Source organism: Heloderma suspectum, chromosome 4 (assembly GCF_057233095.1).
Source record: "Heloderma suspectum isolate Gila_16-S chromosome 4, 16-S_ref, whole genome shotgun sequence".
Classification (NCBI taxonomy): Eukaryota; Metazoa; Chordata; class Lepidosauria; order Squamata; family Helodermatidae; genus Heloderma; species Heloderma suspectum.
Genome location: NC_139461.1, coordinates 210,104,128 through 210,171,431, shown reverse-complemented (window position 1 = coordinate 210,171,431; position 67,304 = coordinate 210,104,128). Strand labels below are relative to the sequence as shown.

Sequence of the window (67,304 nt, the reverse complement as noted above, 5' to 3'; positions counted from 1 at the left end):
TTACATACTGAAGGTGCTTCCACATAAGGAAGGATTTATTGTGGAATCACCATGACTTATTCGCTCATATTTAATAAATATTTTATGGGTGCCTACCTAACGGCGGCCTTTACATTAAAGAAAAAATCCGCAGTCCTACTGTTGGGGAGCCTTTCTTGATTTTTGATTTTCAAGGTTCTATATACTCAATGAAACAGCACCATCTAGTGGCTATTTTAATAGCGCAACAATCCAGCATATTTTAATACTTCATTATTTTATATGAATATATATTTTAGAAATAACTCCATTATTTCTGGATCCATTTGACGTGGAATAACCAGGGAATACCTCTGGATGTGCCCTGGAAGTTGACGACATCATGAAAAGGACCTGCAAACTTCTGTGAGTGAGCAATCTCAATAGCAGGATAAAACCTCCGTGTGAGAATAAAACCTCAGCCCAATATCATACATTTGTAATTCTTCTGTATTTTCCCTGTGCTGCTTCCATCTTTTTTGAAGGATGGAAAAGTAATGCAATCTCTTCAGGGTTAGATGCCTTTAGCACAGGGGTAGGGAACATATTCCAGTCTGAGGGCTGAATTCAATTTTGGAGAAGCTCTTGGGGGCTGCATTCCATTGGTGGACGAGGCCAAAAATACAAAAGAATACCAGCATATTGTAGCTTAAAGATCTTACTGCCAGTAACTGAGCCTTCTAGTTAATATTTTAAAACAAATCAGGATCAGAAGTTTCTAATCTTGGCGAACACAGGAAGTATGGAGGGAAGAGAGGAGGGGTCACGTGAACTTCTATGTTCTCATTCTAGTAATACCACACAATGGTTTGGTATAATGTCTGAATGAGCTCTTAACAGTGCATGTCTACTTAGATGTAAGTCCTATTGGGTCCACTGGGACTTACTCCCAGGAAGTGTGTATAGGATTGCAGCCATAGTGTCTGATTACGGAAAAAGTGTCAAATGTATCTAAGACTAAGGAGCTATGTAGAACACTGAAATTATGATATAAAGTTGGAGTCTATGCTGTACATATGTTAGCAAAGCCATTTACAAATACTGAATATGCACCACAGCATGACAAAAGGGTGCAAGGAAGTACCTGAGTATGGAGCTATAATGGATATTTATCCCATGTTTGTATACATTGAGGCTGCATTGTATCAGGATGAATCCTATGAGAACATTCTATGAAGTTTGAACTTGTGAATCTGGAATACCAAAGTGAAGCTTTGAAGTAAGTATCTTATGAAAATCATTAGCTCAGGGTTTATTATCTGTAGGACATGTACCAGTGGCTTCCATGTCTTCTCTTGCCAGAACTCGGCTGACACTGTTCACTTTACTTGCTTTATTTCACATATTTATATGCAGTCTTTTCTTTCACAATAATGCTCAAAGTGTTGCACAATAAGACAGCACAAAACACAAAATGTGAAGATTCAAAAGGCCTATTAAATTCTTAAAACTTGACTAAATGCTTGACTAAAAAGCCAAGAAAACCCAAATCTCATGCTGCAACCATTAAAACAAATCATGTCTCAATGAGTTACCCAGGAGAGGACTTTCTCAAATATAATTCTGCCCAGAAGCCAAAAGGCAGCTGAGTCAGTATAGCAGCCTTCTCCCAGCTGGTGTCCTCTAGATGTTTTGGGCTACAACTCCCAGCATTCCTGACTATTGGCCATACTGGGTGGAGCTGATGGGAAATGAAATCTAAAACATATGGAAAGCACCAGGTTGGGGAAGGTTGCGGTAAAGTTAAGCTAATATCGGACTTATAAGCTCTGTGTGGCTGGCTCTTCTAAGAAGATAGGCTGCTGTGTTCTGCACTAGCATCAGTTTCTGGGCAGTCTTCAGAAGCAGACTTTCCAATAGTCTAAGGGAGTCTCTATATGAAGCTTTTATCCTGCAATCGAGATTGGTTACTCATGGATGTTTGTGGGTCCTTTACATGATGTCAACCACCAGATCTTCTCCTGTGCTTTCTTACCTTTATCCCAGTTTTTTTTAAAGATCAGGGATAATGAGCTATTTAAATTTCATGAGTTGAATTTCTTCGTATAAAGAGGAAATTGCAATATAACAGCAGCTATACCACAGCGCCATCTAGTGAGTGTATAATGAAACATACAGAATTTGCAGATAAAGGAAATCCCGGGTGGAAAAAAAAAAAGGGGGGAAGTACATGTAAAGGGCTGATCTTAATCCTGCAAAGAATCCAGAAGCAGAAACCCTGGTAAAGCTGTGAGATAAAAAGCCTCTGTGTAGAGAAGCCCAAAATGACTTCCTGGTTGGAAAGTTTCTCTATTACATGAAGAAAAAGCAATAACAAACTTTTCAGCCTACTAAGTGTTGGCAAAACTGGCTTCCTTACTTCAGACACTGATTAAGTGGTTGAGGGATAACTACTGGCTAAAGTAGCAACTTATCTATTTTATAACATGGAATCTGATTAATATATTATTCTGCTTTTATTCCTTTTCCATTTTATGTCATTTTTATTTTTATTTTTTAATCCTGCCCTTCCTGTACAGTAGGGCTGCACAACCCTTTTGGCCCCAAGGGCTGCATGTGATGCTGGTTCAGGGGCCATGCATATGCACGCGCGCACACACACGTGCATGTGCGCACACACACATCTTGGCAATCTAGCAGCAGCAGGGAAAGTGCAATTCTATGAGGAAATCTGTGGGGTGGTGGTGAGTAGGGGGCAGGGCCCCTGCAGTTAAGGTCTTGTAAGCACAGGTTATGCACCCCTGCTCTATGGGGCTCAGGGCAATGTACATAGTTTCCTCCCCCCCGCCCCTGCCCCATTTTATCTTCACAGCAAGCTAAATGTGAGGTAGGTTAGGCTGAGTAATGGTGACTAGCCCAAGGTCACCTACTGAGTTTCAAGGCTGAGTGGAGATTTTGAACCTGAGTTTCCCTAGTCCTAGTTTGACACTCTTTTGTAAATTAGCCTGTAACTAAGCCTAGCACTATCTACCTAAAAAAGACTGCATATTCTTTCCCTGTTTACTCCTGCCCCATTTCCCTCCCATTCCTCCTTTATTTCCCCAACATTGCAAGCAACAATGATTTTACAGTGTAAGCTACTTGGAGCACAGATGTCCTCTTGTACTCCGTAAAGTGCTATGAACACTGATGGCTCTATATGAATCAATGATCGTCATACGTATTCTCTTGCAGAGTGTAACTTTTCACAAATTATAAACTTGGCATGATAGATTGTCTAAAGTTAAGATAAAGTTGACATAATAGAAAAATGTTTTGGAGATTTGTAAAGTAGTCCTATTGACCTTTAATATAATTGATAGCAATGTCCTGAACAGCCAGTATAAATAATTTATATAAATGAAGATTGGCAAGATTCCTTGTCTCCATAATTTTATGCCATTTTCTACTGTGGTGGTGTTGATCAATATTTATTAGTCACAATGATGGTTTTTAAAAATATGTTTAGCCTTATTGCTGCAAAATGAAATCCTAGAACAGAATAGACTTCTAAAGTTCTTCCATTTCAAGATGTGGATGGAAGATTTCCCCCCAGTTGCTTACTTCTAAAATAAATGGTCTAATTTATTTCCTTTAAATTGTTTTCAATTATAAGTGATATCACTGTTTGTGATAAGAATAACCACTTCGTAAGAACTTATAGAGTGGCTATTACCTGAATCTGTTTGCCTGTTTCTCTGTGAACCTGTCCCTCAACCATTGAGTGAATTGCTGTGATGTTATGGGATGTTCATATACATTTCACTATTGTTTGTCAACGTTCTATTCCATTACATTGTTTTACAATTTAAATCCAGAGTCATACAATCCTCTGCATGCCACGATACAGTTTAATTCAGAGGATTTAGGATCTTGGTGAATGTTTAAAGGATGGATGCATGGTAGAGGTTGATATTTGAGAAAAGGATGGTTGAAGGGGAAGGACAGTTAACAAAAATCTAATAGAAGACTGAAAGACAGTAAGGGATCTGTGTGGTAAACATGAAGAAGGGGATGACAAAGGGAGAGTTTCTGGACGAAAGGGGGAAGCCATTTGCCATCTCTTCCTCGCAGTGTTTCTGTGCATATTATGCTGCGTCAGAAGTCTAAGAGGTGCTACTTTCTCATCCCTGCATTTCCATGCGGTAGAAGTCTCATATATTGAATGCCACTCCATCTCACAGCTGCAGGGATGGGCAACTTGTGGCTCTCCACATGTTTTGGCGTACAACTCCCATCAGACCTAGCCAGCATAGCCAGTGGTGAGGGATGATGGGAGTTGTAGGCCAAAACATCTGGAGGGCCACAAGTTGCCCACACCTGTGCTAAAGCTACAACAGCCTGCCAGAAAAAGGTGGCAACCTTAGATTACAAGTTGTTTGAGGTTTAATAACATGATGTAGCAAGTGAGGTCATTCACATCCTTCAAGAAACTGCAGCAAGAGAGGTCTGGCTGCAAGAAATCCTGTAATATTGAGGGTTAGAGTTGGTGAAAGAGATAGCAAGATTACTGATCAATTTGATAAAGTTTTGGAGTGCTGACGGGAATATATGGAGGCATGGGAGTAAAAGCATGTATTGAAGTTATTGGATTATGATGCGTTTACAACATGTTTAATTGCAAAAACAGTATGAAAATTGCTGCAGAGTACAGACTGAAAATGGACAAAATGAAGGACATAGAGGAAAAAGAGAAGGTACTGGGATCTTTGAATCAGTAGGGATCCTTGTATCAATTAACCTCATGGGGGAGGGGGAGCATCTATACACACTGGCTAACATATTGTTTGTAATGGAGTAGGATGGTAAAGAGGAAAGCAGGTCACAGCCTCCTATGGGGAAGTGGGAAACGTGGGATGAACAGACTAGTGGCTAGGGCAGAGTAATAAAATAACAGATCAGCAATGGGGGAGGGGACAGCAGAGCAAAGCAGTCATACACACCTCCGCATGCTGTCATGCAAGTGCAGATTAGCATTATACAGTCATGGGAGCAAATGGAACAATTAAGCTAACTGGCCTTTTCAACACTGTATCATAAAACATTACAACTGTATTCATAATAAAATCAAGATAATTTATCTTACCAGTATAGGGCAAATCGGGGAAGAAAATTGGGTTGAAAGACTAGAGGACAATGTGGGTGTGTAAAGCTATGCTGCAAGCCTTCCCATACCCTACTGTAACTAAGGATGCTTCTAGACTAGGCTTTTACAGTGCCATTGCCCTGCCTCATTCAGATAATTTTACAGGGAGTTGAAATAATGTCTTCCACTCATAACCCTCCCATATTTTCCCACTGCTTCATCTGGCCTCTTCCTTACCACAGTATATTTGTTAAAGAAAAAAAGAATTGTTGCACAATGCCTTCCAATTGGTAGTGCTAGAAGCCCTCCATCTGGAAGCACCCTAAGTCTACATATATGTAACTGAAATAACATACATTCTTTCTTTGTTTACCCCTGTGTCCGTTTTCCTCCTTTTCCTGCGTTCACGCCTTATGCTGAATTATTGGTTGCAAGCCCCCTGTCCGTTTCGACTCTTGTGAAGTGCCATGCCCATTGACAGTGCTATGTAAATGAAGAAGCAAGCATAATATGTGAGACTGTACAAACTCTTTAAGAACATTAAGGTGGGTGCCTCAAGTTTGTCACGTACATGTGTAAAGGCCTTAGCTCTTCTCTTAAATGGAAGGAATTTTGATCCTAAAATACCCTTCTGAGCTGAAATACTCACACACTTACATTAACATTGCAAATGTATTTGGATTGCAAGGGAAAGGGAAGAGAAAGTGAATTGGAGACAATGGTGCACAGTAAGTGTCATGCAACAGAGATCCAGGGTGTGAGAGGGAGACTGTTAATCAAGCATGTAAGGAATCCCTGGATTTCCACATATCTTCTTGTTTGAATATCTTTCACAGGTTGTTTCTCTTTTGAACTGTGAAGTCTGTTTACAGTGATTATAATTTTGCTACATCATTCACAGTAGTCAGTGGGTCACTTAACAGTAGTTGACTCACTGAAAAAGAGCAGAGACAAAGAGTTTCTGATCTTGCTAGAAGTCTCCCTTTATCCTCTGCTGTGCACTTCAGCCTGCAATCATCACACAAACAACTCCTGTTTTGAACAGAAAACAGAGAGAAGTTGTTATTCAAAGACAACAGATTTTGTAAACCTAGGCAATAACAATAAAATAGCTGGCACTGTGTTTGACATTTATTTTTGCAGGGATTCCATTCCCTATGCATGTTATCACAGAAGTCCCATTGAGAGAACCGTGTAGAAGACTGCAGCTTTATGCCTGTCCCCAGTCCACAAAAACGTGCTACAATACATCTGCTAGTTTTTGAAATACCACAAGACTCTTAGATTTCTCCCTCTGATTTCAACGGGGCTCCTTCTTCCCAAAAGGACCGAGGTGGCACACTGAAGCACACTTACTAGATCAGGGGTGAGGGACCTGTTGTTGGCCTCCAACTCCTATTGATCCCAGCCATCCGGTCAATGGTTAGGGATGACTGATCTTTCACTGTTATCTAATTGCTGTTTTATCTTTTGTGTTCACCGCTCAGAACTCTGTTCTAGATGTGGAACGGTATATAAATATTAAAAAAAAAAAAGTAACGGTGTCCCCAACCAGTCGTGTCCTACTCTAGGGTGTGGTGCTCATCTCCATTTCTAAGCCGAAGAGCCAGCGCTGTCCGAGGACGCTTCCGTGGTCATGTGGCCGGCATGACTGAACACCGAGGTGCACGGAGCGCTGTTACCTTTCCCGCCAAAGCGGTACCTATTTGTCTACTTGCAATTTCTTGCTTTGGAACTGCTAGGTTGGCAGGAGCTGGGACTGAAGACAGGAGCTCACTCCGTCAAGCGGCACTCGGGTCTCGAACAGCTGTCCTGCTGACCTTCCGGTCTGCAATTCAGCGCCTTAACCACTAAGCCACCGCAAATCAATAAATACATAACGATGGAAGTTGTGGCCCAGCAGCGCCTGGAAGGCCACCGGTTCCCTACCCAGTCCTAGACAGTAAACCCCACAGAGCAAACCAGGGAGTTGATGGGAGGGAGGGAGGGCCGTACTTGTGAGGAAATCAGGACTGCGCTTGAAGGAAAGGACCGCAGCAGGAAAGGGTGAAGGGCCCTGCGCGGGCCTGCCTATAGCTGGCACGCTGTATAGCAAGCCGGCGAGAGGAGAAGCGGAAGCCTGGTTCTGCCAAGTCTGGGCGCAAGGTTGTTCCCAGGCGCAAAGCGCCGCTGCCCATTGGCTGCCGGATGCCATCACCTGGCCGCCTGGTGGGCGCGCCCGGAGCGCGCCGCCTGAGGGGGCAGAGTCCAGGCGAGGCTGGGAAAGACCTGCGGCAGCAGCGGCAGCAGGTGGCGGCGGCAGCTCTGTGCCTCTCCTTGTCGCTGCGTTCGGGCGGGAAGATGCCGCTGGGGCTGAGGGGCAAGAAGAAGAACGGCAGGTCCAAGGAGACGTCCACGCTGGTGGAAGGCGAGGCGCCCCTGGCGCGAGGGCGAGGCGACGAGGGCGACGACGGCGTGGCGGGCGCTCGGGCCGGGGCAGCGGCCGCCCCGGCGCGCCAGGGCCCCATCCGGCTGGTCTTCCACACGCAGCTGGCGCACGGCAGCCCCACCGGGCGCGTGGAGGGCTTCGGCAGCGTGCGGGAGCTTTACGCCAAGATAGCCGGCGCGTTCCACATCGCCCCGGCGGAGGTACGTGACGCCCTGGCGCGGCGCCTGCGGGAGAAGCCCGCTCGCTGCTCCGGGGGCCCCCTCCAGCCGGGCGGCTCCCCTCACCCCGCCGAGCGGACCGCGCCGGCCCACCGGGGTGGGGGTGGGGTGGGGGTCGTCACGGCCCCGAACCTGCTGCCCCCTCCTCTCCTCCCCTCAGGACCTCCCGGGGCACTTTCATCCGCTTCCAGTGGGTGCTGGTGGCTCCGGTTTCGGTGGGGCTGAGAATCCATTCCGGCTTTCAGCCAGAACCAGCCAGAACTCTAAAGGAGGTGTCCAAGGTGCTGGACTTGTTTTGGGGGTTGGTCAGAGCCTTGGATAGCTCCTTTAGAGTTCTGGCTGGTTCTGACTGAAACCCAGAATGGTTGTGCAACCCCACCAAAATCGGAGCCACCAGCCTCCACTGTCCACTTTTTATGGCTTGGTTCCCCCCTCAGCAGCTCTTCTTAGCCGCCGTGTCGCCCATGCCCGAGTGGGTTCCGAATTGTTCTGTTTTACTTAAAATCTGCATTAGTGAATCAAGGGGATGGTGGGTTATTCCAGATGGTATTAATACAAAAGTACAAAGGCTTTTTTCATTTTCTTTTTTTGATGGGCACATGCACATCAGACAGAGGGAATGTGAGCAGGGGATACTTTCTGAAAAGCAGAGGGACCATGGGTTCAAGGGTGCCTGGAAGGCTTTGCTTCCATATACAGAGGCAGGCTGTAGTTATTGAGTTGGGAAAGAACTTTAATTAATTTATTACATTTCTACACCACCTATCAGCCGAAGTTCTTTGGGCAGTTCACAAAACAAAACTTAAATCATAAAAATACAATAACTTAGTAAAACAGAGTATGAAACATAGAAAGAAATGCACTCCCCACCTGTTCAGAAGCATAGTTTGTTTTCCCCAAAAGCCTTATTTCACACATTTTTCTGAACCTTGATTTTTGTTTTCCTGTTGACTGGGGGTGGGGGGAGTACCCTGGGTTTACTTATGGGCATTTAATCTGCTCTAAATTTATTTCAAAGTTCATTCTAAGAATCTGTTAAGGTGTTTTGGATAAGAGGAGTCCCCTAATTCAGAGCTCTTCAGAGGGTGATGTTGATCCTGGTAGTTAAAACACACAGAGAGAAGTACTACTAAAATAATAGTATTTTTGAGCAGATGGGGAGTGCGTTTCTTGGTTCACATCAGTGTTTGGCATTATATTGCTTAGCTGCCACCATGATGCACACCCATATAATTACTAAATAGCAGTTCAGGGCATTATTAGAGTCAGCATGGGAATTACAATCCCACGATTGTTGTACAAAGTCTACCACAACTCTTATCAGTGCAGTTCTAGGCGTATCTACTCAGAAATAGGTTCTGCTAAGTTCAATGAGACTGACACTCAGGTAAATGTGCTTCAGACTGCAGCCTGTGTGTCAAATGGGTGCTGTCAGATGGGTGGCTCTTAGAATTAACAATCAAAAGACATTGTGCGGCTATCTTGTCTATCCGTCCTTAACAGATTTTCTATGGTAAGAAAAAAGATGGAAGAAGCAGTGGGAAAACATGGGAGGGTTAAAAATGGAAGATGTCATCATTTGAACCCCCTTCAAAATTCCACGAATGAAGCAGGGCAATTCTGCAATAAAAGCTTCATCTAGAAGCACTCGTCTCTCTCTTTCTGATACTAATTCTCACACTTTTGTTTTAGCCTTAAGGTAATCAGTTATGTAGAAAAATGCCTTCTGGACTGGGGCTAAAGATGAGTTGGGTGTTGATTTCTTGCATTAATCACCCTTTTGTACTCCTAGTTTTTTGGGGGAAGGGGACTACATTAAAGTAGTAAAAGTGTCCCTTCATCCTTTTACTATATACACATGGATGATTTTATTTGGAACTGGAAGTCAGTTTGGAACTGTAGGTAGCAATTCTATGTGCATTAATTAATATTGTGTAATGTTGTTTATTGTAGCAGCAGACAAAGTAATTTTAGGGTAAAGTCTTGATTTACTGAACAGTACAGATGTTCCAAAACAGTTCATGTCATTGTGGTGCCTAAGCAGAAAACCCAAATAATGTTATCTCCCTCCAGTAGTAAAAATAAATGCTATCATTAATAATTTGTTGCCCTTTAAAGACACCTCAAAATCTGCCAGTTGAGATGAGTTACCTCACCCAGCGTAATGGTTGGAAAGGTCCTGCAGCTATTGTTTTGAAGGAAATATATGTATGCCCTTTAAGGGCATTTCTAATAACTGGACTAGGTGAATTCCATTACAGTCGACGCAGCTGCTTCATTCAAAGGTTGTAAACCTTAAACCAATAGCATTGTTTTATTCATTTATCTAAGTTGTTGGAACTGTCCTATTTGCATAGCTTTGAGCATTGAAAAAGAACCAAGTCTGAACACATGTAATTATACTCCTGGCTACATGGATCATTTTACCTTGGCATTGGAGCTTGTCACAATAGTATCTCTTCGAACAATAAGGCCTTTGAAAGACAGTGAAGTTTTCTCCGGTGACAAAGAATTGCAAAAGTTATTTCACACCAGACATGGTCCTGTGCTTTGCAAACTATCATACCAGCAGCTTCTCGCACACAGAATGGGGCAATAATTATAATGGCTTTTCTTACTTCATTAACTAGGCTTAAAGGGACCAGCTATCTGGTTAATTATGTTAACTAGTTAATCTAGTTAATTACAAGCTCAGAGCAGCCTTAGGTAGTAAAGCCTCCCATTCTCTGAACTTTATACAGTTGTTGTACACCAGTAATTCTGGTTGTATATAGTTCTAAGTGTTTGTTTAAAAGATCAAGAATAAACCTGGAGAACAAGGGAGTAAAACAAGGTTCAGTCTTCAAGCATTCCTGTGTTGGGGATGGGTGACTCCTTATCCAGTCAGTAATGAAATTAATACAAAGATTAATTTCTTGGAGTGAATATGCAAATATATTTGTCACCAGGAATTACACAAAGCTCTGTACCTGGTCATTCATTACTTGATTTGTCTTGAATTATAATTATATTAAACAATTTTGCCCTTGTTTAAAAGTGATACACTGTTTAACACACTATTTGTAAATGAGGGAAAGGGGCTAGAACCCGTGTAGTAAGGAACTTGCTGGGGTTATGTATTAATGCTTGGAGGAGTGTCATTTTATATATTGCCTATTGGAAGTGGTGCTGGCTCATTTGCTTCTTACATCAGTGTAGTAGTACCAATTTGTTCAGAGGACGATGAGAATTGGTATAGCATAATGGCTAAGAGTGTGGGATGGGAAATCAGGCTTGAATTAATTAGGGCTGAAATCCTATATACATTCACTTGGGAGTAAGCAAAGTGATAAGACTGGGTTGTATCCAGTGGTGTCTGTCTGCCAGTAGAATGGATTTCCCCCTCCCTCGTGCAGGTCTCATGTGCCCTCCCTGCTGCCAATGTGCTCCAGAGGGTTGGGGGACCCCTGAGCAGATGGGGGCGGGACAGGGAGTGCAGCAGGAAGGAGGAGAAGGGAAAATCCCACCGTATGAGTGGAAACCTGCTCGTGTTATGTTGGATGTAGCCCAGTAAAGGTAACTTGGGCATTACGCACTTGGGGAAAAGTTCAAGGTACACTTCCTATTGGCCCCTTTGTTAAAATCAGCAAAGTTACCTCTTGAACATGATTGGGACAATTCCATATTTAAATACACACACCTGCTGCCATCACATTTGGCCCTGAGAATGTATGTGAAGTGCCTGGAATTCTTGAAATGCACTATGCAGGTGCTAGGTACTATTATGTTAAAAGTGTGTTATGACAGTATTATTTATTTATTTATATTATTTATAATATATTTTAATAATATTTTTTGCATTTATTTTATTTGTATCTTCCCTTTCTATCAAAAATGGCACTCAAGGGGGCTTACAGAATCAATTCAAATTGATTAAAATAAAACAATACATTAAAATACAATAAAAACAACACCCAACCTGAAAGACCCACTTACAAGCTAAAGAAAGGGCTTCTTAAATAAAGTGGTCTTTGCCTGTTGGCAGAAGGACAGCAGAGAGGGAACAAACCTAGCCTCTCTTGGGAGGGAGTTCCACAGCCTGGGAACCTTCTCAAAAAGGCCTTCTCTCGGGTCACCACTGAACGTGCCTCTGATTATGATTAGCACCATGGCTTATTCCTGTGTTTTTATTCATACACACTGCAATGGAAAGCATATGGAAAGCAAGTATCCTATGGAAGCAAGTATCATTTCCTAGTGTCAAATGTACAAATCATTCCATCGAACCCCTTTGTTAACCTGTGAATGATAATTAAATAGAATTTGTAAGAAATGGCTTACAGATGAGATGCAAGCTTGTAACATCATGCATTAATGGTGTAATACTGACCTTTATATATGAGAAATAAAAATTAGTCAAAATGATGTGAATGTTTAATTGCAGTCTTTGCAGAGAATTTTGTTATTTTTCTGTACTCAGTTGATAATTACAGTATATCCACTTTTCAGAGTAATTGTCAATGATAATGGGCTCAAATATTAGATCCATACGTTAATCTACCAGAACTGTTGGATGGGGCTGACAGCTCGATTTCCAGAAAATAAGCAAGCACTCATTTAGGATTATAGCAAGCTACATTTTTTAATTAACAGGACTTCTATTTGGTAGCTTAGATTTCAAAATAATTTGTTTGGAGTATGCTTTGCATGTACTTGTAAATCCATTTACCTATTTCTTGAAGGACAGTGGCTACATGTAGCTTTGCTCCTCTGCATTATTTTTTATTACTAAGCCAAGTTCAATTTATTGTGGTTTGATTCCTCGTTGCTGAGCAGCAGAAGACCTTGAGGGGATTACTTCTTCTACTAACATGTCACTAACTCTTTATAAAGGTGAGAGTAGACATATTGTGGAAAACAAGCTACCTAGTTACTCAGTTCCATTAGATAATTAAGCAGTATTGTTTCCATTCCTCTGCACACCAGTCTTCACCTTCTCCATTTCTTGTTGAACTTGTGCCTGTCTCCCCCCAGTGATTATCTCTCCGTATTTCATAGGATTTATTCCTGAATTTACCACGAATAGCTTGTGCAATCTGCATCTCATCCTGTATCCTGTTTGATCAGTACTTCACTTCTGTTGGTTTTTTTTAAAGACTGAAAGTAAAGCCTCTGTTGTACTTTTTGTGTCATTGGTGAATGCTAAAATGGAATATATTTTGCAGCAATATATATATGGTTTGTAGATTTTGCAATGCTTTATTACATAATTTGAATGCATTAATAGCTAATTGAAAACAAAACTGGTTTAAGCCTCAGATGTGAAATACTCTGTTTGCTCTTCAAGTTAGATATGAGGAAGTTCTGTGATCTAGGAATAGCTCTTTCAATGCTGGTTAGTGTTGGCACAATGTAAATTATTGGACAATGAGTTAAACTTGTTAAGCAGTGGTGCAGTAAGGTAATTTTAGACTCTGGACTTAATGTTCTCGGAGGGAGCACTCTTTTGGGGCATCCTCCTGCTCATTCTTGCCCTGATGGTACCACTGTAGTGTTCTAAAGCTTAGCCACAGGCAGCTGCTAAATCCAAGCCTATTTTTCTTCCTTTTTAATGGGAAGGCTTGCTTTTAAAATTTTTTTTAAAGGTTGATGGGTTTATCATCAATCCCTGGCTAAGCCACACTTCTAAAGAATTATTCTACATTTTAGGCCTTCCCTTTTCACATTCACTGGACCTTCCTGAAGACTGGTATCATCCTTTTGGAGGCTGTACGGGCATGATAAAGGACAAAGAAGGCAGGGACCTAACAGAAGCAGATGAGATTAAGAAGAGGTGGAAAGAATACACAGAAGAAACATACAGGAAAGATCTTAAGTGTCCCTGATAGCCATGATAGTGCAGTCACGGAACTTGAGCAGGACATCCTAGAGAGTGAAGTCAAGTGGGCCTTAGGAAGCATTACTAACAACAAAGCTAGCGGAGATGACAGTATTCCAGCTGAGCTATTTAAAATCCTACAAGATGATGCTGTTAAAGTGCTGCACTCAATATGCCAACACATTGGGAACATTCAACAGTGGCCACAAGACTGGAAAAGGTCAGTTTACATTCCAATTCCAAAGAAGGGCAATGCCAAAGAGCATTCAAACTACCGTACAATTGCGCTCATTTCACATGCCAGCAAGGTGATGCTCAAAATCCTACAACCTAGGCTTCAGCAGTATGCGAACCGAGAACTACCGGAAGTACAAGCTGGGTTCCGAAGAGGCAGAGAAACTAGAGATCAAATCGCCAACATTCGCTGCATCATGGAGAAAGCAAGAGAATTCCAGAAAAACATCTATTTCTCCTTCATTGACTACGCTAAAGCCTTTGAATGTGTGGATCACAACAAACTGGCAAATTCTTAAAGAGATGGGAGTACCAGACCATCTTACCTGTCTCCTGAGAAACTTGTACGAGGGTCAAGAAGCAACAGTAAGAACCAGACATGGAACAACCGATTGGTTCAAAATTGGGAAAGGAGTACGACAAGGCTGCATATTGTCGCCCTGCTTATTTAACTTATATGCAGAGTACATTATGAGAAACGCCGGGTTGGATGAATCACAGGTTGGAATTAAGATTGCCGGGAGAATTATCAGCAACCTTAGATACGCAGACGATACCACCCTAATGGCAGAAAGCGAAGAGGATCTAAAGGGCCTCTTGTTGAGGGTGAAAGAGGAGAGTGCAAAAGCTGGTTTGAAACTCAACATTAAAAAAACGAAGATCATGGCATCTGGCCCTATCACGTCCTGGCATATAGAAGGGGAAGAAATGGAAGCAGTGACAGATTTTATTTTCATGGGCTCCAAGATCACCGCAGACAGTGACTGTAGCCATGAAATTAAAAGACACTTGCTCCTTGGGAGGAAAGCTATGGCAAATCTAGACAGCATAGTAAGAAGCAGAGACATCACCTTGCCGACAAAGTTCCGCATGATCAAAGCTATGGTTTTCCCAGTAGTAACGTATGGCTGTGAGAGCTGGACTATAAGGAAGGCTGAGCGCCGAAGAATTGATGCTTTTGAACTGTGGTGCTGGAGAAGACTCTTACGAGTCCCCTGGACTGCAAGGAGGTCAAATCAGTCCATCCTAAAGGAAATCAACCCTCACTGCTCATTGGAAGGACACATACTGAAGCTGAAGCTCCAATATTTTGGCCACCTAATGCGAAGAGAAAACTCCCTGGAAAAGACCCTGATGCTGGGAAAGATTGAAGGCAAAAGGAGAAGGGGACGGCAGAGGAAGAGATGGCTAGATAGCATCACCGATGCAATGAATATGAACTTGAGCACACTCCGAGAGAGAGCGGAGGACAGGAAGGCCTGGTGTGCTATGGTCCATGGGGTCACGGAGAGTCGGACACGACTTAACGACTGAACAACAACAATAGCTAGGGATAGCCGCAAAGGGAGGGAACAGTGTTGAGTCATCAGAAATTCCTTTTGAGGCATGTATGTGCCCCAGTTCCATGAGCCTTTTCTAATGCCTTTAAAGAGGACATGGATGAAACTAGAGGAAGTGAACTGAAGAGGGAGTTTGTTTCCTTTCTATTAAGAGAAGTATGAGTAGGGGTGCACGAAAGTCACTTACCTGGTCTCGCAGCTTTTCGCGGTGGGGGGGAGGTGCTTCGCTGCTCTCCCCCCGAAGTTCAGGCTGGGGCGGGGAGGCTTCCCGCCTCCCCCGGCCGAAATTCAGGCTGGGGGGGGGGGAGGCTTCCCACCTCCCCCGGCCGAAATTCAGGCTGGGGAGGAGGCGCCTCGCCTCGCCCGGCCGTGAAATTAAAAGTTAAAAAAAACAACAACGCCCCCGTGATAGGCTACGTGACGATTAACATAGCCTATCACGGCTAGATCTGCAAAGTCAGCCGTGATAGGCTACGTTAATCGTCACATAGCCTATCACGGGTGACTTTAAAAAAAAAAAGTGCGTACACAAATGGTGGCCCCCATAGGGAGCCGCCATTCGCGTTCCTTATTTGGTCGCTGTAGTCTACGTAAAGATTTACGTAGACTACGGTGAAAATAAGGGCAATGTAAATAGCGTTGCCCTTATTTTCGCCATAGTCTACGTAATCTTTACGTAGACTACAGCGACCAAATAAGGAACATGAATGGCGGCTCCCTATGGGGGCCGCCATTAGCCGTACGTGCTTTTTTTTTTTTTAAAGTCACCCGTGATAGGCTTTTACGTAGCCTATCACGGCTGACTTTGCAAATCTAGCCGTGATAGGCTACGTTAATCGTCACGTAGCCTATCACGGGGGCGTTTTTTTTTTTTTTTAGTGTTATTGGAATGGCGGCGGCGGCGGCTGGTCGAAAGATCAGCTGCCGCCCCCGCCCCTGACGAAGACCCGACGAACCGCCGCCGGGACCCGCCGCCGTGAGGGACATTCGGGAAAGGTAAGTCCCGTCCCGGGGGGGGGGGTGCGGGGTGCGGGGGGGTGCAGAGAATTTCTCCCCGAAACTTGTTTGGGGGGCCGAACACGTTGGCGCTCGGCCCCCCGAAGTTTCGGGGAGAAATTCTCCGCCAACCCTAAGTATGAGTAGAGTTCCCTAAAGCTATGCTGGTGTCAGCCTCTCAAATTCTGGCAAAAGGATTTTTAAATAAGAAAAGAAACTGAGGTTGATATGAAATGAAAAGGAACACTTGGTGGACTGGTCTTGATGATGATGGGGCTGGCAAACCTGTGGGAACAACTGCTCCCAGTCGTTTTCCCCTGTTCCTTGGGAGCTAGGAGAGAGGCTCTAGTACTCCATGTTTGTCCAAATAAAATCTGCAAGGGCAAATTGCTGGGCCTTTTGCATTACACTACCCCCACAGTTCAATCTTTACCAAAAGGGACTCACCTGGCATTCTGTTGGCAAGTGAAGATTATTTTAGTCCAACAGATTTTTGCCAGTTATTTGATACAGGAGATAATGTGGAGCCTTCCCCCCTGCTTTTATTGTTTATTACTGCTGCTTTTACTGTGTGTTTTATTTTTAGTGGAGCTGATTTCACCGTTCTATACTTCATTGCCTTCTATTGTTTGGAGTTTTACTTTCAAGAGAGTAAATTTTTTTTTTTTTAATGGGACAATTTTCTGAGTTTTAGTGAATTTTACTGTTGAATTACTTTTATTATTGGTTTTAATGTTGTACATAGCCAGAGGTGAACTATACACATAATCAGTTAATGAATAATAACCATGACTTCTTGATCTAATATTTTATTTTAACATATTGTATTTCATCCAGATCTCATAAGGTCTGTTTAGATGTATAAAATAACTCTTATACTCCATTCCCAAATACATTTATTTGCATAGTTTGTTTGTCCTCAGTCTGTATAGTTGTGGAGTAGTTTGCATTGACTGCAAAATGACCGAAGATCAGTGATTTTTGCAGGGTCAGTATGATGAATTATGGTGATGATTTTGGAATGAGGATTTATAGCATTCACCAAACATTTTGTGATGGTTAAACTAGATGAAAGTGGAAGAGGGCGCTCTCTCTGGAAATGTGCTTATTACTGCATTATTATTATTATTATTATTATTATTATTAACTTTTGTGCTATTTTCCTTTTTTTTGCAAACTCTTTTGGAATTTGAATTACTCCTTAGGAATGCTGGAGAATAATATTTTGCTATTCTGGCATGAGTATCTTCTATAAAAATCGATACTCACTAGGAAAATAGAGAATAAAATGAATAATCAAAGTTCTAGTTCGACTGAAATTCTTCCCAGAAGTAGGTGGTATAAAACTGGCTCATGTGGAGGCTGCAGTCTGTTTGTGCTGCCCAGTTGCAGTTCTAAATAGAGTTACATTGTCTCATGTTTCTAAATATCACATTTCTTTTCTGTTGCCAGTTTTATCTAGTCAAAGGTGTGAAACCAGTTATGAGATGCTAGCTTACGTTGACAAGGTCAAAGTCACAAAAATCATTTTTAAAAAAGCAAATGAGCTTGGTTTTATAGAAAAGGAGCAAAAATGTAGTGATTTTCTTAATGAGAATCATGGGGCTTACCAACACTTCCTACAGGCAGCTGGTTGGCCACTGTGTGAAGAGAATGCTGGACTAGATGGACCCTTGGTCTGATCCAGCATGGCTCTTGTTATGTTCTTAGGCTCTTAACACAAATATTTGAGGAGCAGCCCTCTTAACTATTTTCTCAGGGTAGGGTTGAATGTTTTTTCATGGATGGACAAATATTTCAGATTTCTGGACACCAGAATCACATTTTTGGTATGGCTACAAAGCTTTAATTAGCTGAAATTAAATTCTGATTGATTGCAGATTAACATTTCTTAGAATGAAACATACGTTTCACATGCAAGCCACACAAAGGTATACTGGCTCTTTTCTCTCTGCCAAACGAAGTAAAAACAAGACTTATGATGGCTTTTCATTCCATCCAGTATCTAGAGCTAGTGGATATTTTGTCTTTAAGGGTGAAATCACCATGGCTTTCCTTCTAGAAACCATCACTGGCAACTCATTTATTTATTTACAAGTTGTCTAAGCCACCTTTAAAAATGTTTAATCATTTTTAAAAACAAACACCCACATTAATATTAAACAAAATAAGAGGAGCAATAGAAATAATTTAATTTTAAGGCAGCCATTCTTAAAATGACAATGCTAACTTAAAATCAACATTCTTAAATTGGGATCTTTCACAATAGTGATGAGTTTTCGAATTGTTCATGTTTGAAGCCAGTTGGTCTCTGTTGTGCTAATATGATAGGGAATAATCTATATTACAGCGTCCCAAACCAATGGAAAATAAAATTGTAAAGATGGCCATTACTTCTTGCAACTCATGGCAGCTTTAAAAATAACTAAATCATAATGTGCATTTAAATAAATTTAAGTGCTCCCAAATATCCTCAGAGGCATCTATATTAAAATCTTGATAACATGCAGGTTTTGCAGTTTATTAAACCTTGAATTGGTTGACAGCTGCATAACCATGTGTATGCTGAGCTGATTTCTCCCACAAGGCTGATTACGTCCACTTGCCATCCTACCTGGATTGCAGGGAGTAGAGTCCCATGTAATTCCAGACTCCATAAAAGCAAACCACTTTGAATTGATTAATAGTTCTAATGAAAGCTGTAATGTGATTCTTCTAGCAGCCCCCGCCCCTAAATCTTTATTAGTTGATCTGAAATCTTGGGCGATTGTATTTCTGATGATGACTGTATGATTATTATTTAGTTCTGCCTGTAGCTTTGGCTGTGAAAAATCAACGCAGAAGCACATTTTATAAAGTACTTTCTACTTTGTTTTGTAGTTGTTTAATAATTTACTGAATTTTACAGGATATTAACAAAGACTTCAATAGTACAATAAGAGACATTTCAATATCTCTTGATTTATGAAGCTGCTGCTCTCCTCTGATTCAACTACCTGATCAACATTGCCCAGTAAATTACAGTCAGTTTTGATATGCACTAAAAAAAAGTTTAAACACCATAAGGAAATAATAAATTCGAGGAAAGAAGGTGGAAAAAAATAAATGGGGGACTACTTTGTTTCTTATAATTAGGGTATAATCCCATTTCTGACATCACATAATACAGATCCTGGTGGTGATCACAGCAGTGCCAGGCTGCAACAGCCTGTGGCATGGTTGCACATCAGCACACAGCCTACATATAACCAAGCTGTAGTAGAGTACAGATTGCACAAAGCAGCTGTGCATCGACTTACATCTGATATTAGGCTGGTCTACATTTTGGTGGTGGTGGAGGGGCATGTATGTACAGCTTTATTCGGCTTTAAATGAATTTAATGTAACTTATTTTAATGGGATGGGATTTTCATTGCATTAGTGAAAGTAAAGTCTAAAGCAATTCACTCCAGGAAGTACAAAGTTTATTGCAGATGAAAGTCTCTAGTTGAAGGATTACTTTCAAAGGCAATAACAACTTTTATTTAAATTTACAAGCAATGTAGCAGAACATTTTAGTCACATTCAAATACATCTTTATTCTGTTCCTTTTCTGTTGTAGACCCAAAGTCTCAAGTGATGCCCTTCTTCTTATGCATTCACCACTAAGATAGCCAGAGAAAAGTTTCCAAAGCAATACTGTAAAATCTGTGTTTTGCTGGAGATATGAAAAATTGCTTGAATTTTTATGCTCTGACTGGAGGAAAATAAAGTTTGGATTTGACTACTAACAGCTGCAGTAATGAAGATCCATCCAAAGTCTTGATTTGAGGAATAGTTGTAAGAAGCAGATGGTCTAGATAACTTATGGCTCTATTGTGTGAATCACTGTATTCAGATATCACCTCATAGGGTTGGCAACATGCCTGGAACTATCATACAGACAGTATACTTGGGCACATGTTGAGGCCTCAGTGCCCTGGAAGGGCCAGTGTTGTGCTGACACTTGCAGCTAGTCTGGGGCCATGTTTCTACAACAATAGAAGGAGAAGCGAATGGAGGAGTACTGGACTTTTTAAAAAAGGAATCAGCTTTGCTGCGCTTTGGTCCATGCAGGGCTCCATGAGCAGGTTCTCCACACCAGTAAAAATCGCTTCACATAACATACTTGCTGGTTGGGGTGGGGGTTGGAGTGAGCGTCATCTGACTGGCAGGGGCTGCTCAGCCAATAAGAGAGGCTTTCCCCTCTCCCCCCTTTCTCCTTTCTCCTGAAAGTCCAGATGCACCTGCATTTCAGGAGCAAGCCTCATTGAGCACAATGGGAGTTACTTCTGAGTAGACACACATATGCTTGTGCTGGAAAAGAGCGGGGAGGGGGGAGAACAGAATGATGGGAAACCATCCTCCATTTTAACCTGCAGGATCTCTATAACGAAGGGTCGAAGTAGTTACTTCCTAAGGCAATAAACCAAACAAAGGAGAATCGGAGCCTTGCCTTGAGATCGTGCTTTACCGCACTTAGGGAATTGGGCTTTAAACTGTGCCATGTCAATTGAAGGGGATCTCTGTAAGTTCTGATGTGGGCATTCAGAGGGCAAGCCTCATTCAGCACAATGGGAGTTACTTCTGAGGAGACACTAATGGGTTTGTGCAGGGATGGGAAACACACAGGAAACACCCCTTGACCAGGGTCATGGTGAAAGGCATACCTCTGGGCAGGGCTAGCATACCTGACGTCAATGCAGGGGTTGGGGCACACAGCAACTATACTGAGGAGAACCCAACTTAAGGAAAAGAATTGGACTTTAAGCAGTTTCAGGAAATCCGTTTTTTCCCTGATAAGCTCCGGGGGTGGCTGCTGGATGGCCACGACGTCACATATCCCTAGCGACCTCAACATGTAGCCAGCTCAGAGTAAATTGCTGGTGGAACCCACCCCACCCCAGGAGCCTCCCACTATTTAAATGTCCCACAGTGATTCAGAGTGATGCTATATCAGGGTGATTGTGGGAAATTAAAATGGCAGTTCCAAGCCACCTGTTGCTCATCAGGGCACTGCTGTTGCTACTTGCTGCCATTGCCAGGTCAACATAGGCCCACTAACACAGGATGCCTACAAGAGGATGCTTGGCCAAGGAACTCCTCAAACATGGAGTTGGCCCTCTTCTTAGCATAGTACCAGGATTGGAACAAAGGGAGCATTTCAAGCATCATTTCTTCTGAGGATGCTGTAGAAGAGATTTATTAGAAATGGGACTGTTTACCACCTCTTGTTGCTGTTACATTCTAGAGGTAATTGGAACATGCATGGATCTGTTGATCAAGTGCCAGCCCTGCCTTTTAAGTTTAGAGCCACATTAGGAATTTAGGTAGATTCAAGAATACAAAGCTGCATGGCTCTTCTAAACCTGTCAATCATGTTTAGGACTTTGCTGAAGCCATATTAGCCATAATATGGGTAGTTAGTCTGAATTTTATTTTTAATCTGCATTTTATGATTGTTAGCCACCTTGAGTGCCATTTTTGGTGGAAAGGAGGAATATAAATTAAATTAATAAAATTTAGAATTGAGCAACCAACCAAATGTACCAAATGAAACTTATTTTGTAGCTGTTGTCATAGAACTATATAGAAAGAACAGAGAAATTAATTTGCCTACTCCAAGGGAGGCTCGGAAAACAGCAACTAGGGAGAGGGCCTTCTCGGTGGTGGCCTCCCAATTTGGAGCTATCTCCCCGACGAGGCCTGCCTGGCCCCCACTCTGCTATCTTTTTGGTGCCATGTTAAGACTTTTCTCTTTTCCCAGGCATTTGGCAGGATGTGATGAATTTTAATTGACCCTGGATTCGTTTTATGGGTTGACTGATGATTCAAAGTTGTTTTTAGATATATGTTGTCTCTGTGTATACTGCCTGCTGTTTTATGTATTTAAAGTTTGCATATTGTATTTTTAATGTTTTTAATCTTTGTAAACCTCCCAGAGAGCTTCAGCTATAGGACAGTATAGAAATGTCATAAATAATAATAATTTTGGTTGCAATTTAACAGCACAGTTCCATGTATGGTTACTCAGAATTAAGCCCTATTGTATTCAGTGGGTCAATTTCCACATAAGGATGCACAGGATTGCAGACAAAGTCACTTCTTAACTTTTAGAATGCTTGCAGAACCTTCCATCTGGAACACCACTGTCTGCTTACATGCTTTGATCTATGTCAGTTCTTGGTACAAGCTGCATTTTACCTCCTTTGGAGGGAAAGGATGCTAGTTGGTTTCTAATATCACTGAATAGTGGCAGTGTCTTCTGACCTGTTTTACTCTGGTAATGGCAGTTGTTCCACTGGAGGCAAGAGAGAGGAGCTGAAGCTAGAGGAAATCCATCCTGTTCAATCCGCAGACCCTCTGACAACTTGGAGCATTAATGCAGATATGAGCATGCCGGCACTGGGCCCATTCCCAGGAGTACTAGCTGAAGAGTATCCTCCCCAATAGCAACTACTGTACATTTAAATACCTCTTTTTTGTTTTGTTTTTCAAAACTCCATCTAGATCCCACAGCTCTTGATATTCCTTCCAATTCTGCATTGGTAATTTCCATGATCTTCCTATGCTGCTTGCCAGCAAAAGCTGCATCTTGCTGTACTGGGACTAGCTCATTGAGCCAGGTTCACATTTAACTTCAAGCTGCTTGCAGAGTCCATTCTGCTTTGTGGTACTTGGTTTTGCTTTATTCCTATATGGTGCTGGCAAAGTGGCCAATATTTGGTAGAAACTTGGAGAAAGAGAGGGTGACCTGAAAGTGCTGAAATGGGATAGGAAAGACACTGGCATTCTTCAGCCTTTTCAGCACCTATTCCCTCCACTTCTATAAGTTTTGCAACCGACCACCCACTGACTCCTTTTCCATCATACTTTAGGTATGACCAACTTCTACAAACTGGCTGTTAAGTGGAGAATAGGGATTCCAAAACTCTTTAGGTCCCAAAAGACTTTCCTGAGCATATATTGCCTTCCTGTGAGACCCATCTTGCAGTAGTTAATGTCATGGATATATGTCTTCAAATGTACTTCATATGGCATATTTATAAGTTCTTGTAACATAATTCTTCCAGAGAATTCAGGAGAGAATTGTGTAACATGTGCAAAAGCTGCTGCAGCACAATCTATTTCTGCTTCTATGGCATGGGGATACAGGCTTCCATCATAAAATGGCTTTTGTGATCAACCTACACTTGGATAAATGGATCACATTCCTGAGACTACAGCAGCACTATGGGGAGTGTAAGGGCTTTCACAAGATACTGCAACTTGCATCTGCTGCCATGGGACAATTATGTAGGCCATTCTGTGGTAACTGGAGAGGGTGTTTGCCATGGTGGATGTGTCTTTCTGAAAAATGGATACAATGTATTTGTTTTCCTCTTGCCTTATAGATCATGTTTTGCACTTTGAATACACACAAAATTGATATGGACAAGCTCTTAGGAGTGCAGATTGGTCTTGAGGACTTCATATTTGCTCATGTAAAAGGAATAAAAAAGGAAGTGGAAGTTTTCAAATCGGAGGAGTCACTTGGACTTACCATTACTGACAATGGAAATGGATGTGCCTTCATAAAGGTAAGATGGAATGAACTGAGTAACGTGTGTGAAAGATCTGAGCAGAAATAGAATAGCAAATTATTTCAATAATTCTTAGTGTCCATCCACAATGGAATGGCTTGAATGCTGGATAGTGAAATCATGACATGAGTGGATGCTTATGTCAGGAATGAATCTGAGCATGTGGAGATGTCTAGCAGCTCAGATTCAGAATGGGAACAGTCAGAACAGGGGAGGCTCCCTCCCTAGTGAGCTCAGAGATGGCAAGGCCTTCTTCCCAAGACCTTGACTCATAGATGGCTCAGCCTGAATGCTCCCCACTTTTCCTCCTCCATGAGAACCCAGGTTTCGGGGGAGGAGGAGAGTGAGGGGCATGACTTGAGGGATGCTAGGGTCCATCACAAAGTAAAGTGGGAAAAGTTAGAGGTGCAGCTCAGACACTCCACCAGATTGGCTACATGTGAAAGCCTACATAGGAAGGAGCCACCGTAAGGGAGGGGCATCCCTCCAAAGCTAGTCTGGCTGAGAAGTTCTTGCTAGGGATGTCAGAGAATTCCGCGATGGAAATTCCCCCCGAAATCCGTCGCGTAACGAAGCCCCTGCCCCCCACCCTATGAAAGGCGCACGGGACAAAGTCCCCGCTGCCCCCACCCCACGAAAGGCGCGCGAAACGGAGCACTTACCTGCTCCCTTCCGCGCTGCTTTGCAAATGGCGGCCGTCCTGAGGCCGCCATTCACTTCGTCTTCATAGCCGTGATACGCTACGTAAGTATTTACATAGCCTATCACGGCAGGGGGGAAAAAACCCCAGCATACCCAAATGGCGGCATACGCTGGACAGGATTTCGGGGGGGGAGGACTGGATCGCCTCCCCCCCCGTCGAGGATTCTGGGGGGAGGGATGGAGCGCCTCCCCCCCACCGCGGATTGCCCGACGCAGAGCCAGGTAGGTGTTTCGTACATCCCTAGTTCTTGCTCAGACTGCTGGCAACTTTTGTAACCTCCACTTTGGCTCCTCTATTGATATTCGTAATTGTGTGGATTAGCTGTCTTCATTGTAGTCTGAGAGTTTCCTAGAATTTGCATTTGTAAGGAAGCTAGTCTTTAACTAATAAAGTAGTTTATTTTGAGCCTGAAGCCTGGTATCCTGGAGTGTGTTGATTGTGAAGGGGGAGGATGAAGGAACGTGACAGTTTATAGGCCTGGGGATATCTCATATGGAGGCATTTAAAATAAACCATCTGTCTGTATAATTAAAGGGGCACTTTGATCCACACAGTTTGTCTCCTTTTGGACATATAATAAACTGATGGTATATTGATTCACATATACTTTAATTTTTTATTTCATATGTATTTGTTCATTGGCCTAGAATTATGATGTGGTGGTGGTAGTGGGGGGTGGGTGGGCAGTTTTTAAATAGGGCCATTATAATAATATCATGCAGATGTGTGTGTAGCTTAGCCTACAATTTCAGCAAAAAAATGTGTAGTCTATTACTGAGAATGCAGATGTGGAAGATTGCATGCTTTAATATTTTATTGTGTAAAAAACTGGTATGTTCCAGTATTTCACAGATGAAAAGAGGGATATTCCTGTGTACTTTTAACACTCCTTTTCTAACAGAATCATAGAATTTTAAAGTTGGAAAGGAGCTTGGAGCTCATATAGTCCATCCCCATGCTCAATGCAGGATGCAACACAGCCTTTGCTTAAATACCTCCGGTGAACGAGAGTCCACCACCTCCCAAGGTAGCCTGAGTCACTGTCAAACAGCTCTTACTTTTAGGAAGTTTCTCCTCGTGTTTAGATATTCCTGGAGAACAGGTGAGGTGCCAGAAGACTGGAGATGGGCAAATGTTGCCCCATCTTTAAAAGGAAGAATAAGGTGGATCAAAGACACTACAGACCAATCAGCCAGATGTCAATATCAGATAAAATTCTAGAACAGATTGTTAAGTGGTCAGTCTCTGAACATCAAGAAAATAATGCATTGATGTCACATCTGGAGATCCATAACTGGATAATTCATCACACACACACACACACACACACACACACAATGTAAAAGAAGCTAAGGAGGTGGCAAAAGTGGGTCAGGGCTGTGGTACTGGGAAGAACGGGGAAAATCATCCTGTCAAACAAATGTGTTTTTGTTTGCCATGTGCATATTAAATCCCTGTTACCTCTTATGGAGATTAAGAAAACAAAATAAAAATCACCTTTCCTCCAGAGGTTGCCATATGCCTGTGGCATGGGGAAAACATGCAGATACTATATGGGTTCCTGTATTTTCACAAGGGGAAAAGAGTAAGAAGGAGGGGCAAATTTCAGATCAGGAAAATGGCTCAGGGGAAAGGTTAATCCCCACCATCCAGTGTTGTGGCCTTGATTGGGTTTAGACCTGCTTTTACCTTTTGGAAAAAAGCATGAGAGATCAGATAATCTAGTCTGCCCTCAAAAAGTCAACTTTTGGAGACAATGGGGAGAGAGGTACATACATTTCTGCTAACAACATTGGTAAATGGCATTCCTAGGATCTCCCCAAAAGGCAAAAGAAGGACAAAATAAATTTCCCCCCACCCTCCAGGTAAAGGTAGCAGAAAATAGGGACAGACATGCAGTTCTTCACCTACATTCTGAAGTAGTATAATCTCAGCAGAACTGTACCACGTACTTTTTTGAATGTGTCGATAGGCTCCATGTTCTTTACTGCATTGCATGTTTTCCCCCTGTAAGTATTGATTTGATTAGCATTGAAATATAGCCTCTTTCATGTACTGCCTGAGAGGCATTGTCTACACTGTAAATACCTAGCAATCTTTGTGGACATTATTCCATGCTTACAATTTACTGGATGTAAAGAAGCAAGAAAACTTTAACTTGAACCCAGAGGGTTTAAGCATGTGTGGATAGAAATCCAGTTAGTTAGGGCAATTTAGTCTTTTGTATCTTTTTTATGGCAGTGCTTCCTTGTTTACTCCATCAGGCTCAAAAGGTGAGATTTGTGTGTCTCTGTACTTTGCACATCATAGTCCTGTGGACTAAGCTGTTTGTTTCTGACATTCATTACAACTAATATAATGTATTTTTATCCAACAGAGAATTAAAGCAGGAAGTCTTATTGATCAAATAAAAGTGATATGTGTTGGTGACCACATAGAATCTATAAATGGAAAAAGCGTAGTGGGCTGTCGTCATTATGAAGTTGCCAAGATTTTGAAGGACTTGGAGAAGGGTCAGACATTTATGCTAAAATTGATAGAGCCTATGAAATCATTTGGTGAGTGACACATATCCACCATAAATTATATCTGTATTTTTGTGTGTGTGTATGATTCTAGATGGGAGTAAAACCTGTCCTGTTTTATCACATGAAAATTGCTACGTGGTGTGGGAAAGAACTCATTCAGTGCTTGCAGAGTGGCAAGCATTGTCCAGTGCCCCCTTCCTGCACTGTTCACCTCTCGGTAGGGGCATGGGCAGTACAGGAAAGGATTCAGCATTCACTTGAAGGACTAGCTCCTGCAAGTGCTGGCTGAGGTGGACACAGTGCCTCCCCTGGGGAATCTTCATGTTATCTCTGACAGCATGGGGATTTCTCTCCCCTGCCTCCTCCCCAAGCCTCTAGGCTAGCAGATGAGACTTGGGGAGGGGCCCGTGGAGAGTACCCAATCCTCCATGGGCCAGACTGGGAACCTCCCCAGATCAGATTAGGTAGTTGAGCCAGAGGTTCCCCACCTCTGCATTAAGCTAATGGCAGCCACCAGTCATGTGTGATGCACCCACCTGAAACTCTATAGTTGTGCTTTTTCTTCTGTGTATCAAGGACTGGAAAAACAGGAAGGTTATCAAGTCTGGCATGGGTAGCAGTATGAATTAAAATTGGTTTGGTTGGGCAACCTGGTTTGTAATAAAAACCAAAGAAGATAGTGCTTAAATGACAGAGCATGGTGCTTTAAAAGTGGCTTTTCAGATGCTGATGTTTTTCTTTTGTAATTTACATGTTATTTAATTCAGGCTAGGAAACTCATGTCCCACAGACTGTGTGCCACTTGATACGTCTTTCTACAATCCTGTCAAATGCAATTTCTTAACATTCATTTATATATTTTAAAATTGTTGTGAACTGCCCAGAGAGCTTCAGCTACTGGGTGGTATAGAAATGTAATAAATAAATAAAATAAAATTTCTACTCTGTGTTTCCACTGTACAATATCCTTACAGTGTCTTGCAACAAATCATAACAATGAAAAACACGGAACAATGCTGAAATAAAGCAGCAGTTACAGTATAAACCAGCAGTACAGGATAAAAAAAATAAAGTCATTGATGTTAATTAAAAGCTCAGGTAAACAGGATAGATTGGACTGGCACCTAAATGATGATAATGGTACCAGGCAAGCCTCCTTTTGGAAGGAATTCCAGAGTTGCAAGTGCAACCATAAAAAACCCGTCTCTTTGCCTAGCTTCTGAAGGTAGTGGTATCCAGAGAAGAAAGAGCCTCCAAACATGATATAAATTGCTGGGTAAATGGGTAGAAGCTGGTCCATCAGAATAGCATTATGAATCAAAACCAGCACTTTGAATTGTGCCTCAAAGCAAACTGGAAGTACAATAAAATACAGTTCTATCAATCATGGTTTGAATGATTACTTTTGAATGCATGATAAATTGCTCGAATACATAATGACAGCAAAGTGTGTTGACCTAGATCCCCGGCCTGATTAATTTCAGTTAGGTGCAGCTACTCGCTTTCAGTGTTTGTGTGCTCATCTGGTGCAGATAGATGGCCTCTGAATTATCTGAATGTTTGTAAGAACGATGCCCAGTGAGGATGAAAAACCCAAGGTGTTTTGTATTACAACTCTGAGGATAAGAATGCAGGAGTAATCTTTGAAATGCGTCTTTAAAAAAAAGCCCCACCAATTCCTTTTAAAAGATGAGAAATAACCCTGTCCTTTCTTTATAGCACTCCCTTTTTTTGCTTTTAAAACATTGCAAAGTTATGAATCTTTGGGATGGGGTGAGATAACAATCTAAGTATTTTCCTTAGCCCTGCACAGCAGTTTGATAAGATGGCATGATGGTTGAAACATACACTGCAGATGCTCTTGGCTCAAGGGTATCCTATCTCTGCCCTAAAGCCACAGGTAGTATACTCAATTTGAGTAGTTACGATGATTTATGTCCCTCACTTTGAGTGGACTCTATTATTGGTATCTGATTCTTTGAAGAAGCTAATGCAGAGCACTTGAATACAGAGCACTTTGCCTTCTATCACTGAAGTCACAGTGAGTTCAAGTGTCTAAGACCAGCTATAGTTTTAGCAAGAGAATGGGCAATATCCAATACTGTCCATGCACTAGCAGGCCCTAACACTAGGGTTGTCCATTGCTGGGAAATCCAGACATGCCTGACTTCTGTGGTGTGTCCAACTCAGCTTGCGTTTGCAAACTGAGCTGCACATTTTCCCTGAATTTCAGGGACTTTAAAAGGTTCTTTCTTTCTTTCTTTCTTTCTTTCTTTCTGAAAATAGACATCTGCGCAAATTGCAGCGGCAATTTGGATAATTTGTGCAAGTTGCGGCTGCCATTTGTGCCAATTGCACAAATTACAGTCGAAATTGGCATAAATTATGCAAATTGCAGCCACAATTTGCACAAATGCATATTTCTGCAAATTAAAAAAGTACAGAAAATTCACCAGCTTGCCCAACTCACTGTGGACCGAGTCAGGCCAGCTGGCAGAAGACAAGCCAAAGTTCAGAGAGGCTCATCAAGCTCCACCCCCCAACTGAATTCCTCTGACTTCCCTACTTACCACTAGCACAGTGGGAAACTAGTGGTTATTGAAGCAATTGGAAATGAGTGGAAATGCTTGTTCTGGAATGGTGCAGGTCAATGGAGCTCACAGAAGTTCTGCTGATCAGTCATGTTCTGGAAATGAACATTTCTGCTAATTTCCAGGGTTCCTTTAGGAAGTGCTAGTTCGTTTTGCATTTGTGGTGGGTCCCATGAATGCAATGCAATCAACAGAGGTGGAATGGCCGTATTGGATACTGCCCTAGGTTCTCAACTGGAAGGAAGATTTCCAGGTACACAAAAGGAAAGGATGAATGACTGTCTTTCCCGACAAAGGAGAATGTTGGATTCTAGGTGTGTTTCAGTACTAATCGGAAGGTCACACTTTTATGCCTTCAGGAGTTCCCAGGCCAGTGTATGGAAGGTTGGGACAGTCTTTCTTCAGTTTCGGTCCTGTCCTAAATGATTAGCCCTTGCCAGCTTTTGAGCCAAGGTTATAGTGTGAGGTAGTCCCAAAGTGGAGGTGGGCTAGTGCTTTCTGGCAACAATTCTGATAAAAAAAAATCCTTTACATTGGAAATTCTTGACTGTTTGGGCATCCTCCTTTGATAAGAGTTCTGACACTCAGGAGAAACAAGGTGAAACTACTCTTAAAATGTGCAGCCCCTGCAAGATACAATATTGGGCGATAAGCAAGAGTCTTCATTGGGCCATAAGCATAATTGCTGTTCAGCTGTTAAAATAATCCCCAGACTAAATCCAGTTTAGATGTTTGTGTTGTTTGATTGTCAAATGTCAGTGTATTGCACAATAAATGCTAATTTTGACTTGCCTTTCAATAATATTTAAACCAAGAATTATTTTTGAATTAAAATTCCAAATTACATAATTAATACGTCTACTGCAGACATGATTGAACCAAGGTCAAAAGGTGGAAGTTTTGCAGAGGGAAAAATAGCCAGAGGGAGAGAGACTCTTCGACTGAGATCCAAAGGCCCTGCTACAGTGGAAGAAATGGTGAGTTCCTACTTCATGATTCTCCCTCATGTAGATAAGGACAGAATACTTGGTTTCATATCCTGGTTTGGCGGAAGCCCTTAAACTATAGTTTCCTCCTTCAGGTATCACAGAAAACTGTGGTTTAGGAAACAAAAGGTGCAATCCTATGCATATTTAGACAGAAACAAATTCAACAACTCCCAGGATGTCCCAGCTAGCCAGTGCTGGCTGGGGAATGCTGGGAGATCTAGGACTTGGAATCATAGAATAGTAGGGTTGGAAGGGGCCTACAAGGCCATCGAGTCCAACCCCCTGCTCAATGCAAGAATCTAAGTTCTAAGAATCTAAGTAAAATCATCCCTGACAGATGGCTGTCCAGCCTCGTCTTGAATGCCTCCAGTGTGGGAGAGCCCACTACCTCCCTAGTTGTTTCTGTCTAAACATGCATAGGTTTATGCCCTAAGATAGCTACACTGAAACCAGGCTTGCAAGGGAAAGGGGAAAGGAAGTGGTCACAGACTGCATTCATGGATTTATAAACCTTGATTTACTGGACTTGGATTATGTCTGAACTGGATCTACTTCAATTTCTGTTGTGCATATTAAAGTGTAAGAATGGGAAACTGGAAGTCAGCATTCAAAATCTATAGACAAGATACAGAAATCGGGGTAAAGGTTGGCGGAAGGATTATAAATAATCTTCGTTATGCTGATGACACAACTCTCCTCTCAGAAACCAAAGAAGGTCTGGAATATATGATCAAGAAAATCAAAGAAGAGAGTGAGAAGTTTGGCCTCTCCTTAAACATCAGAAAGACCAAGCTCATGTCCACTGCGAAGAATGGAGATATCAGCATAGTAGTTGATGTTGAAGAGTTTGAATGTGTAGAAGAATTTATTTTCTTAGGATCGCAGATTAATCATAGCGGTGAATGCAGCCCAGAAATAAAACGTCGAATTGTGCTGGGTCACGCAACAATGATGAGCATGAACCGAATATGGAAAAACAAGGACATCAGCTTGACAACTAAATGCAGATTAGTTTGTACCACTGTGTTTCCCATAGTTACCTATGGATGCGAAAGTTGGACAGTGAAGAAACAAGACAGAAAGAGAATGGATGTATTTGAGCTGTGGTGTTGGAGAAGGGTGCTGCACATTCCTTGGACAGCTAAGATAACAAATGAGCAAGTACTGGAACGTATAAACCCAGACATGTCATTGGATGGAAAAATCATGAAACTGCGATTGGCTTATTTTGGCCATGTTATGCGGAGGAACTCATTAGAAAAAGCAATTATGCTCAGATTGGTTAGTGGCAAAGGAAACCTGGCCGCCAAAGAACAAGATGGCTAGATACCATCAGAATTGATACCAACCAGAGCATGGAACAGCTCAAAGAAAAAGTACAAGATCAGGATACGTGGAGAGAGATGATCCATAGAATCGCCAAAAGTCGGACATGACTGAATAGATAATACAACAACAACAATACAGTTTATTGCTTTTTAGCCAATCAGGCCATCCGCACACAAAACAAATAGAATTCTCACATCAACCCAAAAGGGAGACCGAAGTACAAATTATTAATAAAATAACTAACAACAGCAAGTTAAAAACATTTTAAAATCCTAAAACAATATCTGCCAGAATGTTATTACCATGTTTACGGATTTAGTTTTTTATAACAGTCAATGACTTTCGCCTCTCCAGGGCTCGACTGACAAACTTAGCAGTCCTATATGATGTGTAATGATCTGTTCCAGCTAATAATAATCGAGTTATGCTTGCACCAGAAGTATCCTCAAGCACAGCTAATAGGGGCTCAAGGTATTGCTTCCTCAAATCGATATACAATGGGCATTCTGCTAGAAAGTGTACCATGTCCTCTACCTTGGGGCAACCAGCTGGGCAATCTGCACTCATGCCATGATGGGTCCTATAATGTGTCTTCACCTCCATCAATTGGAGTGAGTTCAGTCTACACCTAGTCATGAGCCATCTCAATTCATGTGAGGTGATGGAAATCAAATACGGGGGAGCCTTCCCCGGAGAGGTCATGATGCTTTTATAGATCTTGTTAGAGCGACTTTCAGCAGCAACAGCCATTGTTGTTTGAATATCAACATCCTGTAACCTCTTTGAAATCTCATCCCTAGCTCTCTCATAACTCCTCGCAAGCAAATATGATTGTGAAAAGCCCAACTCAGAGATAGATGTGGTTATCTTGTCTGCCCATGAGCCTCTTCCCATAGCTTCATATGCTAATAAGACCAAGGGGGAGGCCAGTTGGAACACTATCTTTAACCAGAAGAAAGTGGCAGCTTTTTGGACAAGCATTCCCACTGAGTGACAAGCTGTTTCTAGTCGGACAATAGCCTTAGAAGTGGATCTGGGAACCCCGAGTACTCTGGAAAGAAATTTATGCTGCACTGACTCCAATGAAGCAACGTTTGCATGGGTCCAGGCAGGTGCCCCATATAATATTTGGGGAAGTAATTTGCCCTTGTATAGCTCTATTAAAGGGGCCACCATCTTACCACCTGGTCCAGCAGCAAAACGAAGAATGGCATTACTAGTTACATTAGTTGTCAGGGCTATTGCTTTCAAGTGCTCCGACCAAGATCCTGAACTTTGAAATGTCACTCCTAGGTATTTATATTTGGTGACCTGATCAAGCAGGTGGTTATGAATGGATAATATCATCATCATCATCTGTAGGACAGTTAGTTTTCAAATGCAATTGTAGTTTACATAAAGATTTTTGGAAACTGAGTCCTAAAGAGTGTGTAGTCTGGAATCAATCCTCTGACTAATGACAGAAAGAAAGTCAATGGAACACTTTGGACTGTACAGCAGAGTGTTTCAGGGTTCCAGTCTTTCAGTATTTATTTTAAAGATGTAGCTAGCACCTATGTCTTTTTTCTTTTTTTTATTCTAAAGTAAGTGTGGAACGGGTGGGGGTCAACCCTTCTCCCCCCACCCATACCTGCAATATGTATTTCCAAATACTGATTCATTTACTTTAATGGATCACTATTTGACAATATTAATTGCAGGTATGGGCTCCTGATCCAAATCAGGACTGCACTGTGTGTGTGTGTGTGTGTGCACTAAAGCCACCCTACCCCCCATGCTAAGGTCTCAGTCCATATCAGCCCCCCTGAACTTACTGTAGTGTAAAAAGATGTAGCTGCTACTGACATCTTTAAAGTAATATGTGCTTTCGATCTTTGGCTTACAGAACATGAACGGTCTGAATAATTTTTCAGTCTGTTCAGATTTCATAATTGAGTGTATAGTGGAGTCCATTGTCATGTATGTATGCATTGCAGAGTTGTTCTTTTTTAAAGAAAAGGTCCGAAGTGTTGAGCTTGTATGATATAGAGATGGCTTTTCACTAATTTACATCAATGAAGCCCAGATTCTCAGAGAAAATGGGCCCTCTACTTGGAATAAATAATACAAACAAATATTTTGAAATGTGCTGGGTTTTTTTGTGTAAATGTGATCTTTATTGTGAAATTGAAAGATTTTATAGATGTTTTTTCCTCCACGTGGCAGACGTACAAATGAGTGAAAGGCAATAAGAATAAAGGGATCAGGAAACATGAGTGAAAAATCTGTAGCAATGCATGGACTATGCGGTTTTTTGCTGATATGTGATGCTACATTTTCAAGCTAACTATGAGTGCTATAATGTGCTTAAAAAGAAAGAAAGCTATGATTCTTAGGATTCTGTCCCAAAGACTAGATTCTGTGCCAGTTACCATGTACTATGTACTCATGGGATTGTCAATTGCTGCTGGGCTCTGAGGGTTGAATCCAGACCAAGCTAGCTACACTTGTCCCAATTTTAAAAGTTAGTTGTGACTTAAGTCCCATTGATTTCAGTGATGCTAAGGGTGAAATCCTAAAATCAGTGAAAGGCTGTCTGAGGGGCCATTCACTGTGGCACAAGTGCCAGTCAACCAGTGGAGATGGAGGCACATGGGCAGAAGGTTACTTTCACTTCTAAAGGTACCCTAGTAAGCATGCAGAAAACTCCGTGTGCATAGATGTCCCATGGTGTTGGTGGTAGGAAAATGGTCTGTTCAGTGGTCAACTTGGACATGGCTGAGGTTCCATAGATCTTAACCCCTCTTGTTCCCCTGACATCCCTCCAGAAGGAGCCCTCTGCTTACAATTGAAGGTAACTTCATTGGGAGGGAAAAATGAAAAAATAGGAAATGGCCAAAAAAAAAGTAAGAAAAAGCCAAACTCAGCCTGGCCACAGCAAGCTTAGGAAGTGGCTGCAGCTCTGCAGCGTAATCTCTTCCCTCACCAGTATAGGATTGCTCTATAAAAGTTATTACCATAGTCTAGATCCAACCCTGTATAATTTGCGAGAGTGTTCCTTTCTCTAATTTTCCCAAATGCCTAAGGCTGGCCATGTCTGGGAGTTCTAGAATTAAACTTACGGGATGACATATTTCACTGATTATTTATTTAGTTTTCTATAACTCTAAGCTAAAATCCAAAATGTTGGGCTAAGGCTGCAATCTTATGTACAGTTGCCTGGGAATAAGTCCCATTGGACTCAATAGACAAAGAACAATAGAATCATAGAATAGTAGGGTTGGAAGGGGCCTATAAGATCATCAAGTCCAACCCACTGCTCAATGCAGGAATCCAAGTCAAACCATCCCTGACAAGTGGCTGTCCAGCTTCATCTTGAATGCCTCCAAGCGTGGGAGAGCCCACCACCTCCCTAAGTAATTGGTTCCATTGTTGTATTGCTGTAAGAGTCAGGAAGTTTTTCCTCATGTTCAGCCAGAATCTGGCTTCCTGCAACTTGAGCCCAGTATTTCATGTTCTGCACTCTGGGATGATCAAGAAGAGATCCTGGCCTTCCTCTCTGTGACAACCTTTCAAGAACTTGAAGAGCGCTATCATATCTCCCCTCAGTCTTCTCTTCTCAAGGCTAAACATGCCCAGTTCTTTCAGTCTCTCTTCATAGGGCTTTGTTTCCGGTCCCCTGATCATCTTTGTTGCCCTCCTCTGAACCCTCTCCAGTTTGTCTGCATCTTTCTTAAAGTGTGGTGACCAGAACTGGACACAGTACTCCAGATGAGGGCTAACCAGTGCTGAGTAGAGGGGAACTAGTACTTCATGTAATTTGGAAGCTATACTTCTATTAATGCAGCCCGAAATAGCATTTGCCTTTTTTGCAGCCACATCACATTGTTGGCTCATATTCAGCTTGTGATCTACGACAATTGGAAGATCTTTCTTGCTTTTAGTATGGTTGAGCCAAGTATCCCCCAGCTTGTAACTGCGCATTTGGTTTATTTTTCCTAGGTGCAGAACTTGGCATTTATCCCTATTAAATTTCATTCTGTTGTTTTCTGCCCAGCGCTCCAGCCTACCAAGTTCACTTTGAATTTTGTGTCTGTCTTCCAGGGTATTGGCTATCCTGCCCAATTTTGTGTCATCTGCAAATCTGATAAGCATTCCCTGCACCTCCTCCTCCAAGTCATTAATAAAAATGTTGAAGAGCATTGGGCACAGGACTGAGCCTTGCGGTACCCCGCTCAATACCACTCCCCAGTTTGAGGAGATCCCATTGATAAGCACTCTTTGAGTCCGATTCTGTAGCCAACTGTAGATCCACCTGATAGCTGTTTCATCTGGCCCACTTTTAGCTAATTTGCTCATCAGGATATCATGGGGCACTTTGTCGAAGGCTTTGTTGAAGTCGAGGTATATTATGTCTACAGCATTCCCACAGTCCACAAGGGAGGTTACCTGATCAAAAAATGAGGTCAGATTCGTCTGGCATGATTTGCTCTTGAGAAATCCATGTTGGCTTTGAGTAATCATTGCATTGTTTTCAAGGGGCTTACAGATTGTTTGCTTTATGATCTGCTCCAGAATTTTCCCAGGGATTGATGTCAGACTGACTGGTCTATAGTTCCCAGGTTCCTCCTTTTTGAAGATAGGGACAACATTAGTCCTCCTCCAGTCATCTAGGCACTTCGCCATCCTCCATGATTTCTCAAAGATAATAGACAGTGGTTCTGAGAGTTCTTTCGCCGGCTCCTTTATTACTCTAGGATGTAGTTCATCTGGTCCTGGAGATTTGAACTCATTCAAAGTAATTAGGTGTTCCTTGACCATATGCCTATTGATCCCAAGCTGCAATCCTGCCCTTTCAACCTGTACTTCACCGTTGCCAGGGGGGGTCATAGACCCTCTTTCGGGAGAAGACTGAGCCCAAGTAGGAATTGAGCACTTCTGCCTTTTCTTTGTCATCTGTTATCATTTTGCCATCCTTATTTAATAGTTGAACCACCATTTCTTTCCTCTGTCTTTTACTATGGACGTATCTGAAGAAAGCCTTTTTGTTGCTTTTAGCATCCCTCGCTAACCTCAGCTCGTTCTCAGCTTTAGCCTTCCATCCCTGCAATTCAATGCTACCTGCCTGTACTCTTCTTTTGTAGCTTGGCCTTTCTTCCACTTCCTATACATGCCCTTTTTTGTTTTCAGCTCATCTCTTAGCTTTTTGTGAAGCCACATCGGCTTCTTCTGTTGTTTTCCACCTTTTTTTCTTGTTTGAATTGTTTGTAATTGTGCCTTTAGAATTTCCTTTTTTAAAAACTCCCACCCATCTTGGACTCCTTTTCTCATTAGAGTCGCTTGCCATGGGACTTTACTGATCATTGTTTTGAGATTATTAAATTGGCTTTCCTAAAATCCAGGGTATGTGTTTAGCTGCACTCAGCTTTTGCTTCCTTTAAAACCAAGAACTCAAGTATAACATGGTCACTTTCCCCCAGAGTTCTCATAACTGCTACTTTATCCAGTAAGTCATCTCTGTAGGTTAGGATCAAGTCAAGGATGGCTGATCCTCTAGTTACTTCCTCCACTTTCTGTAGGAGGAAGTTATCAGCAACACAAATCAGAAATTTCTTGGAGGGGCCATGTTTTGCAGAATTTGTCTCCCAACAGATATCGGGGAAATTGAAGTCCCCCATTACTACTACATCATGCTTCCTTAAAACAATGGCAATTTGTTTTTCAAAAGTTTCATCCTCGTCTTCTCCTTGATTAGGTGGCTGGTAGTAGCTCCACCATGTTCCTTTTATTATTTGCTCCATTTATTTTAACCCAGATGCTCTTGATGGGGCTACTAAGCTCTTCCTCCTGTATTTCTGTGCGGAGATATGTATTTTTAACATATAGTTCAACTCCACCTCCCTTTCTGTTTCTTCTGTTCTTTTTGAACACGTTATATCTTTCAATTGCCATATTCCAGTCATGGGGTATCCCACCAAGTTTCAATTACACCTATCAAGTCATAATTTCCCTCCCGTATTAAGAGTTCAAGTTCGTTCTGTTTGTTTCCTATACTTTGGGCATTAGTATATAGACATCGAAGACCATGTGCTTTATACTCAGGCTTTCTTCACAAGTTTGTGAAGACTATTATTGGGCGCTATTAGAACTGTTCTCTCTGTTGTAGTGCATGAGCCTTCGTCCATTGTTACCCCCAACTTTACGTCTCTCTCCCCTATAGGATTCAGTTTAAAGCCCTTCTGATGAAGTTCTTCATGCAGTGGCCAAACACATTCTTCCCAGCCCTTGTGAGGTGCATATAGGATTGCATTCCATGTATAGGATTGCACTGTTAAATTAAGTTGTTGCAAATAGATTAAATTGAAAACATTAAATTTGTAAACATTCTAATTTAATCTATTTTGTATTACTCAAGTTTTGGTTCAGAGTTTTTTAAATGTGTGTTTCTTTGTTTCGATACAGCCTTCAGATATTGAAGAAAAAGCTACTAAAAAAGTGGATGACCTTCTTGAAATGTACATGGGAATAAGAGACCTTGAACTAGGTGAGCATTTATGTAACTAAGTTTAATTTCTAGTTCCACTGAAGATCTGCCAAAACCAGAGTCTGGGCATCTCCTGGAAGTGGTGTAGAATGCCTTTTTTTGGCAGCTGGGATAGTGTGGTTGAGGAATGAAATTCTAACACATGTTCAGTTTTTACTTTTAGTTTTGTGTGTGTTATACCAAGGATATAATGATAGTCCCAGAACCATTGGAATGTGGTGGGCTAGAAATCCAGTAACCACATAAAAATATGACTGTAGGAATCTTAAGCTCAACTTACAGCTCTTTCTCCAAAACAAGTACCATTCTAAGCAATTGAATATAAGTCCTCCAAACCTGCAAGGGGATTAGCATGTGAAAGACTCCTTTCATGTGCAGATCCTTATGCTGATTTTGTTCCTAGGACAAAAAAGAGTGGTGATGCATGGTGTTGAAACCTGCATTTAGCACCCAGGGCTGCATGCATGGCAGTCTGCGCTGGATTAGGTACCATGTATACATCTTTATCATGGATCACTGCCTTGTGGCAAAGGGGCTTGCATAACTCAGAGAAGCCATAAGCTATGCCGTGCAGGGCCACCCAAGACGGACAGGTCATGGCGGAGAGTTCTGACAAAATGTGGTCCACTGGAGAAGGAAATGGCAACCCACTCCAGTATTCTTGCCAAGAAAACCCCATGGAACGTATCACAAGGCTAAAAGATATGATGCCGGAAGATGAGCCCCTCAGGTCGGAAGGTGTCCAATACACTACTGGGGAAGAGCAGAGGGTATTTCCAAGTAGCGCCAGAAAGAGTGAAGTGGCTGGGCCAAAGCCGAAAGAACACTCAGCTGTGGATGTGTCTGGTGGTGAAAAGAAAATCCGATGCTGTAAAGAACAATATTGTTTAGGAACCTGGAATGTAAGATCAATGAATCCAGGTAAGCTGGAGGTGGTCAAACATTAGATGGCAAGATTGAACATCGACAACTTGGGAATCAACGAACTACAATGGACAGCCATGGGCAAATTTAATTCAGGTGACCATTATATCTACTACTGTGGGCCAAATTAGGGATGGCGGAGAATTTCTGAGAATTTCTCCATGAATCTTGGTGAGGCCGAATGCCAGCTCATTCGGCCCCCCGAAATTGGCGGTGAAATTCTCCGCCCCCCGCCCCCCCCCCGGATGGGACTTACCTCCTGCGAATGTCCCTCTTGGCGGCGGGTCCCGGGAGCGGTTCGGCGGCGGCGGGGGCAGCGGCCGGTCTTCCGACCGGCTGCCGCCGCCGCCATTACAAAATAAAGTAAAAAAAACAAAAAACCCCAAGATAGGCTATGTAACGATTAACGTAGCCTATCACGGGTAGATTTCCAAAGTCAGCCGTGATAGGCTACGTTAATCGTCACGTAGCCTATCACGGGGTTTTTGGTTTTTTTTTTCACTTTTTGTTTCGTGGCTGGGGAGACGGGGCGCTTCTCCCCGGCCTGAATTTCAGCCGGGTGAGGCAGGGCGCCTCCCCCCCCGGCCTGAATTTCAGCCAGGCGAGGCGGGATGCCTCACCCTCTCGCCTGAACTTCGGGGGGAGAAGCGAAGCGCCTCCCCCCCACCGCAAAGCCAAGCTGCGAAAAGGTAAGTGACTTTCGTACATCCCTAGCAAGAATCCCTTAGAAGAAATGGAGTAGCACTCATAGTCAGTAAAAGGGTAGGAAAAGCAGTACTAGGGTACAATCTCAAAAATGATAGAATGATCTCAGTACGAATCCAAGGCAAACCATTCAACATCACAGTAATTCAAGTCTATGCCCCAACCACTGAGGCCGAAGAAGCTGAGGTTGATCGGTTCTATGAAGACCTACAACACCTTCTGGAACTAACACAAAAAAGAGATGTCCTTTTCATCATAGGATATTGGAATGCCAAAGTAGGAAGTCAAGAAATCACCGGGATAACAGGCAAGCATGGCCTTGGTGTACAAAATGAAGCAGGACAAAGGCTAATAGAGTTTTGCCGAGAGAACACGCTGATCATAGCAAACACTCTTTTCCAACAGCACAAGAGGCGGCTCTACACATGGACATCACCAGATGGTCAATATCGAAATCAAATTGATTATGTCCTTTGCAGCCAAAGAGGGAGAAGCTCTATACAGTCAGTAAAAACAAGACCTGGAGCTGACTGTGGCTCAGATCATGAGCTGCTTCTTGGAAAATTTCGGCTTAAATTGAAGAACGTCGGGAAAACCACTAAACCATTCAGGTATGACCTAAATCATATTCCTTATGAATATACAGTGGAAGTGAGGAATAGATTTAAGGGATTAGACCTGATAGACAGAGTGCCTGAGGAACTATGGACGGAGGTCCGTAACATTGTTCAGGAGGCAGCAACGAAATCCATCCCAAAGAAAAAGAAATGCAAGAATGCAAAGTGGCTGTCTGAGGAGGCTTTACAAGTAGCTGAGGAAAGAAGGGAAGCGAAAAGCAAGGGAGAAAGGGGAAGATATGTCCAACTGAATGCAGAGTTCCAGAGAATAGCAAGGAGAGACAAGAAGGCCTTCTTAAATGAACAATGCAAAGAAATGGAGGAAAACAACAGAATGGGAAAGACTAGAGATCTCTTCATGAAAATTGGAGATATAAAGGGAACGTTTTGTGCAAAGATGGCCATGATAAAGGACAAAGAAGGCAGGGACCTAACAGAAGCAGATGAGATTAAGAAGAGGTGGAAAGAATACATAGAAGAACTATACAGGAAAGATCTGAATGTCCCTGATAGCCATGATAGTGCGGTCACGGAACTTGAGCAGGACATCCTAGAGAGTGAAGTCAAGTGGGCCTTAGGAAGCATTACTAACAACAAAGCTAGCGGAGATGACAGTATTCCAGCTGAGCTATTTAAAATCCTACAAGATGATGCTGTTAAAGTGCTGCACTCAATATGCCAACACATTGGGAACACTCAACAGTGGCCACAAGACTGGAAAAGGTCAGTTTACATTCCAATTCCAAAGAAAGGCAACGCCAAAGAGTGTTCAAACTACTGTACAATTGCACCATTTCACATGCCAGCAAGGTGATACTCAAAATCCTACAAGCTAGGCTTCAGCAGTATGTGAACCGAGAACTACCGGAAGTACAAGCTGGGTTTCGAAGAGACAGAGGAACTAGAGATCAAATCGCCAACATTCGCTGCATCATGGAAAAAGCAAGAGAATTCCAGAAAAACGTCTATTCTGCTTCATTGACTACGCTAAAGCCTTTGATTGTGTGGATCACAACAAACTGGCAAATTCTTAAAGAGATGGGAGTATCAGACCACCTTACCTGTCTCCTGAGAAACTTGTATGAGGGTCAAGAAGCAACAGTAAGAACCAGACATGGAACAACCGATTGGTTCAAAATTGGGAAAGGAGTACGACAAGGCTGCATATTGTTGCCCTGCTTATTTAACTTATATGCAGAGTACATCATGAGAAACGCCGGGTTGGATGAATCACAGGTCGGGATTAAGATTGCCGGGAGAATTATCAACAACCTCAGATACACAGACGATACCACCCTAATGGCAGAAAGCGAAGAAGATCTAAAGAGCCTTTTGTTGAGGGTGAAAGTGGAGAGTGCAAAAGCTGGTTTGAAACTCAACATTAAAAAACTGTGATCATGGCATCTGGCCCCATCACTTCCTGGCATATAGAAGGGGAAGAAATGGAAGCAGTGACAGATTTTATTTTCATGGGCTCCAAGATCACCGCAGACGGTGACTGTAGCCATGAAATTAAAAGATGCTTGCTCCTTGGGAGGAAAGCTATGGCAAACCTAGACAGCGTAGTAAGAAGCAGAGACATCACCTTGCCGACAAAGGTCCGCATGATCAAAGCTATGGTTTTCCCAGTAGTAACGTATGGCTGTGAGAGCTGGACTATAAGGAAGGCTGAGCGCCGAAGAATCGATGCTTTCGAACTGTGGTGCTGGAGAAGACTCTTACGAGTCCCCTGGACTGCAAGAAGGTCAAATCAGTCCATCCTAAAGGAAATCAACCCGGAGTGCTCATTGGAAGGACAGATACTGAAGCTGAAGCTCAAATATTTTGGCCACGTAATGTGAAGAGAAAAGTCACTGGAAAAGACCCTGATGCTGGGAAAGATTGAAGGCAAAAGGAGAAGGGGACGGCAGAGGAAGAGATGGCTAGATAGCATCACCGATGCAATGAATATGAACTTGAGCATATTCCGGGAGAGAGCAGAGGACAGGAAGGCCTGGCTTGCTATAGTCCATGGGGTCACGAAGAGTCGGACATGACTTAACAACTGAACAACAACAACATACATCTTTAACTGATGGTTAGCATGATTAGCTTTGAAAACACAATCCTCCTGTTTGGGAGTTGGTCAGAGTATCAGCACAGTATTGTGCATGTCTACCCAGAAGTGAGCCCTGCTGAGTACAATGAGGCTTATTCCCAGGTAAGTGAGTATGGAATTGCATGCTGAACCTGGGTCTCTTCCCCTGCAGTAGTGGATTGATGCAGGTAGAGCTGCCTGTACTGAGAATATGGATGGTGGATATGTGCAAGCATACCTAATGTGAGGGCATTATGTGCAAGGATACCTAATGCTGCCCATTAACCCACATTCAGTGATTGAGTGTGGGTTGTTGTTGTACCGTGGGTAGTTTGTTGAACTGTGGGTTAGTATGTTGTCTGAACCCAGGACATTTTCTGCAGGGTGGCTTGTCAATCACCCTGAACAACCCAACAACAAACCATGGGTTCTCAAGGTGGCTTGTTTGAGAAAAATAAGCATCACTGCATGGTTAACAAGCCACCCTGTGGAAAATGTCCTGGGTTCAGACAACACGCTAACCTATGGTTCAACAAACAACCCATGGTTCAACAACAACCCACACTCAAGCACTGAGTGTGGGTTAATTTGTTGTGTGGAACCAGTCAGTCATCTTTGCACAAATGAGGATAAAAAGCAAGGCAGCAAAATTAACATATTTTGTTATGTCCAACAGCTCTTAACTCGCATATATTGTCTGTCTATCTGTCATCTGTCTGTCTGTCTGTCTGTCTGTCTGTCTGTCTATCTCACAAATCTCTTAGTGTAATGTTTTTTTGTCAGGTATTGTAGACTGTCATACCATAATTGCAGATGTGATCAATCACCCATTGGAATGAAATATGAAAAATTGATTCATTACGATAATTCCAATTACTGTTTGGTTAGGAATTTCTTTTTTATTATTTATGTTAGATTAGCTTCAACAGACAAAAAATTAATATTGTCCCATTTCCATTGTGCTCTGTTCAGAAAATGGCTTTATTCTTAGCTACTGTAGCTCATTAATCTACTTCCATAACATCAGTTTCTACAAAGTAATTTTTACGCCTAGAACTATAAAATACAACTAAGAAATGAGTGATATAACTCCTTAATATTCCAGTTGCTTGTAAAAAGAGTTGTATAAAGATCAAGTGTGAATCAAATCATGCATATATTTTGGATATTACATTGGCTTTTAAGTGGCTGTAAAATGATTAAAATCAATGGCATCTTTATTTGAACCATGAGCAGGTAGCTTACTGGGAAATAAATTTTAAAGGTACAAGGGCTATAAGAAACCTAATTCCTCAGACTACCGAAATAATTCCGTAGCTGGAATTATGTAACTTTCTGCTAAAGCTTCTGAATATTATTATTGAGTTGTTTTTTCAAAAGGTGCCTGTTTTGGGAGGAACACTTTGCTTGGATGTTTCTCGTCAAGACTGCAAACTAAACACACTTTGCTTGGAAGTCGATCTCATTGGAACCAATGAAACGTCCAGTTAAAGGATTTAGCATTGTGCTAGAACGTGGCTTATTTAAGTTATACAGCTCCCACATGGAGGCTATAAAAAGTATTTATCTCAAGCATAAATGCATGCAATATTTATATACTCATGTCAACATAACTGATGTTTGGTAGTAGCACCAAGATGCTGCGTTTGTTTTGGTGAACAGGTAGGGAGAAATGATTTTTAAACATTACAATCACTTTATGAAGTTTTTCTAGAGGGAAAACCATTTTTTAAATAACAAGTCTTATGAAAATTCTTTCCTTTGATGTTACACTATTCATATAAGCAGGCTAAATGTAGGAGGAGGTTTTCCTCCCATGTATTGAAATAAAAAAACAAGCTCCTACTCTCATTAAGTGAACCTATAATCCTGTATTTGTGTGTACAATTGCATTTGGAGCAGTTACATACATTTTTATTAGAAAATGCACATTTAAACACAAACATTTAAGACGCAATCCTATGCATGTTTAGACAGGGAAAAGTCGTACAACTCCCAGCATTCCCCAGCCAGCTGGGCTGGCTGGGGAATGCTGGGAGTTACAGGACTTTTTTCCTGTCTAAACATGCATAGGATTGCACCTTTAGTGTGCAATAGCTGTTCATAACATTATATGGCAGTTCTTGTTGGTGACCACCAGAGGACAGTACTTGACCATTGAATATCAACATAGCACTTCCTGAAGTCAACCTTCGGTATTATAAAAATGTGAGGACTACAATATAATAAATGTGTTTAGAAAAGTGTCTTAATAAGAAGCATAATTTGTACAATAAAAACAATAACCAGAGCTCTGACAGTTATAGGGAAGAACTTTTTCGAAAAGTTTATTCATATGTTTGCAAATTCAAACTGACAAATGTAATATGTTTGAAGCAAAAATGTTTTATTCTAAGAATGTTTTCAAGTGATATTTGAATATCAGATATAACTTCCTTATTTAGTGCATAGGTCATTTTCTTTTGCACACATTGGCTTGGATCTGAACCACCATGAGCAGAAGGAGAAAATGTATTAGTGCTGGTCTATGAACTCTTGTCCAAGGGCTAGTGGAACATCTTTTGTAGTGCTGTGCTAGTAGACATTTATGTTACAGTATGAGAAACATGGTGCATAACGAAGATGCAGACTGTAGCATAAAAGTTTAGTGAGCCATAAAAAACGGTCTTGGACAGAGCTTCAGCAAAATCTTCCACTCACTGAAAGAGTGTTCTTACACCAAATGAAACTACTGTGCTGAAAAATTCAATTCTTCCATTTTCAGAATTTTGTGGAGGTGGGCTGGGGGCAAATTGAAAACTCTGGCAAAACAGGCTGGGAGAGGTGGGAACTTTGGAGAATGTTTTCCTTGGGGAGGAGGACAGGGTTTCCACGTACCTTTTTAAATGTAGGCAATTCTTAAGGGGTCTTCTTTCTATTTTTAATTTTTTTTTTAAACACCGCTGCACTTGCAGGAGCCCAGGACTCTTCTCCAGGTTGGCAGTTCTTTCTGATCTCCCAGGAGACCATGTTACCTCTCCCTCTCCTATAGGCATTCAGGAAGAACTGCTGGGCCGGGGAAGAGTCCTGGGCTCCTGCAAGTGCAGGGTGTGTTAAAAAAAAAATTGGAAGAAGACTCCTCATGAATCACCTGTAGTTAAAAAAAGCAGGTGGAAAAGCTGTTCCCCTCCCGAAGGAGAAAATTCTTCAAAATTCTCCCCCTCCCTGCAAAAGAGGCAGAAAAAACAATGTCTCTTTCTCAGGGAGAGAAAAAGTTTCTGAAAATAGGGAGCAGTTTTCGGTACAGCACTAACTGAAACACACAATGACTTGGATGCAGAGTTGCCCTTTCACTAGCAGGAATTTTCACAGATTCCCTGTTCACCTCCCAGTGCCACCTCTCACATTGTTCCAGAGGGTCCTTCAACCCCCTGGAGCAGCTTTTAAGGGTACAGAGAAGAAGGAGTTGGCAAAAATTAATGCTTTGCCCCTTTTCTCCAGCATGAGTGGAACTCTGTTGAGTGCAAGTCTGGATCCAACACAATTTGTCTGTGTGTGTTTCTCAGTTACTTAAATGTAAAAAGCCTTTTCAACCAGAACCAAAAGTAGGGCCCCACCAAATTTGTGGGATTGTATGAATATTGAGCAACTGTAGTTTTAAGGTTTTTTGAAAATGATTTCAGTGTTCTCTGGCCTTCCCACTTGAATGCAGGGAGTCACCTGCCATGTCTTGGGAAAGCCTGGCCTTAGAGATGTTCTATGGAGTTTCAGGACCAGATTAATGTCTGTCTAATCATGCATAGTGTAGCCTTGCATGAAAGTTTAACTTTTGAATGAGCATGTATTTGGGTCAGGACCATGGTGGTCCTGGAGGGGGGAGGTTAAACCTTCCCCCCACTTGTTTTTTGCCCTGAAATTTCACCCCCACGCAGAGGACATTATAAAAAAGAAAAAGTCTTCATTGACTCCAATGGAGACTTTTTTCTTTTTTTAACTCACCCTCCTCTCACAAACAGTGGGGGGAGGGGTGGAATTAAAAGACAAAAATGGGTGTAGGTTAAACTCCCCTTCCTCAAGTGCATGATCCCAATCTGATTTGGGGCCATGTGCACTTACTCAAGAATAATAAAAAACTATCACGCGTAGCTACGCTGTGTGTGATCAGATGAACATTTAGTTTGGCCTTTACTAGAACTTGTGCTATCATTAGGGACTTTATGAATGTTTCCCCATAATTTTTTATCTACATTTTCCATCAAATATACAGATGCTTAATATTACAATAGGCCAAATACAAGTATCTTAATAGCCGCTACATAACGTATTGGTGCTTCTGAAAATGTATCTCTTTTTTCTTGTTTTTAGCTGCAACAATGGTAGAAGCTGGAAAAGGCAAGAACAACCCAGATGAGTTTGCAGTTGCACTTGATGAAGCTTTAGGAGACTTTGCATTTCCAGATGAATTTGTCTTTGATGTGTGGGGAGCCATAGGGGATGCAATGCAAGGACGATTTTAATGAGAATCAGTCAAGTTTATTAAAGCATAGTGTCAACCATTTGGAGACAGAAAATATACAGCCATATACGTGGCATGGGATATATAACATGTCTGCTAAGTAGAAGCACTGAATAATCAGAAGCTTGGATATATAAAGATGTTGTTTGGCAGTCATACAAATGCCTTTCAAAATGAAGATGGGTTCAAAATTGTACTGTAGTGAAGCTTTTAGCCTGATATAGCATTTAATTTGAAATGCTCACTTGAAATCTTTGCAAAACAGTATTCTTTGGGTACTTACTATGCATATTTATTTTTCTAAATTAACATGGGCAAGAGGTCAAGGTGACAATCCCATGAAAATGGATTGCGTTTCTGATCACAAAAGGAATATTGCTAGGAGTTGCTGAAGCCAAGCAAAATTTTGTTGAAGAAATATACTGCTTAACCCACACCTACCTTTTCATCATTCCCCTGGATGTACCCCAGTGGATGTGATGCTTCATTTCCAGCACTTCTTTCCTTAAAATAGTACTTTATGGTAGGGATTGTGTGAGGGTAGGGGAAGACCATAGTTTAAAGGAGAGGTCATAGATCACCAGGGGTCCGGCACATGCTTTGAACTACTGTCCCTGATGTCTCCAGTTGAAGCATCTTGGGAAGGGTTAGAGTAGACACTATTGCAGTAGATGGACTATTAGTTTGGTTCAGTATAAAGCAATGTAACATCGTTTTTACATTTTTATGTTATTGTAAAGCAGTCAGAGAAATTCTTAACCATGTTTTAGAGTGGTATTATTATGAATAAGGGTCCTAGAACTTTGGCACTTTTTGCCAGAGATTCTTAAATCGGTTTTGGCATTTCCCAGTACGGCAAATGGAAAGGAAAAAAAAAAAGGATAGAATGTACCTTCAATTTTAAAATGTCTTCTGGTTTCTCTTTTTGTATCAATGACATTCCAACTGGTACATTTCAGACTAAAGTACATTTTTAGTGTCACTTTGGGCACTAAAATCCTTCGTCATTGGTACTGCTGGAGTGGGGCTTAGATGAATATATTAGTACAAAACACTCTGGAAACACTTGGTGTACAAAATTTCTAAATTTAAATCACCTTTTTCTATTGCTTGTTATAAACTTAGAAAAGTGAAGGGTTTTTTTAAACTCTTATGAGATTTTTGGCTTCACAGATCTTTTGGGACCTTTTGTAGGAACTGCTATTAAACTGTGCAGGGAAGGTTAAAATACACATACCTAAGCCAGGTAAAGTATATTCCACCACAAACTGTTCCTGCATAAGTGAGAATTGAGCAAAAGCATATGTTTTATTTTACTCCCATTTATTTTGATAAGTTTATAGAGGGGAAGTTTACTAGGGATTCTCCTAATAGGTAACTTTTGATTATTATAATCCCACTATTGTATGACAATATGTTGGTCATTTAAAAAAAAAAAGAAGTAATTTGTAAATATTTATTCATATATTGTCACAAAAACAATGTAACATGCTTAACCTTTAGAATTTGATTTTTAAATGCAGTTTTTGTAAATCTTAAGGTACTGAGGAATTGCTAATGTGCCAATGACTTAAAAAGAGAGAGAAATTATATTAATGGGACAAGTCCCAATTGCTTAGCTTTCATTGGAACACATCTCTTTGAACTACACACATTCTGTTCATTAAACAGAATAGAAAGATGGATCATTCTCAGCTATATATAGAAAAGACTGTTTACTAATAAAGGCTGTTTAGTCACTTCAACAATTAATCTGCAAATAAAATTTTGTGACTAGGGCTACTTGAAATGATTTTAGAAGATATTGGAAATGGAGACTCAGTTTTTTTACCACTTCACTTTGGAATTGTCAAGGTGACAGTCTCCCTGAACCAAAGTGAGTTTAATCTGTCCCTGGCACCAAAGAAAAGAACAGAATTCTGTAGCCAGTAAAAACTCGGGGTCTCAGTACCAGGTATATAATTAATACAGATTATGTGTGAAACATCCTTGACACTTTATGGATGGGAAAGGGGCTGAGATATTTTATTGTAGGGAAATTAGTTGCATCATAATTGAGACATGTTTATTTATTATATGTGTATCCTTGACATACTTCTGTAAAGTCTGTGGACCAGTTCATATATCATGTGAACCCACTATGTTTGCCAGGGAACATGCAGGTTTTGCCCAGGTTCTCAGCTGGGCTGCCTTATATAAAGATGACTTCTGTGTGAATTCTGGTTGCTAAAGCTACCATGAAGGCAGTAGCTCTCAAAAGTGGAATACTGGAATTACTTGTCCAATATGCCCTTTACTATGATAAAGGTTACATGAGTATTTATAATAGGGAAAGACATCTGTTTTAATTTGATTTAGATGTTTCTGGTAATTCTGTGCAAGAAATCATTTTCTTTTTGGACTGTAGCTGTCCTAATTGGCTCCATGCCACAGCATGGTGGAGAAGGTAATATGATTACATCTTAAAAACGGGAAAATGTCAATGTAAAATTACAGTTCAATAGATCTGACACAAGGGGAAGGCCTAATATGCTATTTAAATAATTTTGTTTAAAAATAATTGTAATTAAAGTCGACGGCACTTCTTTTTAGAGCATCTGTTTATATGGATAAGTGCTGCCAACTTAATTTCAGTCTCTCTCCCTCAAATGTATACTTAGTTTTCTATATATTGTGCTACACTTTAAATTCAGGTCATCACTCCTGAAGCAATATTAAAATTACTATTTAATTCTCTTAAATATTTTTGTTTTGTGTGATTTTGAGTTCCATGAAGTTGGATCTTGTTTTGCTTTCTGTATGCCATCTGGATTGTGTTTTATGCAGTCCAAAATGATTATTGGAGCCACACATAACAATTCATAAACACTAACATTTAAGCCAAATCTGTCACTAGAGGCAAACTTAAAATACTTCGAACTTACTTGTGCAAATGTTGTATCTTTACAATGTTCTTTTGTATTTGGTTGCTAAATAAATAAAAGAAACCCTATTTTCTAAATTACTTTCAAGGCTTGCTTTTCATGGTCTAAGGTGTACATTTGTAAGAACCCTATGAATCTAAGCCCAACCAGTACATTCATCTTCAACCTAAAGTGGGTGGAATTACATGGGGATCGCTTACAGACTGCATGTGACTGCATTTGGAAATGCCTCCTATGCTACTGATTGTAGGCTGTGAATGTCTGGCTTCCTCACAGCAGGGCGTGCAAGAGAATGGCAGTAGCAATAGGTTACATGACAATCCCAATCTTGACATCTACAAATATTAATCCTGAACTTGATGTTCAGATTCTGCTGTCATGCTTCCCCTGTCCACCAACTGCAGTGCCATTCATTTGGGGGAATTAGCATGGACTTGACAAATTCAGTAAGGCTTGTTGGAGTCTTATCTAGATGAGCGTGCATATCATGCACACCAATTTTGGGCATTCTGAAGAATGCTCTTTAATCTGTGTCTGTAAATATTTACGCACATGTATAACTTGACCAGGGGTCTTCAGATATGGTTGCCAATGATGACCAGACCTTTATTTAATTCTGGTGATCAGTAGAAAAATCCTCCAGTGTACTCTGCTCTGCCAAAGTACCACCATATTTTTAACAAACTCTTTCAAAACAGCACCTACTCATGGCTGCTCCTCTAAGAGCCTCCGCTCTTGCCAGGCAGCAGGAAGGAAGGGCAGGAGCAAAAGGAAGAAATCACAGGAAACCACATTGGAGGCTATAGAGATCCTGAGCCTAGCTGTGGTCAAAATTTTTATGAATTAACTAACTGCAACACTGCCCACTTCCAGTAACTTGCAGATGAGGTTGCAATATTCCCCACACTTCTGTCCCTTACTACTCTTACTCCCTCCCAGGTCTTTGTCACCTCAAGTCCTGGATGATGTCTACCATACATCAACCTCACCCCAGTTTTTCTACTTGGCAATAGCATCCAGGAATTCTGATTGTATTCCCCATTTCCCTTCTTACCTGTCTCCTGAGAAACCTGTACGAGGGTCAAGAAGCAACAGTAAGAATCAGACATGGAACAACCGATTGGTTCAAAATTGGGAAAGGAGTATGACAAGGCTGCATATTGTCACCCTGCTTATTTAACTTATATGCAGAGTACATCATGAGAAACGCTGGGTTGGATGAATTACAGGTCAGAATTAAGATTGCCGGGAGAATTATCAACAACCTCCGATATGCAGACGATACCACCCTAATGGCAGAAAGCGAAGAGGATCTAAAGAGCCTCTTGTTGAGGGTGAAAGAGGAGAGGGCAAAAGCTGGTTTGAAACTCAACATTAAAAAAACGAAGATCATGGCATCTGGCCCCATCACTTCCTGGCATATAGAAGGGGAAGAAATGGAAGCTGTGACAGATTTTACTTTCTTGGGTTCCAAGATGACCGCAGACGGTGACTGTAGCCATGAAATTAAAAGACACTTGCTCCTTGGGAGGAAAGCTATGGCAAACCTAGACAGCATAGTAAGAAGCAGAGACATCACCTTGCTGACAAAGGTCCGTCTAATCAAAGCTATGGTTTTCCCAGTAGTAATGTATGGCTGTGAGAACTGGACTATAAGGAAGGCTGAGCACCGAAGAATTGATGCTTTCGAACTGTGGTGCTGGAGAAGACTCTTACGAGTCCCCTGGACTGCAAGGAGGTCAAATCAGTCAATCCTAAAGGAAATCAACCCTGACTGCTCATTGGAAGGACAGATACTGAAGCTGAAGCTGAAATATTTTGGCCACCTAATGCGAAGAGAAAACTCTCTGGAAAAGACCCTGATGCTGGGAAAGACTGAAGGCAAAAGGAGAAGGGGACGGCAGAGGATGAGATGGCTAGATAGCACCACCGATGCAATGAATATGAACTTGAGCACGCTCCGAAAGAGAGCGCAGGACAGGAAGGCCTGGCGTGTTATGGTCCATGGGGTCACAAAGAGTCGGACACAACTGAACGACTGAACAATGCTATCAGAAAGTCACTTGGCATCTCTGTGCCTTCTGTTTCCTCTGATGCCTTATATATACTGTGCGATCTTTAGTTTCTCCTTTGTAAAACTCATGTTGGATTAAAAATGGATTTGTTATGGTATTCAAATTGCAAGAGATTCTGGTTTGTTAAAATTGGTGAAATGCTTCCTTTTAATTGATCAATGCAGGCCCGTTGTGCACTTATTAGAGAAAAAGAGGGAATAAATGCCAAACTGTTTACATTGTGGTCTGTTTGTGACTAAAAGAAACAGCATTTATTGTTGTTTGTTAAAAGTGCCCTCACAAACAGACTGGCTATTGGCAAAGTTTCTGTGTATTTTTATTTATTTATTCATTTCATTTCTATACCGCCCAATAGCCGAAGCCCTCTGGGTGGTTCACAGAAATTAAAACCAACATGTACCTTGCCTTATCAAACTAAATAGCTTTTAAGAAAGTAAACACTAGAATTATATGAGTTGGAAGTGATACCCAGCCCCCCAAAGTGAGAACTGAGAACATTGGCTTTAGGAGCTAGATGTATGGTTGGTCAGATCTTTAGTATGCCCTGACTGTAAGCCACACATTTTTATCTTTCCTTCCTTCCTTCCTTCCTTCCTTCCTTCCTTCCTTCCTTCCTTCCTTCCCTTACTTACTGCATTTCCCCTCCTCTTTTCAGACAACTATCGTCTCCCAAAGTGGCACACATCATTAAAACAGACAGGTCCTGCCATCAGGTTTACAAACTAAAATCACAAGACACACAAGGGAATGGGTGTGGAGAAAAAAGGAAGAGGAGGGAGATCAGTTTTTCAAAGCCAGAACAAGGTGGTGAACTATAAGCAGGTATTTAAATGCAGTTCAGGCCAGGTTGATCTTCCTTTGCTGGTGTTTTTGCTTGAATAGCAATTGGTGGCTATTTAAGCCATACATGTTTGTTGAATCACAATTTAGAGGCCATGGCATATGGGAACATTTCATATCAATTAGGGCTTAAAAACATGGCTCAATCAAATAGCTGTCCGGATGCTGTACAAAATCCTGTTTTGTAGCAGCTGCTCTTTTGGCTTGGATATGCTTTTTAGCGGCAGTATTGTTTTCTAAAACCATTCCTTACCTCTTTGAAGCACATTTCCTGGGTCATTCAACCATCAATTTTCCATTGAATTAAGTAATTTTTAAAACATTTTTTCCTTTTCTTGAAAAGACCTCATGGGTTCAAGCTGGCAACTGTAGGTGGACTATTACAAGGGAAGCGGATTATGATGGGCTAATATCTCCAAATAAGTAATAAGATAGTGAAATTAGAAGTACCCTGCATCACTTTCTTTTCAACTCTTGGTTGTTCCATCTCACTTTTAAACTATTTTACATTTGCTCATTATGGTCCCACCCCTTTCTTTCAAGTTTGAATTTCTTTACTAGAATCAAAGCAAACATTCTAGCTAAATGCACACAATGCTATGTTCCACAATAAAACAATTTTTTTTTTTTTAATTTCCTGCATGATGGGAATTTTAGTGAATTATTTTCTTGACTTCAGTGGATGTAGATGATTAATACATGGATGGTATTGGACTGAGAAGCAGCATTAGTTGAATAAATATGTTTTGCATCTGGATCCAAAGAGCAAGTTATTCATCCCTATCTACAGCTGAGTGATTTTTACATCTGGATGCACCACAACTGTGTTGCAGAAAATGGATAAGTAACTGTAAGTTCACCAGTGTCGTAATTGATTCCGGAGGGCCAGCTGCATTCGTCTGCTGCAACAGAAACAACAAAGTGCCTTGGGGTATATGAAGAAACTGACTTTCTGTGAGGTAAAAGTTTAATATGTTCAACTGTTTTGTTTCAAGGAATGAAGATGAAGGGGTTAATAGGGCAAGAGGAAAAAAGAGTATGTCTTCTACATGAGGCTTGAGCCAGAGGGGAGAGAGAAGGCTTTTCTAGAAGAGGCTAAATAACCTGCTAAAAAACCTGCTACTGCTTTTGCTTCCGGATTGTGTGCAGGATTTTGATGCGTTTTCTACACAGCCATTTTACCTTTGCTGCATAATGCTATGTACAGCTACCTACCATTTATGTAGGGATGGCAGAGAATTCTGTCACGGACTCCCAGAGTCCGTGGCGGAATGGAGCACTCACCTCCGCCTCCCCCCAGAATCTGTCTGGGTTGGATCTGTCTCACCGTTGATCCTGCGGAGCCGGCCGCCTGCTCCGCGTCACTGCTGAATGTCGATATGGCTGGCAGCCATTGCCGTGCCGTATCGCTGTAAGTCAGTCTCCAGATGCAAATGGTGTAGTGGGCGCCATTTGCGGCCGTAAAGCTGGTAGATTAGCCTAAATGCAGCCGTAAATGGCATTCGGCAGTGATGTAGAGCAGGCGGCCGGCTCCCCGCAGGATGGTCGTGGAGCGGAGCCGGCCTGGAAGGATTCCGGGGGGAGGGACAGATTGCCTCCCCCCATGGGCAGATTCCCCTGCAGAATGACAGGTAGGGAATCCACCCATCCCTACATTTATGCTGGTGTGTGGAGCCTGGTGGGATGTTTCCAGGTGTCAGCAGCATAGTCCACTCACTGTCCACCCCCTCTGGTATAGCGCCTCCTCCCTGTCTCCGCATGAAGCTATGTGGATGTGCGCAAAGAGAGGCTTTCATTTGCAGCTGCAGAATGATTGTATTTCAGCTTTGGTTGCCTCTCTTTTTCACTTTGCCTGCCTCCTCTCCCTACCTCAGCCACTTGTATATACAATCTACAGTACTTGCGGAACTTCCGAAGTCTGTTTCTCCCCCCACCCCATTTTTTTTTTTTTTTACAATATTGTCTATGTAAAGGCAGGCAGCAACACTTCTGTCATTTGTGCATACATGGGGGTGGGGTGGGGGTGGGCAGAAAGGGGCTGCATGTACTCAAGTGTACTGTGATCATCTAGGGGCCATTGCAGGTACATTGTGTGGATCTGCCTGTACAGCACTTGCACAGCTCCAAAAGGCTGCTCCCCCGGATCTGCTTAGGCATCCCTGAGCGTGCCAACCCTGCTCTCACGCCCTCACTTGCAGCGGGGGGGGGGGAGCAGTGGCACTTTTAAAAGGGAGCAGTGATAGTCGGCACTTGGCTGCTGCTCCAGCCGCCGCTGCTATTTGAGGGTAATCTTAAGATGGTGGGAGGCAACTGCAGAGTGGAGCCAAGTGCCATTGACAAGCACCACTGGGCTGCCCCCGGGAAACTTTTTGGGGAGGAGGCGGGCAAAATGGTGGTAGTGACAGAGGTCGCTGCAGGTGAGCTGGAGAAGGTGATGGGGGAGGTGGCCAGCAGATGGGGGAGGTGGTGGCAGGGGGGCTAACTAAGGAGGTGTGGTGTTGGAACATTCCCCCTGTAATCGTCACAGATGACATGACAACCCTTTTGCTACTGGATTTGATTTCCTATGTATTATGTATATGCCTGTATGCATCAAATCCTGCTCTCCATATTTTATACATTATGTCTATCAGTGTTTCTTTTATTTAGTTTCTACTGAATTCCTTAAGATCCTTACAATAATTTGTTGTGTTATTCTAAATTCTATTGCCTGGAAGTTGTAGTCTCTCACTGCCAACAAATGAGATCACTGCATGGCATCATCAAGGTCAAGGAGATGAACAAAGCAAGTGTGGAATCTGACCTTCATTATGTCTGTGGCTCAAAAGATCTTGGCAGGCTTTATAATGTTACAAGAGCTGTTTACCAACTTGTCTCACTTAGACCGTAAGAAATTTTAATGCAGCGCTAGGTTAGGACTGTTTCGTTTTTACCAGTGCGTTTCTACACCAAACTCATATATCTGGATATTCCATAGATGCACTAGATCTAGACTACAATCAAATGGTGGAGGTGGAGAGCTTTAGAAATGAAGAGAAATATCTATCCAATGTTGTGTGCATGCTGAACTATTATGCACTGGCAACTAGGGAAGACACAATGTTTGAACACACAATATTTATTTATTTAAATATGTATGAATTACCCTTCTCCCTGAAAGAGCCTCAGAGGCAATATACAACTTCAAAAACAATCACTTACCAAAAAACTCAAATACAGAGCAAACCATCTGTAATGTTTGAAAGTTATGTCTGAACACAATAGCTATGTTTCGTTTATTCAGTCGCCTCTTCCTTAAACTGGATGTCTTTACGCAAATATGATTCAAAGTTCATCTAAATGAGACTGAAAGCAGAAGCAAAAAGAAGAGGGCCAGAGGACTTGCAACATGAACACAGAGTTAATTCCTTGTTTAAAAAATAAAGCTTTGAAAAAATATTTATGAGCCAGTGTGTTCTAGTGGCTCCTGTGTTAGAACAGGCTAGGGAGACCTGGGTTAAAATTGACACTGGCTAGTAGCTGTCATCCTAAAGAGCTGTTGTAAAAAGAAAATGTGTGCGTGAGATATATATACATATATACACACACACACACACATATAGCCTTGGCTGTTATGGAGCAGCAGCAGGATCAATACAATGTACATGTATATGTTTGGGGAATTCAGTTTCCACACCTGAAATGGTAATGGGGTAATACAGGACTAAAAGAGAGTGATGAAGATCACAAGCAATATTCAGCTGACATTTTGAAAGTTTACTGAATATGCAAAGGGATCGTTCCTCCTGGCATTATTCAAAACATAACCCCTTCTTCTGTGCATAAATTGATTTGTTTATAGCATAATTTATTAAAGGGGTGCTTTTATTGTTCAAAGAGTTGAGATATTTGCAATGATAATAAATCAATAATATTGCCCAAGAGGAAGGATTAAGAGATGAACAGTCAATTATGAAGAACAGGACTTCTGCATCATAGCCAGTCAGGAAAGAATGCTCAGAAATCGAGCAAAACATGTTGTGTCAATGCACGGTGATCAAAGATTATAATTGTCGAAGTTTTAGGCACCCTCTTTCTATCTGATCTGCACCCAAGAAACCACATTTTTACTATGGCCTTCTGAAAAAACTGCGGTTGGACATCTATGGGAATAGTTCATGAAGTTCTGTGCACTGTGGATACAGTTAGTGAGTGAGAGGTGGCCTGTGGCAAACCGGTTTTGTGGGATCGGTTCCAGCTTCTTCTGTCTGATGAAGTGGACAAGGTGCTTTCATCTGTAAGGCCGACCACTGCTTACTTGATCTTTGCCCATCTTGGCTCATTATGAGCGGCAGAGAGAGATTGGGTGCGGGGATCAGGGTGGTGGTGAACGCCTCCCTTGAGGAGAGAGTGATGCCATCAGCCCTCAAGGAGGCAGTGATAAGACCGCTCTTAAAGAAGCCCTCCTTGGATCCCCAAGTCTTGAACAACTTTCGCCCAGTCTCAAATCTGCCATTTTGGGGCAAGATAATTGAGTGGGTGATGGCGATACAGTTGAAGGCATACTTGGAGGAAGCCAATTATCTAGATCCATTTCAATCGGGCTTCAGGCTTGGGCATGGGACAGAAACGGCCTTGGTGGATGATATGAGAAGGGCTTTGGATAGGGGTGAATGTGCCTTCCTTGTTCTCCTTGACCTCTCAGCGGCTTTTGATACCATTGACCACGGTATCCTCCTGGACCGCCTGGAGAGGATGGGCATTGGAGACATCGTATTATGGTGGTTCTGGTCCTTCTGCTCTGGCAGGTACCAGAGGGTAGCACTGGGAGAGGAGGTTTCAGACTTGTGGCTGCTCACTTGTGGGGTGCCACAGGGTTCCATCCTTTCCCCGATACTATTTAACATCTATGTGAAGCCACTGAGGGCTATCATCAGGAGGTTTGGGGTGTGGTGTCATCAATATGCGGATGACACACAGCTCTACCTCTCATTCAAATCTTCACCAAGGTTGGCTGTAGAATCCCTGTCCAAATGTCTGGAGACGGTGAGTGGCTGGATGCAGAGGACAATCTGAAGCTGAATCCTTACAAGACTGAGGTACTTTTGGTGGGAGACAAGAGGAGGTAGCTGTGAGCCGAACAGCACTGTACCAACTCCATCTGATATGGCAGCTGCGCCCCTATTTTCCCAACCATCTGCTCCCATTGGTAGTACATGCCCTGGTCTCCTCTCATCTAGACTACTGTAATGCGCTCTACGTGGGGTTACCCTTGAAGACGTGTTGGACGCTGCAGCTGGTGCAGAATGCAGTGACTTGCCTGATTATCGGCAGCCACCAGCGTGATCACATCACTCCGGTGCTGAAAGACTTGCACGGGCTACCAGTAGTTTTCCGGGCCAAATTCAAGGTGTTGGTTTTGACCTTTAAAACCCTATATGGTTCCGGCCCAGCCTATCTCTAGGAGTGCCGCCAGCAACACCAGACAGGCCGCTCAACAACATCAGCCTCGGATGGCCTTCTCCCTGTCCCATCAGCTAGGACAGCTAGACTGGTGAGAACGAGGGAGAGGGCCTTCTCTGTGGTGGCCCCCCCAGGGAAGTCTGCCATGCCCCCTCTTTAATGAGCATTCACCAAGCATTGAAAACGTGGTTGTTCAGGCAGGCATTTGGGGTAGGTTAGCTTATTTTTAGCAATATGATGTTTTAATGTATAATTTTACTGTTTAAAACTATTTGTACTGTTTTACATTGCCCAGAGTGGCTGGGTGACCAGCCAGATGGGCATTAAGAAATTTAATAAATAAACAAATAAAATAAATAAGTATGATAGACACTTACAGTTAATCTTCGCACTTAACATTCTGTCTGTGGATTTAACAGATTAATTGATTGCCTATAAAAGAATCGAGGGACAGAGAGTTTCTTACTGGGAACCAATGTAGGGAGAAACTTTTTACATCTGAAAGAGAGACTGAAAGATGCTACAGAAGATTTTGTAGATTTGAATTACTTCTCTAGATTCTAGGATCTGAAACAGATGTGCAAAACTTCAAGCCTGCAGGCCAAATCTGTCCCTTGTGAGGTCCCATTCTAGCTACAGTGGCTACAGCCCTTTCCCTTGCCCCCACCATTTGGTGGTATCTGTCAAGGGCTCCTTGGAGGTCTCTCTCTGTCTAAACCAGTAGCCAAGTCCAGACACAGACAAAGGAATTCCTTTCAAAGCTTTATTCTTCTTTTACAACTTAACAACTATACTGTTTGCAACTAGATCTGAGCAGCACAGTACCTATGCCCTAAGTTGGAACAGTTGGTCCCCGTTTGAAAGGGAATTACTGGCAGACCCCTGAACTTAAGGACTAGGGAGAGTCCCTCCCCTTTTCCCTTGGAGCCTCTGGGCGCAGCCGTTGTTTGCGCACCAACCTGGCACTTTGCCTCCTTTCCGCGCCCTCCATCTGGTGCCGCTCTCTGCGTCTGCGTCGCGCATCCACCAAGTCTGCTCTCTGCGCTCGGTCACTCCCTGGACTGCTGACTAAACTAGGAATGCTGGTGGGAGGAATCTCCGTCAGCTGTTGGTCCTGGGAAAGAGGAGCGTGCTCCTCTCCCAGGAGCGACTGCTCTTCCTCAGAATCAGAACTACTCTGGGATTCTATGGGCTCAGTGTCCACCCTGACAGTATCCTGGTTTCTGTGCAGTTTGTTCCCCATTCTAAAAGGGTGAAATGCCTCTCCTAAGACTTATCACTGCAGTGAGAGCTTTAAAAGGAAATATGCTGGTAAAGTTGGTATTTCATCCCCACCCCCTTTGCCCCCATCCTGTCATGTTCCTTCACAATCAACACACTCCAGGAAACAAAGCTTCAGGCGAACACTACTTTATTAGTAAACAACTACCTTCTTTACAAATGCAGATTCTAGGAAACTCTCAGACTGCACAGAATTAGCTAATCCACACATCTATGAATATCAATAGAGGAGGTGGAGTGGAAGTTAGAGAAGTTGCCAGCAGTCTGGGCATGAACTTCATGGCCAGACTTGCTTCGCGGGGATGCCCCTCCCTTAGGGTGGTTCCCTCCTATGTTGGCTTTCACAAGTGGCCAACCTGGAGGAGCGTCTGAGCCCTGCCCCTAATGTTTCCCGCTTCACTCCGTGATGGACCCTAGCATCCCTCAAGTTACACCCCTCTCCCTCCTCCTCCACTCCCTCTGAAAGCTGGGTACTCATGGTGGAGGAATGGGGGAGTTGTTCAGGCTGGGCCATCTGCGTGTCAAGGTCTTGGGAAGAAAGTCTTGCCATATCTGGGCTCACTAGGGAGGGTGCCTCCCTCTGTTCTTGCTGTCCCTATTGTGATTCCAAATCTGAGCTTCCAGACATCTCCACATGCTCAGATTCATTCCTGACATCGCCCCACCCACCACTGCAATGTGGACCCCAAAGGCTTCTCCAAAATGGAATTTGACTCTCAGATTGAAAGAGTTTCAGCAGCCCTGATCTAAAACAACCAAGTATATGAATATTTTAGGGCGCAATCCTATTGACTGCGCCCTCAGTTATCAGAGGCCCCTGAACTTAGAGGCTTCCAGTCATGCAATGCAGGGTGGAAGGAGTGGCGGAGGTGATCTTCACCCCTCCGTCCTCCTGCCCTGCATATTTCACTAGGCAGGTTTTTTAGCCTGTCTAGCAATTGCACTTTGGAGTGGGAGGGAAGGAGGCTGGAAGAGGATCAGGAAAACTCATATCCTGTCCTGACTGGTCTTCTCTGCCCTCCCACCAGAACACTCCCTTTTGCCCTCTCTGCGGTCGATATTCTGACCTTGGGGGGCAGCTGGCATGTTTTTTTTTCTGCACCAGCTGCAAGGAGGCGGGGGAGAGGGCTCGGATCTCTGATTCCCCCTTCCAAGGTCAGAGCACTGTATCTGACCTCAGAGGGGGGAATCCCCAGTATCCTGTGGGCCCTCAGACAATGTCTACAGACCATAGGATTGCTCCCTTAAGCATGCTACAGTTTGTGCAACTTATGGTACAATTGCATTTTAAGTAACTGATCTGTGGCTAATCTACAGCTCAAAGCCAAACTTGTAATGGACTACCATTACAAACAATGTAACTATATGTAACCCTTGCAAAGGTGGGGGACTGGTTTTGATGATCTGCCCTTGGAGACTGATGAATTCAGAAGGTTATCTGATCCCGCTGGGAAACTGTCCTGCCACTTCAGCTGGCACTCCTCCTAAGGCTCTGGTCACCCCTTGGAATGAGGGGATGACTTGGGTCATTGATATGATTGCTCCTAAACATCCTCAACAAAATAATAGAGGTGCATCCTAGCTCCTTGGGATTCTGAGAAGCTGAACGCCACAAAATCATTAGGTCAATGACTTGAGTGCAAATGGTGGAACACATGTAATGAATATGACCAAACATAAATAAGGAGACATCTTTGAGCTTATTCTGTGATGGCAGCGAAGAAACTTTACTCCTCTGTAACTATCATGTCGATGCAATATCATCCAGGGGAAGTGTGAGGGAAGAGGGTTCATGCTCTTGTTTTTCCTGTGGACTCACCAGAAGTGATTCTTGAAAAACAATGTTTGGGAACCTCTAGTACCCAGAAGCCCAATATACAGTACAAATAAATTATCTTTGTTTCTGGGTCACTGAGGAAAATCAGTGAGGTGGGTGTCTCAGGAAGCAAATACTGGTGTGTGTAGTAGTAGTAGTGGCAGCCCTCTGGCCATTTGTCCTCAGCCCTGTTTCCCTCCTTTGGAGGACATTGCTCTGCATGTCACACAGCCCGACCTACACCCACTAAGCTAGCCTGCTGCCTTCAGATGTCACAGGCTTTGCTCTCTTGTCACCATTGTTGAAATAAGATTCAACGGCCAATCTAGCTGGCGTTGCCATCTTGTCCTTTGCCTCAGGCAGCAAATATCATGGGCTGCCCCTGCTCAGCATAGCTAAGGACGATGTAAAAATATCTCTTCCAAGAAACAGCCGTGCTGTGCAAACGTCCTACAACAAGAGAGAGTACAACAGGGCACAAAAGAGAAAGATGAGGAAGAAGAAAACAACCATATTAGTGTAATAAAAAAATCAAAGGAACAAAGACCAACTAGGGAAGTACTCTATGGAAAAAGAACACTTCTGCCAAGCATGTGGAGTAGAATCACTCGCAAATTAATAGCAGAACTGGATAAGACGAACAAAGGAAAAGTTATATTGCAGGGATCTTATATCTGGGTCAGCCTGAGAAAATATTCATAGGAAGGTTGTGATTTTTAATATACTATAAACACTGAAAGCATATGACTAAAATGTTTGAAAGGAAAACTCTTCCAGCAGGTTTAAACTGAGTATTAACAAAATAATCACTTAAGGGCATTGTGGCAAGAGCAGAGTTAGCGGATAAGACTCAGATTTTCTGTAGCGCCACTGTGCAGGCATCTAATGGGAATATTTTGTTACTTTTTGTCAGTGTCAGTTATTTGTACCTATGCATAGGGTGTTTTTTTTTAAAAAAAGAAAATACTTCTATTAATCTGGAGATTATGTAAAAATTGTTCCTAGATATTCTTTGGAATTAAAAAAAGTGAGAAAGTATTATCTATTTAATGAATGCCTCACTTTTCAGGAGAATCCTTAAATGGATTCTCAGGGTCAAATTACACATTGCATTAACTGCATAGCAGGTAGCTGAGAATATCTTTTTTTGGCATCAATGCAGGCTTTTTTCTTTTTTTAGCCCCCCTCCCTTTGTGGGGGGCAATTTCAGGGGAAAAACGGTGTATGTTTAGGTGTGTATGTGTAAGTAAGTTTAATCCTCCCCTTGCAGTGGTGCTGATCTGAATTGGGGCTGCACACACTTGCTATAGAGTAAAATAAAAGATGACTCTCAGCTACACACTATGCAATTCACCTAATGTGTAGTTTGACCCGCAGAGTGGCTTGCACACAGGTTGAAACTACTACACAATAAAAACAATAACAACAGAGTAAAACAATGCAGCAAGAGCATACCAGCATGAACAGCTTAAAATAAACATAAAAAGCCCAGTAAAAAGATCTTTCCCCTTCATGGATCACTGCCTTGTTGTGGCGAAGGGGCTTGCGTAACTCAGTGAAGCCATAAGCTATGCCGTGCAGGGCCACCCAAGACGGACAGGTTATGGCAGAGAGTTCTGACAAAATGTGGTCCACTGGAGAAGGAAATGGCAACCCACTCCAGTATTCTTGCCAAGAAAACCCCATAGAACGTATCACAAGGCTGAAAGATATGACGCCGGAAGATGAGCCCCTCAGGCTGGAAAGTGTCCAATATACTACTGGGGAAGAGCAGAGGGAATTTCCAAGTAGCGCCAGAAAGAGTGAAGCGGTTGGGCCAAAGCTGAAAGGACACTCAGCTGTGGATGTGTCTGGTGGTGAAAAGAAAATCCGATGCTGTAAAGAACAATATTGTTTAGGAACCTGGAATGTCAGATCAATGAATCCAGGTAAGCTGGAGGTGGTCAAACATGAGATGGCAAGATTGAACATTGACATCTTGGGAATCAGCAAACTAAAATGGACAAGCATGGGCGAATTCAATTCAGGTGACCATCATATCTACTACTGTGGGCAAGAATCCCTTAGAAGAAATGGAGTAGCACTCATAGTCAACCAAAGGGTGGGAAAAGCAGTACTGGGGTACAATCTCAAAAACAATAGAATGATCAGAGTACGAATCCAAGGCAAACCATTCAACATCACAGTAATTCAAGTCTATGCCCCAACCACTGATGCCGAAGAAGCTGAGGTTGATCGGTTCTATGAAGACCTACAACACCTTCTAGAATTAACACCAAAAAAAGATGTCCTCTTCATCATAGGGGATTGGAATGCTAAAGTAGGAAGTCAAGAAATCACGGGGATAACAGGCAAGCATGGCCTTGGTGTACAAAATGAAGCAGGACAAAGGCTAATTTTTATTGGAGTTTTGCCAAGAGAACATGCTGATCATAGCAAACACTCTTTTCCAACAGCACAAGAGGTGACTCTACACATGGACATCACCAGATGGTCAATATCGAAATCAGATTGATTATGTCCTTTGCAGCCAAAGATGGAGAAGCTCTATACAGTCAGTAAAAACAAGACCTGGAGCTGACTGTGGCTCAGATCATGAGCTGCTTCTTGCAAAATTTCGGCTTAAATTGAAGAATGTAGGGAAAACCACTAAACCATTCAGGTATGACCTAAATCATATCCCTGATGAATATACAGTGGAGGTGACTAATAGATTTCAGGGATTAGACCTGATAGACAGAGTGCCTGAGGAACTATGGACGGAGGTCCGTAACATTGTTCAGGAGGCAGCAACTCAATCCATCCCAAAGAAAAAGAAATGCAAGAAAGCCAAGTGGCTGTCTGATGAGGCTTTACAAGTAGCTGACGAAAGAAGGGAAGCGAAAAGCAAAGGAGAAAGGGGAAGATATATCCAACTGAATGCAGAGTTCCAGAGAATAGCAAGGAGAGACAAGAAGGCCTTCTTAAATGAACAATGCAAAGAAATGGAGGAAAACAACAGAATGGGAAAGACTAGAGATCTCTTCAAGAAAATTGGAGATCTCAAGGGAACGTTTTGTGCAAAGATGGGCATGATAAAGGACAAAGAAGGCAGGGACCTAAAAGAAGCAGATGAGATTAAGAAGAGGTGGCAAGAATACACAGAAGAACTATACAGGAAAGATCTGAATGTCCCTGATAGCCATGATAGTGCGGTCACTGAACTTGAGCCGGACAGCCTCGAGAGTGAAGTCAAGTGGGCCTTAGGAAGCATTACTAACAACAAAGCTAGCAGAGATGACAGTATTCCAGCTGAGCTATTTAAAATCCTAAAAGATGATGCTGTTAAAGTGCTGCACTCAATATGCCAACACATTGGGAACACTCAACAGTGGCCACAAGACTGGAAAAGGTCAGTTTACATTCCAATTCCAAAGAAGGGCAACGCCAAAGAGTGTTCAAACTACCGCACCATTGCGCTCATTTCACATACCAGCAAGGTGATGCTCAAAATCCTACAACCTAGGCTTCAGCAGTATGCGAACCGAGAACTACCAGAAGTACAAGCTGGGGTTCGAAGAGGCAGAGGAACTAGAGATCAAATCGTCAACATTCGCTGGATCATGGAGAAAGCAAGAGAATTCCAGAAAAACATATATTTCTGCTTCATTGACTACGCCAAAACCTTTGATTGTGTGGATCACAACAAACTGTGGCAAATTCTGAAAGAGATGGGGGTACCAGACCACCTTACCTGTCTCCTGAGAAACCTGTACGAGGGTCAAGAAGCAACAGTAAGAACCGGACATGGAACAACCAATTGGTTCAAAATTGGGAAAGGAGTATGACAATGCTGCATATTGTCACCCTGCTTATTTAACTTATATGCAGAGTACATCATGAGAAACGCCGGGTTGGATGAATCACAGGTCGGAATTAAGATTGCCGGGAGAATTATCAACAACCTCAGATACACAGATGATACCACCGTAATGGCAGAAAGCGAAGAGGATCTCAAGAGCCTCTTGTTGAGGGTGAAAGTGGAGAGTGCAAAAGCTGGTTTGAAATTCAACATTAAAAAAACTAAGAACATGGCATCTGGCCTCATCATTTCCTGGCATATGGAAGGGGAAGAAATGGAAGCAGTGACAGATTTTATTTTCTTGGGCTCCAAGATCACCACAGACGGTGACTGTAGCCATGAAATTAAAAGACGCTTGCTCCTTGGGAGGAAAGCTATGGCCAACCTAGACAGCATAGTAAGGAGCAGAGACATCACCTTGCCGACAAAGGTCCGCATGATCAAAGCTATGGTTTTCCCAGTAGTAATGTATGGCTGTGAGAACTGGACTATAAGGAAGGCTGAGTGCCGAAGAATCGATGCTTTCGAACTGTGGTGCTGGAGAAGACTCTTACGAGTCCCCTGGACTGCAAGGAGGTCAAATCAGTCCATCCTAAAGGAAATCAACCCTGACTGCTCATTGGAAGGACACATACTGAAGCTGAAGCTCAAATATTTGGGCCACCTAATGTGAAGAGAAAACTCTCTGGAAAAGACCTTGATGCTGGGAAAGACTGGAGGCAAACGGAGAAGGGGACGGCAGAGGATGAGATGGCTAGATAGCATCACTGATGTAATGAATATGGACTTGAACACACTCTGGGAGAGAGCGCAGGACAGGAAGGCCTGGCTTGCTATGGTCCATGAGGTCACGAAGAGTCGGACACAACTGAATGACTGAACAACAACAAAAAGATCTTTATCTGGCACATAAAGATATCAGATAAGCCTCCTTGGGAGAAAATTGCAAATCTGGGGCATCACAACTGAAAAGGCTCCTTCTCTAGCAGGGACGGGGAATATGTGGCCCTCTGGATGTCATTGGTTAGCTGCACCACTGGTCACTAAGAAGCAATTGGTGCCTTGCACAAGTAGATCCCATCTAGCATCTCAAACACAAATGTTGTTTTGGCAAGGAAGAATCACACTTTCGAAGCAAGAAACTGTTGCTGTCTGAGCTCTGTAAAAGCATGTAAGAGACATGCTACATTTCCTGGAAAAGAAATCTATATTTATCATGCAATAAAACAATCATCTGAGAAATCTCTAGCTCTGAGACACCAGCAAACGAGCCCATTTCAGTCTTTTCTTGTAAGTGATAGTTTAAGAACGTGACTTTAGCACATCAAGTAAGTGATGGAAATAAATATGAGCTAAAGCTAGCCACTTTGGCAGTGCCTCAAGCACCATTTCTGTCCTACACTTTTTCGTTATAGATCCCAGTTGCATCTTCTTGTGCACAGATTGTCTTTTAAATCAGAGCTGGAGTGCTGCTGTTTGGTAGAATTGTTCACCCAGCAACACTCAGGCCTTTTCTTCCATAGCAGCCTGTGATGTTATATTTAAGATGAGTGCAAACTAGTCAAAGCAAACACTGTGTGATCCTTGCCCAACAGTTCCTTTGGGCCATCAGTGAACAATACACTGCCCATGTTTTATAGTGTACTACGAGCTTTTATTTGAAAGTTATAGTTCCTCTTAGTATTTTACCAGTACTTACTGATGATGAATCATGGTCTCTAGAGCAGTGAAGGAAACAATTGTCGAACATTTTCTACACATAGATTGTCAGTGATTTGAGAAGAGAACTTTTAACATTAACTTTTTATTTAAAAAACTGATATTCTAAGGGGAAGAGAATTCTTATA

The 67,304-nt window shown here is 42.3% G+C and overlaps 1 protein-coding gene across 2 annotated transcripts; it reads left to right on the top strand.

The window, feature by feature from the left end:
• The first annotated feature begins 7,332 nt into the window (after positions 1 to 7,332).
• On the top strand, positions 7,333 to 50,241 carry GIPC2 (GIPC PDZ domain containing family member 2). 2 transcript variants are annotated; one of them, XM_084852145.1, is made up of 6 exons: positions 7,333 to 7,711; positions 23,569 to 23,754; positions 26,838 to 27,018; positions 30,447 to 30,556; positions 38,339 to 38,420; positions 47,088 to 50,241. In XM_084852145.1, the coding sequence occupies exons 1-6, from the start codon at positions 7,424 to 7,426 to the stop codon at positions 47,237 to 47,239; spliced, it is 999 nt and encodes a 332-aa protein (XP_084708271.1). In that variant the 5' UTR covers positions 7,333 to 7,423; the 3' UTR covers positions 47,240 to 50,241. The 2 variants fall into 2 exon arrangements, with proteins under 2 accessions (XP_084708271.1, XP_084708273.1); XM_084852147.1 differs by lacking the exon at positions 47,088 to 50,241 and adding an exon at positions 44,124 to 44,405.
• Positions 50,242 to 67,304: the final 17,063 nt, after the last annotated feature.

What these genes read in the sequence shown, in the direction of transcription:
- GIPC2 (XM_084852145.1), top strand. Translation starts at nt 7,424, where the DNA reads ATGCCGCTGGGGCTGAGGGGCAAGAAGAAGAACGGCAGGTCCAAGGAG. An exon ending in ATGGATGTGCCTTCATAAAG is followed by an intron (nt 23,755 to 26,837) that starts GTAAGATGGAAT and finishes TTTATCCAACAG; the next exon opens with AGAATTAAAGCAGGAAGTCT. An exon ending in AATAAGAGACCTTGAACTAG is followed by an intron (nt 38,421 to 47,087) that starts GTGAGCATTTAT and finishes TCTTGTTTTTAG; the next exon opens with CTGCAACAATGGTAGAAGCT.